The 70656-nt window shown below is 50.2% G+C and overlaps 1 protein-coding gene across 3 annotated transcripts; it reads right to left on the reverse strand.

The window, feature by feature from the left end:
- Positions 1 to 26373: 26373 nt before the first annotated feature.
- CXCL12 (C-X-C motif chemokine ligand 12) lies at positions 26374 to 54266 on the reverse strand. 3 transcript variants are annotated; one of them, XM_052639534.1, is made up of 4 exons: positions 54038 to 54191; positions 49917 to 50034; positions 47730 to 47816; positions 26374 to 26680 (listed from the first exon to the last, which is right to left on the reverse strand). In XM_052639534.1, the coding sequence occupies exons 1-4, from the start codon at positions 54096 to 54098 to the stop codon at positions 26596 to 26598; spliced, it is 351 nt and encodes a 116-aa protein (XP_052495494.1). In that variant the 5' UTR covers positions 54099 to 54191; the 3' UTR covers positions 26374 to 26595. The 3 variants fall into 3 exon arrangements, with proteins under 3 accessions (XP_052495494.1, XP_052495496.1, XP_052495493.1); XM_052639536.1 differs by lacking the exon at positions 26374 to 26680 and adding an exon at positions 39411 to 42644 and having other exon boundaries at positions 54038 to 54196; XM_052639533.1 differs by lacking the exon at positions 26374 to 26680 and adding an exon at positions 43008 to 45128 and having other exon boundaries at positions 54038 to 54266.
- Positions 54267 to 70656: the final 16390 nt, after the last annotated feature.

The raw sequence follows: 70656 nt of genomic DNA on the forward strand, positions 1-70656 counted from the left end.
ACTGGAGTGGGCTGCCACTTCCTTCTCCAGAGGATCTTCCCGACCCAGGGATCAAAGCCAGGTCTCACGTTGCAGGCAGATTCTTTACCGACTGAGCTATAGCCAGAAAGTGGAGCCAACCCAAGGGCCCGTCAGCTGATGAATGGATAAACAAAATACTGTGTATCACAAACGGAGGTAAAAAATGAAGCACTGAGACATGGTACACATAACGAGCTTTGAAAACACGCTAAATGAGAGGCCAGACACAGAAGAGCACGTGTGTATGAGCCCTTTCAGATGGAATGTCCAGAACAGGCAAGTCCACGCTGCTGCTGCTGCTGCTAAGTCACTTCAGTCGTGTCCGACTCTGGGCGACCCCATAGACAGCAGCCCACCAGGCTCCCCTGTCCCTGGGATTCTCCAGGCAAGAACACTGGAGTGGGTTGCCATTTATGAAATGTCCAGAACAGGCAAATCCATAGGGCCAGAAAATAGATCATCCTTGCCGAGGGTGGTAGTGGCTGGGAATGGGGGTGAGAAGTGACTACCAATAGTTATGGGCTTTCTTTTGAGGGCGATAGAATGTTCTGGAATTAGATAGTGGTGATGTTTGCAGAACCTTGTGAATACGCTAAAAATCATTCAATTGCATACTTTAAAGGGGTGAATCTTAATTTTCCTTTTAATCATTTGTTGCTCCTTTTGGGTCTAATTCTAATTTCTCCTTAAATTTGGGGAAAAATGAAGTAAAAGAGTGAATGTCAATTGTGGATTGATTCAAAGTCAGGTGCATCTTGATGGGGTCATCATTCTTCTCAAAGCAGCCGCCCCTTTAAGGATGGCAGTCTGGGGATATCTGGCTGGCTGTGTGTGGTGACTTTGCGTGGCTGTGGGCACAATTTCAGGTGTGCATCCAGAACAGTTAGCCATCACCATCCTAGCTCCTGGCTGCTCCTGGGATTTCTACAAAATTCCTGGCATTTACATCAGCCCAAGTACATAAGCTCCACATACTGCCCTGGCCTCCTCCTTCTAAACAGTTGATGAAGATTTCCCCTCCGTAGTAACCTGGAAGGTAACATCACAGGAACCTCTGAGGCTGGACGTGGATAGAGGGTAGGAGGGTGGAACGATAGGAATGAGAGAGAGACTAGGTTTCTGGGTCCAGCCTGAGCTTTCCCATCAGTGTGCTATGATGCTGGGTAAGCCAATGAGTTCATCTGCCTGTAAATTTGGGCTATTATTACTATTAACAATACCTACCTTGGAAGAATGATGTGAGCTTTAAAAAAAAAATGCAGAAAGGGCCCTGAACTGTTCCCAGAACAAAATCCTCATTAATCTTAATGAGATAAGATTTTAAAAATGCTTTCTTCTCCAGATGCTCAAAATTCTTGTGAAAAGAGTATCCATGGAAGGATTCTGAACAGCTGTTTGCTTTGAGGAAATGTATTGAGGGAAAAATAAGACATCAGTCCCATTTTTATGAACAACTTTTGTAAATAACATGGGCAATCCCATCAAACCAATCCCTTTCACATCCTCTGAAACTACCTAGATTTTATTATTAAATATTTACAGTCTTTACTAAAATGCTCATTTTGCAGATCAAATACGTGAGATCTAATTATGTGTTTATAAAGCAATTCCCACATAATTTTAAAAGAATTTGAGATAGTTTACAATATAAGCCCCTTTTACAATTCCAATTAATGGTACAACAAGGCTGGATTTTAACATGGCATTAATGTTTTTAAAAGCGCATGCAGTCCTCTTATACAATTAGCACATATACAAAGCGCTCATAATTAACATTTTAGTGAGCTGCTGTAAAACAGGATTTTCCTGCAAGACAGGAAACTAGACCTAGTTTTCTCTGTGCTTTTAAGTAACTGTGTGATTTCAGGCAAGCCTTAAAGTTCTGGTCTTAACCATCATTGTAAATCTAGGTATATGAAAGAGTTCTGTGATGCCAATTAGGCTCCAAAGTACTATGAAAATAAAAATCACCAGTACACATTATTTCAAGGATTTCAAGTTGCTGTATTCACTGTTTTCTTGACTGGACACTTGTTATCTTTCACCTCTATGACATATACATACACATAAGTGTGCATGTATAATTTTATGAAATAATTTGATCAGGAGTACAAGCCCAGGGTATCCCGGTGCACATACCTCTGGATTTCCTTTATCAAAAATTCTTATTCTCCATTACGGGTTACATGACATTAAGCAAACGATCTGGCCTTCCAGAGTCCATAGTGCAGTGATCCGTCTCCACCCTTCTGCATATCCCTGCTCCATTCCTGACTTTCTGCTTCTCCAAGACCAGGGAACCAAAGATTGTTCATTTTGATCTTTTCCATAGCTGAACAAGGCCAGCGCACGCTGCACTCATTTTTCGGTGAAGCAGCACTTCCCTTTCCTTTGGTGGGGGGGGGGCAGTATTTTTCCCGCCGATTGGTGCGCTCCTGCGGCTTTTCTTACTCATCCCACTGACAGGGCAGATCACACTGATGACATTTACTGTTAAGCCAGCCTTGCATATCTGGAATAGATCCCACTTAGCGGTGGTTTGTAGCTTATTTTATGCATTGCTGGGTTTGCTTTGCAGATGTTTTGTTGAGGGTTCTGCATCAAAATTCATGAGAGATGTGAATTTGTAGTTTCCTAATTGCTTTGTACTCTCCTCGGTTTTGCTTTGAGGTAAGAAAATGAGTTCTATTTTCTGGAAGATGTTGTGTAAAACTGATGTTAGTTACTCTTTAAATGTTTCATAGGATTCTCCAGGGAATCTTTCTGAGTCTGGAGATTTCATTTTGGGGAGCTTTTATGAATTCAGTTTCTTCCACAAGTTATAGGACTGTCTGGGTTGTATATTTTTTCCTCATTAAGTTTTGCTAGCTTGTGGTTTTTGAGAACTGGACCCATTTCTTCTAAGTTATTGAATTTATGATAGTAAAATTGTTCAAAGTATTTCTCTCTTACCCTTTTAATGGTTTCAAAGTCTGTAGTGACATCCTCTGTTTCATAACTGATATTGATGATTTGTGTCTTTTTTCTCTGTTAGCCTTGCGAGAGGTTTAGCAATTTTTAATTTTTTTTGAAGAACCAGTTGTTTGTTTCATTGATTTTCTTTAATATATTTTCTTATTTTAAACTCTGTAAATTTCTGTTCTTCTTTATGTTCCTTTTTTCTGTTTGAGGTTTATTTTTGCTTTTTTCCGCCCAATTACTTGAGGTAGGAGTTTAAATTATTGATTTGAGAACTTTTCTATTTTACAAGCAAAAATGTAGGGCTATAAGCTTCTCCCTAAGCACTGCAATAACTCCACCTCACATAGTTAAATGTGCTCATTTTTGTTTTGATGAGCTCTATGGAGAAGGCCATGGCACCCCACTCCAGCACTCTTGCCTGGAAAATCCCATGGATGGAGGAGCCTGGTGGGCTGCTGTCCATCGGGTCGCTGAGGGTCGGACATGACTGAGCAACTTCACTTTCACTTTTCACTTTCACGCATTGGAGAAGGAAATGGCAACCCACTCCAGTGTTCTTGCCTGGAGAATTCCAGGGACGGGGGAGCCTGGTGGGCTGATGTCTATGGGGTCGCAGAGAGTCAGACACAACTGAAGCGACTTAGCAGCAGCAGCATGTACTTTTTATATCTTTTGATATATTTCTTTGCCCCATGAGTTATTTACAACTGTGCTAATTTCTAATCTGGAGATTGTCTGTTGTCTTTTTTTTTTTTTTCCAGTTGGATTTCCATGATAGTCAGAAAACATACTTTGTATGATTCCAATTCTTTTACATTTATTGAAATTTGTTCATGACTCAGGATTCGGGCTTGTCTTACTGGATGTTCCATAGGTGCTTGAAAAGAATGTGTATTCTGCTGCTATTGAGTAGAACACTTGTCAGTCAAGTCTTGCTCGCTGATGGCTGTTTTTCAGTAGTTCTAAGTCTTTGCTGATTTTCTGTCTTATAGTTCTACCAGTTGCTGAGAATGGGGTGTTAAGGCCTCCAGCTGGAACTGCGGGCTCGCCTAGTCACCTTTCAGCTCCATCAGTGTTTGTGTCACGTATCTGATGCTCTGTAACGTCCTTACTGTCTTAGTGGCATATTATTTTTATCAGACACGACTGAGCGACTGAACTGAACTGAACTGAATGTCCCTTTTGGTTTATATTTTTTCCTCTGCAGTTTGCTTTATCTGATATTAATAGCAGCCACTCCGGATTTCTTTTTTAAATTACTGTTTTCGTGGTATGTCTTTAGCCATCTTTTTGCTTCAGCCTGCCTAGGTCATCGTGTTTGATGTTTGTATCTCGTTGTATTTGCGTGTGTCTTGTAGACAGTGTATCTTTGATTATATTGTTGAATCCACTCTGTCCATTTCTGACTTCCGACTGGCCTTTAGCTCACTTTCCCTTAAGGCAATCAATGTTCTCATGGGCCTTCAGGCTGCCGCTTCGTGGTTTCCTAGTGTTTTCATCTATTTCTCATCCCTTAGTTTCCCTCTTCTTGTCTTCCTTCAAGTTACTTGAACACTATTTTAGGACCCCATCTTTATTTACTTGTAGTGACTCTTTCTGACTTGCGAGTAGCTGCCATCTAGCCGTCATGAGCTTTCTCTGTGGGCAAAGCTTATTTCGGGCGCTGCATGTGGCTAAGGCAGAAGCCGCAGCACCCATGGCCCCGGTCTCTTTGGGATGGGGCACCCGTAACTGAGTGCAGGGCTTTTCTTCCCCTTCAGCGTGAGGAATCCTTGACAGAACCTGGTATCTGCAGTTACGGAGCCTCTGGATGACAAGAATCACCAAGGCTGATCTTCCAGAGCTGAAATGGATTTCTCAGATTTATGATGGGAGGGAGATGCCAGAGCAGGGAGAGAGACTTTCCCACAGCTTGCAGGATGGGCGCTCCAGATTTAATCCTATAAAGCTGTATTGGCCTCGGTTTGTACCCTGAGCCAATGAAAACTATTCCAGAAAGGCCAAGGCTATCTCTTCCTTCTCCAGAAATAGCATCTAACTGCAACCTTCATGTAGTAACATTTGAAATCCAGATTGTCTGCCTCAGATGGTAGAGAAGAGAGGAAACCACCTCTGCCTCCCTACACACCCCGCAGGAGGTGAGAGTGCGTGGCCCCCGCCCGGTGGCAAGCATTTTCCCTCAAGATGCTCAGAGCACTCATATAACCCCCTTAGTCCTCGAGCTAAAGATCAAAGTCTCTGTCTTTTCTGTATTAGTGAGAAGATTAAAGAAGAACTGATACTTGCTTGAAGTCACATGCTAAGCCAGGAGTCAACTAAGAGTTAAAGGCCCTCGTTGGATATATGAGATAATTGGCTACACCAGCTGATGTCTCCAATGCCAATTATTTCTGATGCTTAATTTATAAACCACACTGAGGACTCTGCCTTCTCAGAGAGCAGCGGGCAGCCGGATCCGGGGGAGCTGGCTGGGCCACGGTTCATTTAGCCGCACACTAATGTGTAGGGTGGACGACGATTAGCGCTCACCTCATCCCAAAGGTTTGGAGACTTTCGCTTAGAGTGTCCTTGGATTTATACATTCATTATGCCCTTCATTCATTAAACAATCCCTGTCAAATGCCACTAGAGCCTCAGAATACTCTTGAGTAAAGAAGCTATAAAGGTGAAAGGTGAGGCAGGCAGCCAGGTAGCAAACAATTAGAGACTCAAGGACATAAGCTATCAAAAAGGGAGCTATAAAAAGCTGAGAGATAGACAGGGAGATGAAGAAAACTTTGCAGATGTGGCTTCCCTTTATTCAGAAATGTGGCAGGCAGCCAAGAGGGCTGAAGCTGTTCTAAGCAGAGTGTGTTCCAGATCGAAGGGACAGCAAGTGCAAAGACGTCGACTTGAGACGTGCATCCCTGAAAGGTGAGGAATTCAGCGTGACCGGAGACCAGGAAGGCGAGCGTAGATTTATAGAAGACCAGACCAAGGGGAGAAGCTGAGCCCAGGTGGTGGGCGGCCTTAAGTCTCTGCTGCTTCCCAGGCAGTGCGCGGGTGGAAAGGTCACAGGCAGGGGAGTCACAGCTAGTTTAATACCAATGTTGCCTTGTTTATGGGATTCCTTGCTTCCCCTCCTCCCAGCCACCCAAGAGTTGTCCAAGGTCTAAGGCATTAGATAAAGAACGGATTTACAAAGTCATAAAAATACCAATGCAATGTCATCTAATAGTTTGTGTGTGTGTGTGTCTGGATTTAAAATCAGCCAAGTGGGGCTTGAAGCCACTTTGCTCTGGTTATAGGATCTGGTGAAGCTTAAGAGATTGGCTGGGGACCAGGTCGTGCAGAGTAATTGTTTGCCAGCATCTGCTTCAAAGGTACCTGGAGGCCCTGTCTTCAGTGATCAGATTTCCCCGCTCCCTCACCTCCCTCTTATCCTGGGGGTGTGTTCCCCGCTGCACAGCGCCGTGTGGGCAGTGCTGACACTCAGATCCAGGACAGGCTAATTCTGCCCAGTGATGGCACTTGCATTCTCACACTCTTCCTAAACTCTTCCCTGGGAGACAAGCTCTGGGGATCATCATCAGTCAAGACTGATGCCTTTTCTCTTTTCTTTCTTCTGTTTTATTCCTTTGTAATTCCTCCAGAGAAGATGATTTATTGAGTACAGTAGCCAAAAGTGGAAAACATCTACTACTGTGTCTATTAAAGCAAAACCGATGGACTTACCATTCCGTTTAGAAAGCTGTCTACACCTACGCTGCGTAACAGCTGTGTTGACAGTCCTGGGATAAATGAGGAAAACGTTAACAGAGATTTGAAACGTGTGACTAAGTGACTCAGTTCTTCGATGCTCCACTCTCAGAGGAGGGCTTCTTGGAAAACTTGGAATTTTCCTAGAGCTGAATTCAGCAACAGTTCGGGTGGTCACAGTTTTCCAGGTTTATTTAAGGATAGCCATTCAATGGACACACACTACTTTGTACACATCTCACACCTAAGAGTACATACATACAACACACAGACACCATATAATGTGTACATGCATCTTCCAAATTCAAAGGGCCAGTGCAAGTATTACCAGTAGGCACCTCCCACTTGAGAGGAGCAGGTGGGTCAACACTATAGCCGTTGTGACCACATATATGAGAGGCTTCAGCGTGCATGCTCAGACATGTCCGTCAGGTTCCTCCGTCCATGGAGTTTTCCAGGCAAGAGTTCTGGAGCTGTTGCCATTTCTTACTCCAGGGCATCTTTCCAGCCCAGGGATCAAACCCATGTCCCTTTCGTCTCTGACATCGGCAGGTGGATTCTTTACCGCCAGTGCCACCAGGGAAGCCCTGTGATGGGCCAGGCGCTCATCTGACTAATCCTCTCAGCAGCATTAGTCTGAGAGGCAGACGGATTGTCATCTGTAGGCAGGCACTGTCATCTTTACTCACAGAAAAGGGAAGAAAGGCTCAGTGAGGCTGTTATTGGCTCAAAGTCACACAGAAAGTGACTCTAAGTTTGATTTCGAGCCCATTCTCTACCACTTCAGCAAACCAGACCATCCTCTACAGATGACTGAATCAAAGAAAAATATGAAGCTTGACTTCCACAAAAAGTGGGATGATCTCTTCTACCTCCCATAGCCATCAGTCATCAATTAATCCATCCATTCACAAATATTAATGCGCAGAGTCTGCTGCAGGCCAGACACTTGAGAACCCTACACCAGCCAGAACCAAACGTGCTGAGAAGCAACTTCAGACCTAGGATTTGCTTCATTTGCATTTCACATGCCAAGAAGCAGAGATAATTTCTCACATCTGGTCATCAAACGAGTAAGAAATTAGAGGTCTCTGGAAATGTCACCGCAGCTGTTTCAACAGGGATGTCCCTTCTCACTCCTGAGTAGGTGTATTAGTGTCCTGGGGCTATCAGCACAAATCACCGCAAATCAGGCAGCTTAACACACCAGAAATTTCTTTTCTCACAGTTCAGAAAGACATAGTCAGAGATCAAGGTGTCAGCAGAGCCACACTCCCTCCAAAGGGAAGAGCCTTTCTTGTCCGTCAGCTTCTGTTGGTTGCAGTTGACCCTTGTGTCCCTCAGCTCGTGGCAGGATTGTGTCTGCCTCTGGCTTCACGTGGCCTTCTTATCTGGATGTATTTCTGCATGCCTACACCTATTCTTACAAGGACACCAGTCATACATAGGGCTCACCCTAATCCAGGATGACATCATCTTAACTATTACATCTGCAAATATCTCATCTCTAAATAAGGTCATAGTCTGAGGTTCGGGGTGGACATGAATTTGGGACCGGGAGGAACACTGATAACCCCACTGCAGTAGGAAAAAAGGCAGGGAAACCTAGCTTGGTTTCTTTTCTACTCTCTTGCTACCAACATGGCCATCAATTGCTTCCCCAAATTTGCATCTTGATGCCCCTTTTCTTACCCTGTACCTCTTGACCTAAGAAAAATCTTTGTTAGGGAGTCCTTGGAATCAGCTTGTTGCCGCATGAATCTAAGCCCTCTGGCAAGTAATCTTTCTTCAGACCTGGACACCCAGGAAAGGGGACCCAGTGCTCCAAGACACTAACTTAGCTGGGGAGAGTATAAACCAGCAGACAAGGTGAGATCCGGACTAGACTGGCGTCAACTGTCAACTCTATCACCAACTGATGAGGTTTTAGGGAAGTCATTTGGGTTCCATAAATCTCAGTGTCCTCATCTGTGAAAGGGGAAATGTATAACCCCCAGGGTTACTGCAAGGAATAAATTAGGTAATGGCACGTCACTGCTGCTGCTGCTGCTAAGTCGCTTCAGTCGTGTCCGACTGTGCGACCCCATAGACAGCAGCCCACCAGGCTATCCCATCCTTGGGATTCTCCAGGCAAGAACGCTGGAGTGGGCTGCCATTTCCTTCTCCAGTGCATCAATAGTAGCCTTTAGTAGCAGCAGTAAGAGAAAGAAGCACAAGGCCCATGGGAAGGCTACAGAGAGCCTGCTACTTCTTTCACTGGGAGGGGTTCATCTGGCATGAAAGGAAATCAGAGCTCCCTCCACGTTCAGATGTCTCCAGAAGTAGCAGGGCCTTCTACCTCCTGAACCAGAGAGACTTCTTTAACCTGAAGCAAGAGCTTGATTGGGAGAGAAGCGGAACTGGGGAGAGAGATCTGAAGAGCTCGAAACGTTCACCTCTATACTCAGGGCTTCTCTGGCGGCTCAGCGGTAAAGAATCCCCCTGCAATGCAGGAGCTGCAGGACACCTGGGTTCAAAGGGCCCCTGGAGGAGGAAACGGCAGCCCTTTCAGTGTCCTTGCCTGGAGAGTCTCGTGGGTGGCGAAGAGTAGGGCACACCTGAAGTCCCTGAGCGCATGCACGCTTGGCAGAGGACCGTGCTTACTGCTTTCCCGGCACCTCATGGGGACTTTGCTTCCAACTCCAGGCCCACTCTTGTGGCTGCAGATGGTCTATGTGTGTATATATATAATGAACACAGGGTACATTATCATGTTACACTATGTACTTATAAATTACGAGTTTATGAATGTGGCGTTTATAAACCTGTGTATATGCCTAGGGGTAGGATTGCTGTGATCTGTCAATTCTTGACACATCAGGGGCCTCAAGTGAGACTCTTAAAACCAGATTCTTGAATAAGTCCCAGGTTTTGAGAAATCAGCATTTCTATAAGAGGTGAAAGGACCCACGTGGGGAAAAGCCTTTCTAGGGGCAGAGATCTGTCACAGCGATTCAGGCAGGAGAGATTTGATGGGGTGGTGGGTGGCGTGGTTGGATCACAGAGAGATTTCTCTCTTAGTTGGAGTCTGAAATTTGGGCAAGTGGATAAGTAGAAGACAAGATCTGAAAGATAAGCCAGGGTCCTTTTTTGGAGGTCTGGGAAACTGGCACGTCCACCTGTTGAGAACACAGACCGTAGTCCTTTTCCTAGCCAAGCAGAAGAATCACTGGGACTTGCTTTACTGACAATGATAACTGAGCTTCCCAGGCTACAAGGAAAGAGGCACCGTCCTACTAGCTCACAGAGTCCCGTGAGCATAGCACAGTGGCCGCACGCCTCGTGGGAGGATCTGCTTGTCCACACCTTGGGAAGACCTAGGTGCCGACGAGGAGTTCCCGGTCCTTGAGCCAGACTTCTGGTGTGTGCACTTCGCCTCTCTCCTCTCTCATATCCCATATCTGTACTTCACCTTCCTTTATTTATTTGTATTTGTAATGACTCACAGACACAGACTGGCAAGTACCCAGGGAGCCTGACATTCCTGGCGTGTGTTCAAGCTCCAGAGAAGTGAGCAGGTCACAGAGACCCACCCACACCGTCCTCAGGGCAGCCTGGAGCGCGTGTGCGCAGGGCCCTAAAGCCACTCACTGCCTTCCTAGGAACGGCGCTAAAGAAACCCCCTGAGCACGCACAACGGTTTGTGCGAGGTGTTGGTCACAGAAACAGTATTTACAGAAGAGATGGGTTCGATAAATTACGGCCCGTCTTATGATGAAATGATGAGCATGCTCTAAGACGCCCTTTTTTTATTTTTAAGGAACTTGAATGATTTAGGGGGAAAAGGGACTTCCCTGGTTGTTCATGGCTAGGATTCCACGCTTCCAGTACAGGAGCCATGGGCTGCGTCCCTGGTTGGGGAACTAGGATCTCACATGCTGTGGTGTGGAAAAAAAAAAAATACAAAAACTGTGGGAAATTTGTTTCTGTTGAAATAATAAGTGAAAATCAAATATATATATGCATATATATATAACTATATAGAAATAATATGGGAAATAAAATATTATATTTATTTAAATATATAAAACTTTATGTAAATGATGACCCCCAGATTTGTTAACTATGTATGTAAATTTGTGCATCTATAAAAGACCAGAAGAAGATATATTTAGATGCTAACATGTACTTATCCAAGTTGTAGAAATTTAGAGTTTTTATTTTCCCCTCTACACTTATCTATACTTTCAAGGGCTCCTACAGTTAAACTCGTATTAATTCCATAACCAGTCACAAAAGGTGTTATTTAAAAAGAAGACTGAAGTACTCTACTTAACAGCTGTTTCTTGAATACTTATTCCATGCCTGGCTTGGTCTCTTCTCAGTGAAGAAATAGAGAAAGAGAAAGGGGGAGAAAAGGAAAACAAACAAAGCCTGATGTTCTTCAGAAATGGGAAAAAAGACATTCTCTCATGCCCTCCACCGTGCAGGAGGGTCACAGAATGGGCCGGAGAGAAAGACATGCTTCCTGTGGCAGAAGCTGAGCTCAGATGCTCGAAGCCGGGAAGCATTTCAAAGTGAGGGGCCCTTCTGGTCTGCAGGGTCCCGGCGGCACTGACCAGCTGGGAGGCTGGCCTCTGGTCCCAGGCTCAGCCCTGCTCCTGCGTCTGGGTGTCAGGGAGCCTTTTCCTAACCCTCCAAGACCCCTGTCTCCCTTCTAGTCCCCACTAAAGGAGACACCGAGAGGCTCCCTCGCTGTGTCCAGCCGTGAGGTTCTCCTGGATGACAGAGGCTTGCCTCCCTCCTTGACACAGGCAAGCCTTTCTCCCTGATCCAGCTGTCAAGTCCAGATGCCCCCACAGCCCGGTTTACAGTCCAGGTCCGGACGTCTTGGAAGCAAGGAGGCCAAAGTTCAGGAAAGGTGGATTTGCTTTCTTCTTCTTGCTCAGCTATAAACGATGCTGTTCCGAATAACAAACCAGGGATAATTACTTTCAAACTCCCTTAGATCCCCAGCATCACCACCTGCTTGATTTCCCAGGGGTGTAAGCTGATCCCCCAGCAGCTCCAATCACTTCGACGTGCCCGCTGAGCAAGGCCGCCTCCTTTCTGCACTTTCTTCCTTTTTTTCTTCTTCCTCTCAGTCTCTGCATGGATTCTTTTGCATAGACCACGTTCTGCGCCTTGTGCAATGACGCATATTGGGAGCCAAGTGTCTGTCCCATCTGTGTGGTCTCTAAAAGTGCGCAGTCAGCCGCAATCTCAGATTCCACAGGCTCCACCCACCCTGAAGCAGGCGTCAGGTTTCAAGCACAGGGCAAAGAAGCCACCCCCTCTGTCCCTTCCCTGGGCCCCTGGATGACCTAGAAGAGGAGAGTCAGCACTGCCACCTGCTTTCCTGATGAAGCCTCGAGAAGGACCCCCTGGACTTGCCCCGGGGCGAAAGAGCTCTGAGACTTGTCAGGCCTTGTGCGGGGGGAGCCAAAGTTATTATTAGCCGGCAAATGATTGTGACTCACAGGACACAAATAAGGACTGACTGCCCACAAAATCCACGGCCTTGACCGCTGCTGTGGTTAAAAAATAAAAGACAACAGGCTACGTGAGGCCACTGTGACCTCGGAGTAGAGGGACAATGCGGGGAGGAGAGGAGGGTGGCCGGGGGGCAAAGGCCAAGGGGAAGGGTGAGGGTGGCCCGTGCCTGTGCAGCAGCTCCCAGCGGCACACGCAGCGCCTGCCGATGCTGCACGGGCCAAGGCGCTCCGTCCTGTAGGGGTGTGTGTGTGTGTAAACTCCCAGTTTGAATGTTTCTGTTTAAATTTCAGCTGGACCACAAACTTTAAGAGTGAGACTGTGGTTGTGAGAGGGCTGGAGAGTGTGAATTTCAGTGGGTCATGCCTGCTCTGTGACCTCGAGGAGGTCACCTGCCTCCTAGTACCTTGGTGTGCTCATCTGCAGTAGACCAGCATCAGTGGGTTCCAGTTCAGAAACTGTCCTCAAGAACAAGGGGGCGCTGGAAGGCAAGGTGGGGCCTGAGACATCCGGTCAGTTTGGCGTTTTCTCTGCCAGGTAGAAGGGGAGGTGAGCAGGCTCAGAGCCCCAGCAGAGAGACCCAGTGCAGCTGACGGAGCTGCTCAGAATCCTGCTGTTCAGTTTCACCTTCATCTCTTACTGACACGTGTCTTCACCGTGTTCCTCCTGGCCTACAGCCCTCAGTTTCCCCAAAAGTAAGCAATAGTGGAAACCACAGGGTGTCGCCCCCACCGCCCACTACCCTGGTAGGATCGTCCCATGGGGCTCACTGTACAGGATTTGAAGACAGGACCTCAGGGGTCATTCTTTCTATCAGACACTTGTTCTCCTCCGCCTCCCCCTCCTAAAGAGATGCTGGGGAGGTGAGGGGTTCCAGGCCCATCTCCACTCTGGGAGCCCCCCCTTATTCCATGAGAGACGCCACAGCCAGCACACACACACACACACACACTGGGTGGAGCCGCAGCTGATGGATCACGTAGTCAGACACAGGCCCCTGGCAGGGCAGACACAGTCACAGATGCAGACAGACAGGGAGGTGGAGGTCAGCTCTCCAGCCGCTCTGGGCCCTGCCTGGAAGCTGAGTGTACTCAGAGGACACTTGCTAATGGAGAAAGTTCTCTGACCTTCATTCTTGACTTGAAATAGAAATCTTGTTGAAACAGGTGGGGAAAATGATAGCTTTAGGAAGGTTCAGACAGAGGAAGAGCAGAGAGGCTACCTAAGATATTTCCAGGCCAGACTTTTCCAGGTGGTGCCAACTCCCACCCTGGTGTGGGGCCAGGGGCCAGTTCCCCTGCCTCTGCTTCTGCGGCCTCTGCTGAGACACCGGTCAGTGCTCAGGGCTGTGGGCTCAAGTCAGAGCCCGGTGACTGTCGGAGAGAAGGCTGATCACAGTGTGCTGAAGACCAGGCTCGGCTCCATGTGCTCATGAGTGGCTGAATGTCCACTCGGCAGGATCTTTCTGGGCCTCAACAAGTCCTCTAACACCAGTCGACCACTCACCGATCGGTGACTGGACCATTCAGCCCAGGGCTAATTCAGGGTATTAAACTTAAAACATTTAATGTTTCAAATCTGGAAACTTGGAAGATTTACCAAAATATTTATTAATGTCTCCAATAACATATTTGATGCATTGTCAGGCCTAAGAGAGCTGTAAGAGGACTTGGGGCTCCGGGGCCTCCATAGTCCATATTCTCCGAGTACCCCCATCTCCTTTCTCTCTGAGTCAGGCAGTTGAGGCAGGGGTGGGGGGTGGCAGTCTGTGTGCTGACCACCTTTGCCCGTCCTCCATCAAGGAATTCCTCTTGGTGCTGGTGCCCTCCAGGACTCTGACAGCAGCACAAACGAAGTGTTCCTTAAAACATTAATAAGCTGATAAAATCATCACACCCAGTAAGAGTGCCAAATTCTCAATAAAGAGTCAAAAGGAGCAAGTTGTTGGCAAATCTATTTGATATAGTTACGGAATCAGTCACTTGACCAAATAATTTGTGACTTAATTGACTTTCACTGAATGGGAAGGGTGGCTGGGGGCAGCTCAGAGAAAGAGACATGAAGTCCGTACCACCCCAGTGGGGAACATAGGAGCGAGGGAGGCGCCGAGCACGCAGGCTGTCAGGGAGTGGAGGGGCGGTGGGGCTGCGGAAGGAAGGAGTGAGAAGCATGGATTCTGCAGCACCTCTGAGGGTCCATGGCCTTGACCACGATCAAACAGTAAAGAGCCATCTTCCCAACTTTCTCCTCATGTTCTCCTCACACAGACTTGTGAGACAAGACAAGTCTTTTAATTTCATTTGCGGATGAATAAAGAGGCCTAAGCTGTGGTCTTCCAAGGTTAAAGTTAAGACTTCATAAAACTTACCACCCAAATCCAATTCTTTAGCATTTAAGATCCACACTCTTGTCCCTCCTACCAATGAGCTCTCAGCGAAGGAGAGACAGACCCAGAGAATGGGCCACTACATTCTCGGTGCTTTGCGCACTATGGCTGCACAGCAAGTACCTCTTTGATAAATGAATAATGACGATGACAACAAGGAAAGTGATCATTGAAACATCTAATATACATTGAGTTTGCTGGAGTTACTTAATTTTCAACCGTGTGTGGCAGGTCGTATTGTTAAGCCCATTCTGCAACGGCTTGGTGGAGCCAACAGACACTATAATGAAGCGTGAAGAAGAAAACGCTGGACCAGGCAATGCTTTCCCCCAGGCAACCTGCAGAGAGTAGCTTGACTGTGTCACAGGAATCTGCGTCTGTAACCCAACCCCTGGGTCCTCAGTTTATATCCAAATTCCTGGGCCATGTGATTCAAATTTGTAGAGAAACTCTTAATAGCCCAGCAAGGCTATCTGTCCTTAGAGGGGATGCTGTGAAGAAGGAAGGGCTCAGAGTCCCACCGATTTCCAATAGTCTTGCCTGCCACAGGGCCTCCGCCGTCACCCCTGCCCCACCCTCCCCTGCTCCTGCGCGTGTCCAATTGCATATGATATCTTTCACAGACACGCGTGTCTCACGGAGACAAGCGTCTGCTCTCTCGCTTCAGTCTGCCCAACACACCACGACCAGCGTCCTCTGCTTCAAGACGGTCTCAGCTCACAGCACTCTCTGAGGGATCCCCAACACCTGGGAGCAGAGGGTCTCCAGTCAGAACCTGCTTTTGAGGCTGTTGGTCCCCCTTCCCAGGGTTCCTCATTTATTATGTCTGGGGTGGGGCTGAGAACTTGCATTTCTGGTTCCCAGCTGATGCTGGTGCCGCCCATGCTTCTGATTCAGGGATCACGCTTTGAGAAGCTTTCAACCCAGTGTGTAAGCTGTTTTCATCATCAGGTGGCATTTCTCATGTCCTGCATCTTCTTCCATGAAATGCCTTATGCGCAAACAGCTGTTAATAGTTAGGGCAGCCATATGTGTTCCTGCCCGTGCATATCTGCTCAGACTGTGTCTCAGCCAGGAAAGCAGGTGCCCCTCCACCTCCCCCACTCTCCCCCAGCTTCTCTGCACATTGGTATCTTACACAGATCCTTCCCCTCTGCTCCAAGCCACCTGCTTCAGGAAGCCTTTCCTTACCTCTCTGAGCAGACTACCTCACGCCTTCTTTGTTCTCAGGATAATTCATCAGTTCCTTTCCTCCCGTGCGTGTCAGCTCCTGGTCCTGTGCATCTGTTTCGGTGCCCTGCTGGAACATGGGCCGCACAGAGGTCGGGCACGGCACAGGCTTTGGCGTCTGGCTGAGCTGGCTTTAGGTCTCCTCTCTGCTACTTACCAGCGGTGTGAACCTCCTAGCTCAGCTTAGCCTCTTCGTCCTCATCTGTAAGAGACGGGGAAGAAGGCTGCCTGCGATGGTTTGGGCCATGTCTGAATGTGCTCTGATACTCCTCATCTTGAACATGCTCCGACCTCAGTAATGCTCAGATAGAGTGCAGTAGACGTGTGCTACATGAGTCCATGGTCTTGTCAAGTTAACACCTGAAAGTAGCCATCACAGGCCCTGCCACCTGGAATCTGGCAGCCAAGAAAGGCAGCACGGAAAGGCAAGGGCTTTGTGCTGTGGTCAGCAGTCACAGTGGAGACCAGCAGGCCATCCAGCCCGGCTGCCTGATATTCAGAGAAGGTACCTCCAGATGACCCCAGTTCAGCCCTCAGCCAGAAGCATCACTCCTGGCCATTCAGTTGTTTTTCTAGCTGAGGCCCCCAAGTGCATGAAGCAGAGATAAATCACCCCTTTCTTTCCTGTTCAAGCTCATGATCCAGAGACTCTGTGGGCACAGTCAAATGGCAGTGAAGTGGCTTTATGTCACTGTGTTTGGCTTGGTTTGATAGACAGTGATATTAGGTTGGCCAAAACATTCGTTCATGTTTTTCCATAACATTTTACAGAAAAACCCAATCTACCTTTTTTGCCAACTGAATGCGTAACTGAACTACTGACATCTTGAGGAGAAGTATTCCTGCATAGCCCTCTCATGTTGCTGAGGGGGATTTTTGCTGGTTTGGCTGAAAACCTAGAACTCCCCAAACAGTGCTCATTGTACAAAATCCTAAGATTTCTCACCTCTTCCTGTCTCATCTTTCTTTATTTTCCTTCCCCAGAAGTACAGCCTTCTCTGAACCAACCCAAGAAGTCTCAATTTTAAAGCGTTAACTCCCCAGTCTCCCTCATTTCATCTTCTCATGTTCCACTGAACCCTCAACAAACCAGGTCTTATAGGATGGATCTATTTAAAGCTTAAAAAGGAATCCAATTATGTACAGGCTCTGGAATTTATATTTGATAAATTACTTAGCTGAGGATACATTGGAGGGTTAATCTATTAATAAAAAGAAAAAACATAATTACTAGAGTTAGTGAGTGATTCTTTCCATCTACAAGGGCTCTCTTGTGAATTTCACAGTTTGCCTTGAGCTGGCTGCCAGCCACCTGTAATGAAGGACACTGGGAACATACACAAATTATAAGATTGCTTTGGAGGGAAATGCATTTTTTAGGAAGGGAAGAGAAAGGAACAAGCTATTTGTTTCCTGGTCTCCACTGCCCAGACTGGTGTGAAGAGCCATGACCACTTTTGTGGAGGGGAGGGAGCAAGGGGACGGGAAACCTGACTCTCCACATCTTGACTTCAGCAGGACTCTAGGCCCATCCCTTCTCTTTAAATCTTTTCCGAGAAAGAATGTTTGGAAAAGTGTCATTATAACCTTTTGTCATTGTTTAGTAGCTCAGTCATGTCTGACTCTTTGCAACCCATGAACTGCAGCACACCAGGCTTCCCTATCCTTCAAATCTCCCTAAATTTGCTTAAACTCATGTCCATTGAATTGATGATGCCATCCAGCCATCTCATCCTCTGTTCTCCTCTTCTCCTCTTGCCCTCAGTCTTTCCCAGCATCAGGGTCTTTTCCAATGTGTTGGCTCTTTGCACTAGATGGCCAAAGTATTGGAGCTTCAGCTTCAGCAGTCCTTCCAATGAATATTCAGGACTGATTCCTTTAGGATTCACTGGTTGAATCTCCTTGCAGTCCAAGGGACTCTCAAGAGGCTTCTCCAACACCACAGTTCAAAAGCATCAATTCTTTGACACTCAGCCTTCATGATGGTCCAACTCTCACATCCGTACATGCCCACTGGAAAAGCCATAGCTTTGACTAGATGGACCTTTGTCGGCAAAGTGACATCTCTGCTTTTTAACAAGCTGTCTAGATTTGGCATAGCTTTTCTTCCAAGGAGCAAGCTTCTTTTAATTTCATGGCTGCAGTCACTGTCTTCAGTGAGTTTGGAGCCCAAGAAAATAAAGTCTGTCACTTGGTGTATCTCTAACATATGAAAACGGGGTTGCAGTGGGCAACATGGGGCATCCTTTCCACAATGAGTGTAAATGAGCCAGAAGCCAGCTGAAAGAGCCAAGGATGACTGTCAAATGGATGAGAAAGGAGATCCTCTGATTGTACCTTTTCCCCTGGGAGAGGGAAGCATCATAGTCCTGCTTTCCAGTCCAAACTCAATTCTGGTGCTATTTTTTAAAGGCACCTAAAAACGTGTACAGCATGGAGGAAATCCATGGTAATAGAGAAAGAATTAAAAGACATGTCCTAAAGTCAGTGATGCCCTCCAACCATGACATGCTATTCATGACTCAAAGACATGAGTTTGATTTGGACACAACTTAGTGGCTGAACCGCAGGAATAAAAGAAAAGAAAGGTTCAAAATGCAGTTAGTCCTCAACAAGACCTGCTTCCCAGCTCTCTCTCATCACCTGCAGACTAGGGGAAGAAGGGCAAGCTGCCAGAAGGGCATTTAAGATGTTGGTCCACTGTAGAAACTCTGATCAAGACTTCGTATATAGCTTGGAGGAATTTCAGATGCCTTGGATGAGAGAACCAAGATCCAAAGTTAACTTACCAACCCAGAGATATGTATACAACCCAGCAGAATGAAAGTTCAAAAGGAGAATCTTTGGTTTTGAGCATGCCTCCCAACCCTGCTGCAGAGAAGAAGACCGGTGAGAACTTGAAAGCTGAGAACATCCAGCAGCCATGCCTCTTAGGGCTGCCTTGAAGGTTACTGAGACCTTGGAGCGTGTAGTTCAGCTGCAGCCCTCAGAATGCATGCATGCTTCTCCTCTACACGGTTCAGGGACCAGCCCTTTCACCCCATATTTTGCTGAAAGGGTAGAGATCCAGGAGCAGAGAACAGGGCAGCTCTGGGTGCATGGGCAGTTCAGAGTGTCTCCATGTAGGGTGCCAACCACACGTGCAGCTGGGAGTTGAAGCCTCCCAGATCTAGCTTCCCAACCCAATCTCCCACCTCATGTTTCTTAAACTAGCGTAGCTTCAGGTCCTAAATTTTCTTGCATTTAACTTTCTGTACTTTCCTCCAAGGTGGGGCTTAGGAGCATCAGACTAACACAGATTCCTCTGAATTTCCTGCACATTATTAAGTTGTCCCTAGGGCTCTTTTTCCTGAGTGGGTGGGGGTACTCTCAAAGGTTAAAAATGTACACGTCCAGTACTTTTAAGTTTTTATCAATTTGTTCTTATAGATTCATACCAACCACTTATCTCATCTAAAAAGTTTTTTTAACATTGTCACCTGAAACTTGACTCAATGTAGGATGTATGTTTGAATTTCAATAACCTAGCAAAAGAGAGAACTTGGATTTTTCGAATTAAAGGAAATGATAGGAATCAGCTGGTAAACTCTTAATTAGCATGTTGCATGTTGAAACTCACAGTTATTTTTCATGGCCTGGAGTAATGAATCCAAAGTTTAAAAATCCACAAATTACTTAACTGGCAATAAAGTAAGAGTGGGTATTTGAAGAGCAACTATGTCTTTCTGCTCTTGAATTTATGAAGGCTTTGGACATACTGACCTCCCTGGATGCAGGCTGGTGAGATAAGGTTCCCCAGAGACAATATCTCTTTAAGGAATGCTCATAGTGAGCTCTGAGGAGTAACTTCCCTCTTAATCTGGATGCTGGGGAGAAGACAGCAGGGATGGTTGGGAGATAGCCTGCATTTTGACCACTAGAGGGTGGGCATTCCTGGGAGAGGCACCGCGGTCTGCCAGGACAACCTCTTCGGTAGGTTGGGGTGGTGAAAGAGGGCTAGATACCGGGTACACAGGAAAATCACATGGAAATACCTGCAGAAGGAGATGTCTTGTATTTATATGATCTTAGCCCTCAACAAGGGATAGGGTTTGAATATGTTGAGAAATGACCCTTCAGGTTAGGGAAAGAGCAGAGGTAAGCATTGGGGGAGGGGCTCACAGGAGCCAAACTGGACGGTCTCCAGGGGCTGGCAGCCCGGGAAGGGGCAAGGCACAGGCTGGAACCTCCCGGGGACGCCGAGGGAAGGACTGGCTGCTACGTTCTCCGGTTCTGAGGAGCAGTGTTTAAGTGAGAGCCCAGGAGAGCAGCGCAGCGGTCAGCGGTGGCGCCTCCGCACGCTTCCTGCCTCGCCCCGGTGAGCTGTGCCGCCTCTGAGCTTGATTTTCCTCTGCCTTCAGTTCAGTTCAGCTCAGTTCAGTCGCTCGGTCGTGTCCGACTCTTGGCGACTCCATGAATCGCAGCACGCCAGGCCTCCCTGTCCATCACCAACTCCCGGAGTTCACCCAAACTCACACCCATCGAGTCGGTGATGCCATCCAGCCATCTCATCCTCGGTCGTCCCCTTCTCCTCCTGCCCCCAATCCCTCCCAGCATCAGAGTCTTTTCCAATGAGCCAGCTCTTCGCATGAGGTGGCCAAAGTACTGGAGTTTCAGCTTTAGCATCATTCCCTCCAAAGAAATCCCAGGGCTGATCTCCTTCAGAATGGACTGGTTGGACCTCCTTGCAGTCCAAGGGACTCTCAAGAATCCTCTCCAACACCACAGTTCAAAAGCATCAATTCTTCAGCGCTCAGCTTTCTTCACAGTCCAACTCTCACATCCATACATGACCACTGGAAAAACCATAGCCTTGACTAGACAGACCTTAGTCGGCAAAGTAATGTCTCTGCTTTTGAATATGCTGTCTAGGTTGGTCATAACTTTTCTTCCAAGGACTAAGCGTCTTTTAATTTCATGGCTGCAGTCACCATCTGCAGTGATTTTGGAGCCCCCCAAAAAATAAAGTCTGACACTGTTTCCACTGTTTCCCCATCTATTTCCGATGAAGTGATGGGACCGGATGCCATGATCTTCGTTTTCTGAATGTTGAGCTTTAAGCCAACTTTTTCACTCTCCTCTTTCACTTTCATCAAGAGGCTTCTTAGTTCCTCTTCACTTTTTGCCATGAGGGTGGTGTCATCTGCATATCTGAGGTTATTGATATTTCTCCCGGCAATCTGGACTCCAGCTTGTGTTTCTTCCAGCCCAGCGTTTCTCATTATGTACTCTGCATAGAAGTTAAATAAGCAGGGTGACAATATACAGCCTTGATGTACTCCTTTTCCTTTTTGGAACCAGTCTGTTGTTCCATGTCCAGTTCTAACTGTTGCTTCCGGACCTGCACACAGGTTTCTCAAGAGGCAGGTCAAGTGGTCTGGTAGTCCCATCTCTCTCAGAATTTTCCACAGTTTATTGTGATCCACATAGTCAAAGGCTTTGGCATAGTCAATAAAACAGAAATAGATGTTTTTCTTACTTGCTATTAAATTTTTTAAATTGAGATAAAGTAGATATACAACATTTTATTAGTTTCAGATGTACTATGCAATAATTTGACATTTGCATGCATTATGAAATGATCCCCAACATAAGTTTAGTTACCATCTGTCCCCTTAAGAAGTTACAATATCATTGACCTTATTTCTTATGCTGTGTATTACATCCCAGTGATGTGTTATGCAATTGAAGGTTTGCGCCTCTTAATCCCCTTCACCTATTTTATCACTGCCCTCTCCGCCCCCGACAACCATGCCTTGGCCCTCTGTATCTATGAACCTGTTCTTGTTTTTTCCCATTAGTTAGTTTTGTTTTCCAGATTCCACATATAAGTGAAATCCTGCGGATTTCTTTGTCTTTCTCTGCTTGATATATCTCACTTAGCTTAATATCGCCTAGGTCCATCCCTGTTGCCACAAATGGCAATATTTCATTTCTCGTGAATGAATAATAATCTGAGGTGTGTACGTATACACTACATGTTCTCTCTCCATTTGTCTACTGATGGACAGTTAGGTTGCTTCCATATCTTGGCTCTGTGGATACCTCAGACTCACCAAAATCTGGCCTCTGAGCATCAAGTAATGTACAGAGACAGAATACATCCAAAATAAGAAATAAGAGAATTGCTTGGAGGAGCAATTTTGTAATTCTGAAGTATTGTAAGTAATGCTACAAAGAACCCTGGAGTTCATGTATCTTTTCAAATTGCACAGAGGGTCCCCTTGCCTGGTCCCTATATCTTCCCACACTGTCCAGCTTCACCCTCAACTTAAAGAAATTCCTCCATCTCTGGGCCTCTTCTGATCCCCCTCTCCTCCTCAGTGGTGCCTCTGCATCCCAGAGTCTTTGTTTCCTTTGGGTGAATACATAGAAGCAAAGTTGTTGGATCATATGGCAGTTCTATTTTTAGCATTTTGAGGAATCTCTGTGCTGTTTTCCACAGCTGTACCAAGGACAATCCCACTGATATTGCACGAGGGTTTCAGTTTTCCTCTTGTCCGTAGGGATGGGGGAGAGAGAGCGGCGCCGGCCTAACAGGCTGACTTTGATGAGAATGTTCGCCACGCATGTGAGATGTTTAGCACAGAGCCAGGCACACATATGCGTACATGTCAAATAGGAAAGCTTCGCTTGAGAAAGATTAGCCAGCAAAATGTATTGGAGTGGAGAAGCTGAAGAGGGGGACAAATGAAGATGCTACGTGGCACAGTTCAAAGCAGAACACTTGAATGAGGGTAGGAGAGGAGGAACAGGGAGGATGGCGGGGTGGGGCTCGCTGGGCTTCACCATGGAGTGACTTCCGTTTGGGTGAGTTGTGATGTCTATTTATCAGTTCATTCACTCAGTGAACAGCCATTGATCGACTGCACTGAAGAACCTAGCAACGTGTAGGGAGGTGGAGGAATACTTCAGAATTACAAAATTGCTCCTCCAAGCAATTCTCTTATTTCTTATTTTGGATGTATTCTGTCTCTGTACATTACTTGATGCTCAGAGGCCAGATTTTGGTGAGTCTGAGGTATCCACAGAGCACCAGGCTGGAGATGACGATAGATAATGTGAGACAGACTTTTGGAAGTGAAATGAAGACAGAATGGAGATTTGGGAGCGATTTACCTGGAACAGTCGGGCCAGACGAGCTCTGTGATGGAGACAGCGTAGGAAGCAGGAAGAGGGCTGGAGAGACCCATCAAGGATGGTGCTAAACTGCTTGACCTCTTCCCCACAGAGGGCACACACTAAAAGCCGAATTTCTGAAGAGAACTATTTCTCGCAGAAGAGTGCTTCTGACTCGGTGTCTGCAAGCAAGGCACCCACAGAAGTGCTAACCTATGAAGCTTCACACACTGATCCCCTCAAAACACCTCTAGCTTTTGCAAGGGTCCACTTTGTTGAGCTGGCTTCACTTTAGAGAAATCACGTGAGCACTCGGCTCCTCCTCGGCTCCTTCCTCCGTGTCTCACCCTCCCCTTCACTTTCCTCCTCTATTTTCTTCCGCCTTCCACCCTCTTCTCATGCACTCCTGTCCCTCCCGCCCCTCTCCTCTTCCAGGCGTCCTCTCTCCGAGCCCCCTCCCGTAGTGCTGAGTCTGGAAGGAGGAAAGAACCTACACTTTCCAGTCTGTTTTCCTGCACCGGGGCTGTGGTGTCAAACCGACAGAGAGACTGTTTGGGAGAAAGAGACCTCCGAGGACTTGAGGACTCACACTTATCAAAGCACATCAGCATCTGGGCAGCGGCAGCGGCTTCCTGTTTATACAGCTCTCCTCCTCCAGGGAGGCTCAGCTGAGCCTGGCCAGCTGTGGCCTGGGCAAGCCGCCTAGCGCAGAAGCCCAGCGTCCCAGCAGCCTGTGCTGGGCCCAGGAGCCCTGGGAAGCCACGATGTCCTCGCCTGCGGCCTAGTGCTCCGCACACCTGAACAGGCTCGGTCTCTCAACACCCCGTCTCCTCCCGTCTCCTCAGCCTCTCTCCATCAGGTGCACGCCCTTCGCGAACCAGGCTGGGGCATCTCCTGCCCCCATTTCCCTGCTGGCAAGCCTGCCTGGGCTCCTCCTGGGCCCCTGGCCTGGAGCCAGGACCAGGCTCTAAGCTGCAAGGCACCTGGGAAATCATTACCTGTCTTCACATATTTATTGAGTCCCTACTATGTTTTCTGAAATGTTCTAGGGCCCCGGTGATGGATGGAAATAGACAAGGCTCTCAGCTTTTATGGGGCTTCCCAGGTCGCTCAGTGGTACAGAATCCCCCTGCTAATGCAGGGGACGTGGGTCTGATCCCTGGGTCAGGAAGATCCCCTGGAAGAGGAAATGGCAACCTGCTTCTGTATTCTTGCCTGGGAGGCCCCGTGGACAGAGGAGCCTGGCAGGCTATAGTCCATGGAGTCAGAAGAGTCAGACATGACGCAGTGACTGAGCACAAGCCCAAGCTCTGCCTTTACTCACTTAATTCACAGAAAGACGGTGAGGGAGGAAACGTCAAATGATAAATGGGGTGGTGCAGAGGCACGGCTCAGGAGGAGAGGGTGGTCTGCTTGGGGGATCAGAAGAGGCCCAGAGATGGAGGAATTTCTTTAAGTTGAGGGTGAAGCTGGACAGTGTGGGAAGATATAGGGACCGGGCAAGGGGACCCTCTGTGCAGACATCCTGGTCCTGAAAATGGAGCAAAGAGGGCTTGGTCAAGGGACAGGAAGCAGTGGGGAGGATGGATGACAGGAACAGGCGACAGGGTGTTTTTCCATGAGCACTGGAAGGTAACCAGAGGCTGAGCTTCTTGGGCCTGTGGGTTCTAGAGAGATGCTTGAATTTTATTATAACAGCACAGAAGAAAAAAATTGAAGTGTTTTACTCTTGGAGAAGGATGTGAATAATTTACATTTTAAAGATCAGTCTGGCAGCTGGGAGCCTTTGAGTACCCCGTGGAGGGTCTGGTGCCCCAGAAAACCCACTGGCAGACACACGTCCTATGACTGGAGCTGGTAACTGCACACTGGACGCCACGCGGATGCTACACCTGCGATCTCCACGATGCTCTGGCAGACCCGGGCTGTAGATGGGCTGAGGGAGAGCGGCCAGGGAGGGACTGAGGCAAGAGTGCGGCACAGTCCATGGGAACCAACGGTCCTCCCCACGCCGCCCTGCAAGCCTCCGTTGCCACCCTTTGCTCCCAGTCCATGAAGCTGGACAAGGAACTGGCTTTGCTCTTTCACACCTGGAGACGTATAGCTTCAGAGTGACTCTCCCACCTTCACATAAGATGGCCCCCTGATGAACAGCATCAAACACTTTGCGCTTTTTATGCAAAGCTGTGGGTGGGCCCTCTGACTGTGGCAGAGTGGTTGGATGGGCAGGAAGGACATGGTGCCCTTATAGGGGGATTGTCCCGTGTCCTCTTGCAGGCACTGAGTGTGAATCCCATTTAGGAAAAGATTCTTCCTGAAAAGCTAACATTTAAGATGGCGGCCCCAACACTGCAGTGAGTCCATTGCAAAGCCCTCAGTGACTGACAGCAAGATGCTTGTCCCAACCGACCACGCAGGCCGGCGGCCGGAGTCCTAGGAAACTGGTTGGAGGGGGGTTTCTTCCTCAGACACCAGGTGGTAACGCATCTGTGCATGAAGTGGCCTTCTGATGATTGCAGACCTTCTTCCAGCTAGGAGGAGGGCTTGCTACCCCAGAGCAGAGCCAGCTGGGCCTCAGTAATTTGGGACCCACAACTTACAAAGGACAGACTAGCAGTTGAAGACCTTGAGGGAGCTCAGGCCAGACTGGGACCAAAATTACCTTGTTTCCATACACATCTTACAGAAAACTAGAGGCGAGTAGATCACTGCCCACCTGACATTCATCATTGCTAAGTTACAAAATACATTTATAATAATTATATGAGAATTAGATCTGCGTTTTGAGGACTTGCTGGGTGCTTATTGTGCTAAATGTTGAAAATATATTACCTCAGTCATCCCCACAGAGAACTGAAAAGGTTCTGCCAATGACAAGTTTGTTTCCAGAGAGGTTAAGTGACTTCTCTGAGATCACACAGAGCTGGACTGGAGCCAGGTCTGCCTAACCCCAAAGAGATCTGCAGCCTCTGAACTTGATGCAGACCGCAAAGTTATAACATTCTGTTTCCAGAGTGGGAATTGAGTTGTTACTGGCAAATCCTTTTGTACCATCATAATTTGCTGAATTAAAATCTTCCACTGGGTCTCTTGTGCACAGATGCAGGGACCTGGGTCAGCTCTGTGTCCCCCTGGGGATGGAACCTGGGCCCAGGGTGAGCCAGGTCGGGGAGCAGTTCCCTGCCCCTGCCGCAGGCTGAACGCTGCCTTTCCTGATTCTTCTCTTTGCTGCTCACTTTTACTGTAGAAGTAACATGGGCTTGTTATAAGAAATGCAAACCTCATGGGAAAATATAATCTGAAAATATGAAAGTGAGTGTAGCAGCTAGGGTCCCAGCAGAGAAGAGACGCACACTCCAGTTAGCGTCAGCTCAGAAGAGTTTATTAAAGGAGCTAGTTACAAAAGTCCAGGCAGGACACGGAGAAGGGGGAGGGAGAGGGCAGTCAGTCACCAGAGACAAAGGCAGGGAGGAACCCTGGACAGAGGGTCAGAGTTCCAAACTTCATCAGCAGAGCAGGAGCTGGGCAGGGGCAGGGGGGCTGTGGAATGACTTGGCTCAAGGCTCCAGGGAATAAACCTCCCGCCGTCCTCAGCTCCCGCTGGTGACGCCGACGGTAGTCCTGGCCGGGTCGGTTCCCAGGGCAGAGGTCAGGCCCGAGAGAGTGGGACTGGGTCTGCAAGGCGACAGAAGATATTCCAAACAGCCCCCAGCATCCCATCCTATAAAGTAACCTCTGTTGGCAGCGGAGTCTCTGAAGGCCATTTTAGAAACTGGGTCCTCAAGACACGCACTAAACCTGGATTGCTCCTCCCGCATCTCGCTTAGCCCTTAAGCTCTGCAGGGCACTGGGTGCGTGAGGAGCGGTCTGCCGCATATGCCGAGAATCCCACTAACAGTGAGAGACACAGAAATTACTGAGGAGAAGCAGCCACACGGAGGCTGGGTCCATGGCGACAGGCTGCCGTGTGGAGGAGGAGGATGTCCAGGGCTTAAGGCAGCACATGGGCAGGGCACCTGCTTCAGTGAGGCTTCTGGACTGGCCCTGCCTCGGCCTCCTGACACCCCTCCCAACTCCACGTGCAGTGAAGGCTTCCTGTGCAGCCTCGGAGCAGGTGTAATGAGCCTGGGGATCCCAGGGGCTGCGGGAAGCTGTTAGAGAATCTGATTCAGCTTCCAAACAGTCCCTGCAGCTTTGTCATTTCTCCAAGGCTAAGCATCCCAAGTGCAGAGTCCAGGTCCACCATGGGCCTGTTCCTGGGCCTGCAGCATCACAGCTTCTGGAAACCATTAGGGATGCACCTGTTTAGGTGTCACCCGGGCCTGCTGAGTCAGAAGCTCTGCGCTGCAGCCACGAAACGTGTCCTAAGAAGCCCTCTGCTCACCTCTCAAACTTGAGCACCTCTGGTCTAGAGCAGCGATCTCCCCACTGTGAGGGTCCCCACAGAGCAAAACGTACTGCCACAGGGGCCCCAGCCCGCCTCTGACTTCGCTGGTCAGTCTGGGAACCCGGACTGGGCCGCTCGCCGGGGCCTTCCCCTGCGAGGCCTCTGTTCTCTCTGGACTTCCTAGCTCTTTGCGTTTCTATATTACTTTTACCAACCCTTCCTCTTGGATTTGCCTTCTCTATGTCTCTCTTTTTTTCTTTTTTTTGGTCATCTAATCACTGAAAATGAGTTAGGGTGATAATCTTCTTTCCCAATGTTTACTGAGACAAAAAAAAATAAGTGCCTCAACAAGATAGATTATTGTGAGCAAAGCCTCTGTCTGGGGATTTTGCACAAGTATGTTAAAAATGGTGTGTTCCATTTCTCCTAATGCTTCAGCCTATAGCCTTGGGGACTTACTGTGTTCCATATGAAACCTGCCAAATGATTTTTTTTTAATAAAATGAATACTATGGCTTATGTTAATATAGTAACATGCATTGCAAATGTAACCACATGAAAGTGTTTAGAGAAATATTAACTTGCCGCATTATTCAAATTATGTCAAATTGACCAAAGCAAAGCCCTCAGGGCACGTGAGCAACAGCAAAAACAGTACGGCTTTGTAAATAGTTAGCAGGTGACAGGCTTCCTGTTTGCTGCCTTCCTTCTCGGGATAGTAGATCAGAGTAGATAAACAAACTTGGACTTGGCTTCATGATGGGAGGAAACTTCCAGAGAGACAAGAATGAAGCATAGCAGCTGCCCTCAGAGGGCGTCCCAGCAGGGGCAGCTGGGGGTGGTGCGGAGGAGTCTGGTGGAGCTGGCAAGCAGAGGGAGGACAGAACCCAGACAGAGACACAGATCGGTGAGCCTGGGGTGAAGATGGTGCGGGGATCTGTGGGTTGTGCGGGAAACTGGTGGAGCAGAAACGGCGCTCAGGGAGGGCTCTTGGTGGAGCGGTCAGTGCAGTTCAGTTCCGACGCTCAGTTGTGCCCGACTATTTTTGACCCATGAACCGCAGTATGCCAGACCTCCCTATACATCACCCACTCCCAGAGCTTGCTCAAACTCACGTCGAACGAATTGAAGATGCCATCCAACCATCTCATCCTCTGTTGTCCCCTTCTCCTCCTGCCCTCTGTCTTTCCAAGCATCGGGGCTTTTCCAATGAGTCACTTCTTTGCATCAGGTGGCTGAGTATTGGAGCTTCAGCTTCGGCATCAGTCCTTCCAATGACTATTCAGGACTGATTTCCTTTAGGATGGACTGGTTGGATCTCCTTGCAGTCCAAGGGACTCTCAAGAGTCTTCTCCAGCACCACAGTTCAAAAGCATCAATTCTTCGGCGCTCAGCCTTCTTCACAGTCCAACTCTCACACCCATACAAGGACTTCCCTGGGGGCTCAGAGGGTAAAGCGTCTGTCTATAGTGCGGGAGACCCAGGTTCAATCCCTGGGTCGGGAAGATCCCCTGGAGAAGGAAATGGCAATCCACTCCAGTACTATTGCCTGGAAAATCCCATAGATAGAGGAGCCTGGTAGGCTACAGTCCATGGGGTCGCAAAGAGTGGGACACGACTGAGCGACTTCACTTTCCTTTCCTTTTCACATCCATACATACCACTGGGAAAACCATAGCTTTGGCTAGACGGACCTTTGTTGGCAAAGCACTGTCTCTGCTTTTTAACATGCCGTCTGGGTTGGTCACAGCTTTGCTTCCAAGGAGCAAGCGCCTTTTAGTGTCATGCCTGCAGTCACCATCTGCAGTGATTTTGGAGCCAAGAAAATAAAGTCTCTCACTGTTTCCAGTGCTTCCCCATCTATTTGCCATGAAGTGATGGGACCAGACGCCATGATCTTAGCGTGGAGTTGGTTTTTCTTTAATGAACTAATTTATTTTGATTGGGGGCCGATCACTTTACAATACTGTGTGGGTATTTGCCACCCACTGACATGAATCAGCCACTGGTGTACATGTGCCTCCCTCCTCCCTCCCCATCTCGTCCCTCTAGGTTGTCCCAGTGTACCGGCTTTGCGTGCCCTGTTTCATGGTTTGAATTTGAACTGGTCATCTATTTCACGTATGGTAATATACAAGCTTCAGCGCTATTCTCTCAAATCATCCCACCCTCACCTTCTCCCACAGACTCCAAAAGTCTGGTTTTTACATCTGTGTCTGTTTTGTTGTCTTGCATATAGGGCCGTCGTTACCATCTGTCTAAATTCCATATATATGCATTGCTGCTGCTGCTGCTGCAAAGTCACTTCAGTCGTGTGACCCCATAGACGGCAGCCCACCAGGCTCCCCCATCCCTGGGATTCTCCAGGCAAGAACACTGGAGTGGGGTGCCATCGTTAGTATACTGTATTGGTGTTTTTCTTTCCGGCTTACTTCACTCTGTATAATAGACTCCAGTTTCATCCACCTCATTAGAACTGATTCAAATGCATTCTTTTTAATGGCTGAGTAATACTCGATTGTGTATATGTATCACAGCTTTCTTATCTTATTTGTCTGCTGATGGACATCTAGGTTGCTTCCATGTCCTGGCTATTATAAACAGTGCTGCAATGAACAATGGGGTACACGTGTCTCTTTCAATTCTGGTTTCCTCGGTGTGTGTGCCCAGCAGTGGGATTGTTGGGTCGTATAGCAGTTCTATTTCCAGTTTTTTAAGGAATCTCCACACTCTTCTCCATAGTGGCTGAACTAGTTTGCATTCCCACCTACAGTGTAAGAGGGTTCCCTTTTCTCCACACCCTCTCCAGCATTTATTGCTTGTAGACTTTTGGATCGCAGCCATTCTGACTGGCATGAAATGGTACCTCATTGTGGTTTTGATTTGCATTTCTCTGATAATGAGTGATGTTGAGCATCTTTTCATGTGTTTGTGACCCATCTGTGTGTTTCTTTGGAGAAATGTCCGTTTAGTTCTTTGGCCCATTTTTTGATTGGGTCCTTTATGTTTCTGGGATTGAGCTGCATGAGCTGCTTGTATATTTTGATGATCAACTCTTTGTCAGCTGTTTTGTTTGCTATTATTTTCTCCCATTCTGAAGGGTGTCTTTTCACCTTGCTTATAGTTTCCTTTGCTTTGCAAAAGCTTTTAAGTTTAATCAGGTCTCATTTGTTTATTTTTGCTTTTTTCCCCATTACTCTGGGAGGTGGGCCATTAGAGGATCCTGCTGTGATTTATGTCAGAGAGTGTTCTGCCTATGTTCTCCTCTAGGAGTTTTATAGTTTATGGTCTTACATTTAGATCTTTAATCCATTTTGAGTTTATTTTTGTGTACGGTGTTAGAAAGTGTTCTAGTTTCATTCTTTTACAGGTAGTTGACCAGTTTTCCCAGCATGAATGTGGAGTTTTAAGTCAGCTTTTTCTCTCACTTTTATCAAGAGGCTGTTTAGATCCCCCTTCACCTTCTGCCGTAAGGGTGGTGTCATCTGCATATCTGAGGTTATTGATATTTCCCCTGGCAATCTTGATTCCAGCTTGTGCTTCATCCGGCCTTGCATTTGCATGATGTACTCTGCATATAAGTTAACAAAGCAGGGTGACAATACACAGCCTTGACGTACTCCTTTTCCTATTTGGAACCAGTCTGTTGTTCCATGTCCAGTTCTAACTGTTGCTTCCTGACCTGCATACAGATTTCTCAGGAGGCAAGTCAGGTGGTCTGGTATTCCCATCTCTTTCAGAATTTTCCACAGTTTATTGTGATCCACACAGTCAAAGGCTTTAGTGTAGTCAAGGAAGCAAAAGTAGATGTTTTTCTAGAATTCTCTTGCTTTTTTTATGATCCAACGGAGGTTGGCAATTTTACTGAGCACATAGGGAACCCCAAAGGAAGGTGAAGCTGATCTTCCTGCTCCAGCATGTGACACGTTCCTACCTTTGAGCTACTTCTCATTCTTCTGTGAGGGAAGACAGTTGAATCCAAAACCCAAAAATGTTCAAGACCATTGCAAAGGTTATCCTCACATTGTTTAAAACTAAATGTTTAATAATGTTACTTTATAAATCATGTTTTTCTTCCATCCATTTCAATTCTGTTTGCTTTCTCTCTTCAGGCTCATCTTAAATCGCTGCATATCTTTCCTTACTGTGGATGACCTCCTTGACCCACGTCCAGGGAATCAGCGAGGCTCTTTGTTTCTCTTTCTGGATGGGAAACACAAAGTTCTGAGAACCTGCCTTCCCTTGCCCTAAGCATTAAAGACATACCCAAAGAGTCACAGATAGGGCCAGAGCTGCTCCTAAAGTCTGGTCCTGACTCATCTAGGTTGGGTTTGACTGGGTCCCTGAGATGCGATTTCTCATAAATACCTTTAGTTCCTGCCACAACTCCAAGCCCAAACCTGCCAAAGATGCCTTTTTCTGTCTTGTTTTGTTTCAGTTTGATGCTGAATTGTGTGAGCATGTGAGAAACAGCAATGGGATGGGCGCACGTCACTGCTGGAAACTTTAGACTGCTCCACTTTGATCCGATTCTTATAGAATCGCAGTGTGTATGTGGAGAGGAGGAGATTCAAGTCATTTTCAAGCTGCCTTGGACTTCCTGCTAAGCAACCCCTGAGTGGGGACCAGGTTGAGCGGCAGGGGGTTTAGGTTGAGGGAACCGGACAGAGGGCTCTATCTGTCTTATTTCACTTGGGAAACTTATTTTAAAATTTTCAAAAAATCTTTTGCTCAGGAGGCCATCTGTCTGCGCTGAAAGGGATCTATCTGTCTTTATTAACACTGGCATGAGGCGGTGAAAATTGGAAGGATGAAAATTGGAAATTTGAACCCCCAAGAACATGTATTTCAAGCTGTGGAAATCTGTGGTTTGTGATCTCTCAGCAAAATTAAGAAATGGTGAAATCCAGATGAAGAAATTTTCAGTTCACAGATAAAGGAGCAAAAATGATTTTCAAACCACACCCTCATCAGCAGCCTTGTAATCAGATGTGCCCCATGTGTGCTGAGATGTCACAGGGAGCTTTTAGGTCCAGCCCAGACCACAATTGTCCCAACCCTTCCGGAGGTACAAGTCAGGGAGCTGAAGCCAGTGGCAATTACATAAGCTCAGGTGTTTTTGTTTAAATATTCTGTTCAACAAATAGTTAAAATTTCGCACAATGAGTGAGTGGTGGCCCCAAGATGGACATTGAGGAGTTGGAAATTTCCATGAAACTGGCAGTTGCTGGTGACTCTTGGTGATGAACCCAGGGGAACAGGGGCCAAAGCCCCTCTACATAGGAAATCTTGGAGGGGAACTGAGCTAGGAGCTGGGGTCCCTGAGTATGGGTCGGAGATTGCAGGCAGGGAGCAGCATGGAGATGAGGAAGGGAGAAAGGAAGCGAAGGGCTGAGCCCAGGGCGGGTGGACTGTGGGGCTGTGTACCCTAAGGCCAAGGACGGAGCCTGAACACATGAAGCTGGAACAATTCCTGAACCAGGGCTGCATGAGAGCATCCTGCCCTGGGTACTTCAAACAGCCCAGCAGGAGCACACTGGAGACAGGCCTGAGGGAAAACCTGAAGTAGGGGGGCTTCAACCCTTTATCCCAGCCTGGTCTTCTGCAAAGGAACAACCTCAACACAGACAGCTGAGGGACAAATATCACCAAGAGCGCCTGGTACTTCACTAAAACACAGGTTTGATTACAAATGGAGGGCATAGGAGACATCTCTGGAAAACGAAAGGGCCTCATGATGGCGGTTTTGAGGGGCAAAGCTAGGCAAGTGAACCCCTACTCAGCACTGCACTCTCTGAAGCCCGACATATCGAGCCGCAAAACCCCAACACGAGCCTGCACACCCCACCATGCAGAGATGGGACGGATCTGGTCCTGCTCTGCTACTGATCCTGAGTGTCCCTTCCTCCTGGGTATGTCAGGGCAAATGAGGTCCCTGACCTGGGGCAGCCAGCCCTGAGCCTGGCACCTAATCAGCACATGGACAACATTAGCTAGCATCCATTCTGTCCTCATTATTGATATTCCTGTTATTTTTTTATCAGCGTCTGTCCTGGCTCTTGGAGGAGGAAATGGCAACGCACTCCAGTATTCTTGCCTGGAGAATCACATGGACGGGGAGCCTGGCGGGTTATAGTCCACGAGGTCACCAAGAGCCTGACGCAGCTGAGCGACTAAGCAATAGCTAGCCCTGGCTCCCTCCACACCGACTGCTCAGGGCAAGGTCTAAGTCTTCATTTTTCCAACACAAGAGTGCAGGCTCACGTGCAGGAGACACTTGTGCAGGCCCCGTGAGAGTCGCAGCACCGAGCCCAGTGGGTGGCGAAGGAGTGTCCAGTGCCTTTTAGGCTCAAAGTGGCTCCCTCCTGTCACCACAGCCCCTGCCCATCCCAACACCTCGCTTCCGTCCCTCCATGGCTGATGGTTGCTTCTGAGACACACAGGGCGAAGGACCACCTGGTGACGCGGATGTGGAGACTCAGGCTCTGCTACTGTCACACACACGCTCAGGAAAGCGCTGAACTTGACTTTTCTCATATGCAAAAGAGGAACACCATCTCCCTTCCAGGGGTGGTCTGTTAGCATGTACTGTGTGTTGGGCACGAGGAAGGATGCAGTGAATGGTAGGTCTGTACCTTTCCTCTCACGAAGGCGCCAGCCCTGCCCACCTCCGGGGCAGTCCCTTTACCCTACTCTGTGAGCTGCAGATGAGGAGCCACAGACAAGGAGATCAGGGCTCGGCGAGGTACACAGGCTTCCCTGGGTCCCCAGTGTAGTCTGTGGCAGGCGGGCATTCGCTACGGGTCCAGTGATTCTTCAAAATTCTGTGGACTCTCATCTCTTCTCTTCCTAGGCCAGCTGCCCTGGCTTGAACCTGGCCTCTGGGGAGAAAGAGGAGCCCAGCGCTGGGCCAGGGAGTCACCTGCCCCGGAAAGCAGCTCTGCTTTGGGTGAACAGATGAAGGCCAGGGGACGGCATGGGACAGGCACCTGAGTCATGTTCGGCTTTTCTGAAGGGCGAGGAGGAGGCAGAGGAGAAGGGGGCTGGGAGAAGCAGGGGAGAGCTTAGCAGAGCTCACGGACTCATTCATTCTCTGATAATGTGTCATTCAAGCTGGGACATTTTGAGAGAGAAAGGACACTGTTGGTGATTTTGTTGGGACAACAGGCAGACACCGGCACTGTTTGGGCGTATCCAGGTGGACTGTGACTCCATTTTTAAGAGCTCTCAAAGGGCATCTTCATAGCATCACTGATGTCCTTGATGGCCCAGAGGATATCCTCTTTGATTTCCCTCTTTGGGAATCTTTGGATTCAGACCCTCTCCTTTCTGGGACCCAGACTCCAGGTTCTTGCTCCATGTGTCTTCCCGAGTGCAGACCAGGCTTTCAGAGGTCAGCTGGGGCCTCCATGAGCCTCACTCTTTTGGAACTGGACTCCCCAGAAAGGTTTAATGACAGGATCTAGCTCCTGTCCTCCCGCCACTTGAGACATGGGCCAGGAAAGTACCTTGCGGATTAGGACTGATTTGGTTATAAAAGCTCTTTAAGGAAGGGAAACGAGAGTAGCCATTTGATGTATCCTGTTATTGTCAGTGTACCCTGGTTTTAGAAACATAAGTGTTTTGTTTTTTTTTTTTTTTAACTCTTATTAAATCAAGGAACTCTTCTGCTATCCTCTAACTTCTTTCCTTGTACTCAGGGAGGGTAAGACCCACTAACCACTGGGTTTTATGTACACAGGACCTGTAAGTATACTTGTGATCACCATCTACAAGAAAAATTGCATTTGACATTGTGAAACACTCACGAACACACATACGTGCAAACTGTTCTTCCCTTTAGTGAGTGTGATGTATGCCTGCCTGCGTTTTCCAATTTATCTTTTTTTTTTTTTCTATTTGATGCTATTTCATTTTTAAAGATTGCTATTTCTGACAGGCTGTACTGACATCACAGCCAGAGTTTGCCCAGCATTTCTTCCAAATTGTTTCTCATTTGAGATCTGAAAACACCCCGGAATCATACAGGGCGGAACTCGATCTGAAGCCCAGGAGCCTCTGCCCACCGCCTCTTGCCTGGGGCTCCTCTCTGTAGATGGCAAGGACGACTTGTCTGAAGCCAAACAGCCCAGAATCAGATCAGGCCTCCCCGAGTCCCAGCTCTGAGACACAAAGGCCCGTGCTGGACCCTGGTGCCTTGTCCCTCAAGCATGAGAGGGCTGGTCTCCCACAGGACTGTTGAGAGGATAAGAAGATTGTGTCTAGAAAGTACTGTCAGGGCCCTTGTAGGCGCAGGCTGCCCTGGAAATATCAGCGGGATGGACAGCGCCTGAACAAGGCGCTTGTTTGTTCCCACTGGGAACTCTGTCCTGCCCACATGAGCACATATGCCGTGAATGCATTAACCTCCAGTCCCCCTCGGCCTCCTGAGCAAGCGATCTATCCGCGGGAGAACTGGAAACAGCTGGTCTCTCGCAGGCCTGGTTCCCAGGTGCCAAGGCCCCGGCATGGCTCTGGGGGTTCCCACAGCAGCCGGAAGGACGGTCACCTCCCCCAAAGCTCAGGAATGCCCAGAATGGTTGTTTCCTCACGGCCCTACAAGCCCCCATGACCCAGGCTGATGTTCCCACGTTCAGGAAAATGCCTAAGAAGAGGCCAGGACAAGGTGAGAACCCCATGGCTGCATCTGGGGCCTTCTAGACTGACCAAGACCGGTCCCTCCTTCCGGGGACTTCCACAGCTGCAGTGCAGGGCTTGGCTGGGCTCAGGGGAGCTGAACACTGGGTGCCACCCTTCCCAAGCCTTCGGCCACTGGCCTCACCTCCTCCACAGAGGGTCAGCCATCCTGCCTAGTTCTGGCTGCTGGCATCTACCTTGAGGCCAAGCCAGCAGCATCCAGCTGCTGCCAGCAGAGGCAATGGGGCCCCTGTAGGTGAGTCAGGGAATCCCAGGGGTCATGGAGCTCAGACCTCCTCCAAGCTGTTACTCACTTGTGTCCATCTGTGGAAGGACACAGCCTCATTTCCCTGGAGCTGATCCCTGATGATGGTCCTTTTCTGCTCGGTATTTCTGGAATCACTCTTCTAAGGGCCTGGCTGTGTCCTAAGGTGTGGCCAGCCAGCCACTGCCTGTGCTGAAGCACCAGCAGCAGAGATCTCAGCCCCGGGGACCCCGCTGACTGTGACTCAGGGAGTGCGGGCAGGTCCCTGCAGTGGGGAGGAGGGGGCGCCTCTGAGGAGAGGGGTGACTCCTTAGTCTGGACTCACAGGGAGTGAACCACTCTAGCTGGTCATGTGGTGGAGATTCCGGGGGAAGGAGGACTCTAGAGAAGAGACAGTGTGTGTGAGCACTCATCTGCAGACATTAGCGTGAGATACATTTGGGTCCAAATCGTGACTTAGCAGCGTGGCCTCAGGTGCACAGATGAACACAGTCTTGTGAGCATTGCTGTCTTTATTTTAGAGATGAACAAAGAGAGGGTCCCAGCGTCTTGTTGATTTATCAGGTAGTCATTCTAAAAGTTTTTCTTGAGTACCTTCTATGGACCAGCCACAGAGAATAAGCAGTGAGTGAAAGAGGCCAGGCCCCTCTCTTCCTGTGTATTAAGCCTCTCCTTCAGAGGTGCGGTCAGCAGGCAAGTGGACAGGGAAGGTGGCGCAGGGGATGGGAAAGGCAGGGTAAGGTGCCGGGGCACACGCAGGGGAGGGGCTGCCATGCAGGGTCAGGGGTCCACAAAGCCGTGTCTGACAAGGTGATGGCAACCAGAGATGGAAGAAAGGAGGGGCAAACCGTGTGAATTCTAGGCAGAGACCACCGAGAGCTAAGTCCTCTAGAGGGGCAGCCCTGGCCTGTTCAAAGTCAAAAAGGCCAGTGTGGCAGGAGTACAGACGGGCAAGTTCTGAGAGGGGCAGGGGCTGCAGGTACAAGCGTCTGCTGGCCACTGAGGATCTGGGTAGGGTGACATGGCAGGGCCTGATGGCCAGCCACTTGCTGCCGTGAGAGGAAGCAGCGGGACATGACGGTGAGCCAGCTAGCGGCCTGGTGTAGGGGGTTCAGATAGGAGATGGCTGTGGCTTGGACCAAAACAGGAGCATGAGGGGTGTCTGGGCTTTGGATGTATTTCGAAGGTAACTAACTGGGTTTGTTAATGGTTTAGCTGAGGGCTGTGAAGTAATAGGATAAATCAAAGATAACTAAAAGGTTTCGGCCTGAGCCATGGGAAGACAAGGAGTTGTTGTTTGCATAAACGAGGAAGGCAGGTGGGGGGAGTGGGAACTGGGAATTTTGTCTTGCATATGCTGCATTTCAGAGGAGGAGGTGGGAGTCTGGGAGAGAGATCCCTGGATTCCTTAGCTCTGGGCACAATAAGCTCCCATTTCTAACTCACAGCAGGACACCGCATGGGCTCACAACGGCAGTCCTCAGGGGTCAGTAGATCGCCCCTCCCTGAGGGCGGTAGAGAAATAATCTACTTCTCTCAAGGCTGACTTCACCAGCACTGCTTTTAGGGAACCCTTGGTGGTGCTCTAAGTTTCCCTGATCCCTGGATCAGTCCTGACCTACACTCACCATGCTTTATGAAAATGCTCATATCACTGCAATCATTCCCCCCACCCCTGACTGTAGGTTCCGTGAAGTCAGGGGACAAGCCGGCTTGCTCCCCACAGTATTCATACCGCCTAGTGATGAGCTTGACGTGGCAGTTGTTGGCTGGCTAAATGAGGGCCACCAGTTGTGTACACATGTCGGCCATGGACTTTTTTTTTTTTTTTTTTTTTTAAATGCAGCATCATTCTGAAGAGTCAATATCATTCTGCAGAATGAACCCAGGGGCTAGGCTGTGGGCCCCTCCCTGGTGGTGGAGCATTCTGGACCGGCACTGCACAGGCCCCAAGGCACCAACAACACTGGCCCAAAAGGATCCCCATCAGTTGGCGAAGAAGGAGAAACTCAACTTTTAAAATCGCTTTCAGCTCCAGCTGGTATCCAAACTTTGCTCAGAGTCTAAGCAGAGGCAGGCAGGATCGAATCCCAACTCTGTAGACCCCAGGGAGCATCAGAGCGAGAGAGGGAGCAGGATGGCTTCCATGCACACCAGCCGTCAGATCCATGCAAGTGTGGGTGATGCTAAGCTCCAGAGTTATGTGGGGAGGCTGAGACTCAGGCAAGGGTCTCAAATCACAGAGTGAGCAGAGAGAAGACCAGGATTCAAGAACTGGCCTGTCCCAGGACCCCACAGTGCCGCATGACATGGCCTCAAATCCCTCCTTCTTCCTCCAGCCCATCTGCAACTAGGTAACCATATCGCAGTCACTCTATAAATGACCGGGATGTACCGAGCACAGGGTGACAGTCACACGTGGGCCTACGGGCAGGAGAGTCTGGAGCACAGAACACTCTGGACTCAGGATTTCGGGGCCCTTTGTGCTGACCTCTCCCTTCCAGCATGGTTGAGAGAAGGTGGTGGAAAGTGCGGAAGGCTGACCGACCTCTGTGTGGACAGAACCCAGTATCTGTCGGGCTCTCTCCCTGTTCTCAGTGTCCAGGCCAGTGCTGGCTGAATCAGCATCTGGCATCCATCAGGGGCCCTGGAGCAGGACAGAAGAAAGTGCTGGGTGTTTGGCCCTGCCATCTGGGACAGAGGCTCTGCTGCCTTCTAGTAAGCCTGAGAAGCAGAGTAGAGGTTTCCCTCCCCATCGCTGATGCACACTCAAGCCCTTACACAAAACTATCCCTTTGGAAGTAGAGGGCTGACTGGCCTTAAAGAAGGGCTTCTAGCAAAACCAAGTGCATTCAGGGAAGAGGGAGTGCCTTCCCCCCGCTAAGGATGCAGACTAAAGGATGAAGGTCTGCCCCCAGTTCTTGCCTACAATGAGCGTTATCACTACGGCTTGTTCTCCACCAACTGTTGCAGAGAGGATAATATAACCCCTCTATGTGTTGGGTTTGAGGAAGGAAAACCAAGTCGGGAGAGTTCCACATGGTTACACTAATTTCAAACCGTTGGCTGCTACATTTGAGTACATGTCTTTATTAGGAAAATTATAAGTGCACATACATCTTTTCATTGATATGATTTCAAAGTAGAAATTGTTGTTTCTCAAAAGGAGTTGTTACTTGTTTTTTTTGTTGTTGTTGTTGTTGTTTTTTTTTTTTTTTTTTAAAAAAAAAGCACACTGCATACAGGAAGCTGCCTTCTCCGGGACCATTTTCACATTTTGTGGGAGATGCCATTTAAACAATACAAAATACAGTATTTATCACATTTAACACTGAACCCATCACTGCTCAGAGACTGAGAGTCCAGCGAGGTTGCAGGATTACAACAATCTATGGGATTTTTCAACTTGGCAATGCCGGTGGTCTCCTTAGGGGACATGAAGGTTTTTCTAAGGGATATTTCCAAGGGATGGGAAATTTCCCAGCGAAGATGCATAGAGGGATCAGGACCCCACCATTCTCATTCAGCTACAAAAGGGTGTCCCACCTGGGCAAGGTGATAAGCGCCCAGTGAGAGATCGCACGGTGATTACACCAGGCAGCACTCAGAAAAGGCAGGTCAGACTGGATCCTGTGACAAGGCGTAAGGTCTCTGGACTTCACGCGGGGGAACTACAGCCTTCTGTTACGCAGGCCCTCTCCTCAAAGCTGGCCCTCCTTTTTCTGGAGGGCCCCTCCTGAGCCTCGCTGGGGTCTTAGCACCTGGCCAGAGTGGGGCAAAGAACAGTGCAAACAACACAAGGCACAGATTCAGATTCCAACACGCAGCACATCTGTGAGCTCTGTCCCCCCAGTCTTCCCTGCCCGGGTCCTGATGCAAAGGCTGGTGGCGGAGGACCACCCTGGGGTTACACAGAGCACAAGGGAAGGTCAGAGGGGGCAGCACTGGGCCAGGAGGAACAGCTGGGTACTCCCTAATCAAAGTGATGCACAAGATTTGTATTTTGAAAGCAAAAGGGGATCAAGAGAGTCTTTTCCTGTGCAAATGGACTATTTAAATGCATATTTGCTTTAGCTGGGCAGTCTCCACTTAGGAGCGACTGCGAGGAGAGGAATTGTCATACAAATAATTTTCCAGGCAGTTTCTCCTCTTATCTATTTCCCTCTCAATAGGGGAGAAACAAAAATTATTCTTTATTTAACTGCAGTCAAGATTTATTTAGGGCCATGTTAATTTTCTAAGAGAAAGAAATTTAACGGTTCTGGTTCATGGATTCCAGCGGAAGATGCTTCTAAATTTTCCATGAGATTTTCAAATATCTTGAATTACTTAGAAAACGACTCTCCCACTAACAATTCGATCATTTCATGTATAATTCAGGAGCCCTGGAGTGACAGGTTAATTTCAGAAGAGGGTTTTGAAACCAGTTCTGTATCCCTTATAGCTAATAAAGGCCCCTCCAGACTCTATTAAATCAGTATAACAAAGCTGGTTTGACGATGTGAATTTTTGTTTGGTTGATGGATTTGCCATATACTGTGAAGATCTAATTTATAGGAATATTTATGGAAATGCCTAACACATGTTACTGATAACTCAGAGATTATTAAATCTGAGAACACCTACAATTCAAGATTATTTTACAACTATATACTTTCTGCATGTTATTTACAGTTCCTGTCAATTGATACATTTCCTGGTTTTGCCCTTTTTTTTTTTTTTTCCTACTTTCTTAACTTAAAAAACCTTACTGGAAACTTTAACCAGAGAGGAAAAGTATTAGTGAGACTAAATGAAAAGCAAAACAAGCAAAAACCTTTCAAGTGCCTAAACCTTTCCAGAAAGTGAGATTTTTAACTGTTTAATGCAATCCTACAAACTGCTCTCAGTAAAGGGAAACACGCTAAATGTCAGAATTTGTAAGCTACTTTCCTAACCAGCCCATCATTTTCTAAGAGGAATGCCCTGCTGGACATCCTGTAAGCACAAAACGTCAGTGGCAGCAGAGAAGGTCCAGGGCCACTGTGCAAGGTAAAAGATGATGGAATCATCAAATGGGGGGAAAGGTGAGGTTAGACTTTAATTGGGAAGGAATCCTCATGTTCAGCTTTGATTATTTTACGGGTCGGGCTTTCAAAACCAAAAAAATGTTGAAAAAAAATTTTTGTTATTCCCCAAACAATGCTGACACCACCGTAAGAAAACCCTCTGTAGTTCTGAGATATCAACAACTATAGATGCCTTGAGGGTCTACATCCTCGGAGGTCCATACGGCTGCAAACTGAGTTCCCTTGGGCTCTGTTGATACAACCAGGGGTTTGTGACCACGGGGAAATCAAGGTCCAAACGGATCACAGCCCTAATCAGAAACCTGGTCAAAGGCCCCAAGGAGCACCTCCTCACTCGCAGCCTTTGCATTCAAGGAAGTGACAGCGCATGCACCAAGGACGTTGGCTTTGAACAAAAACACAGGATTGGACGCGGGACAGTATTCCAAACAAGACACAGACGTGCACAGGGATCTCAGGACCAGGCGACATGAGACATTTTGGGTTGCTTCTTGGCGCCCAGTTTAAAGTAAAGCTTTGGTCTTGAGAGAGTCCTTTTCCGGGGTCACGGAGACAGCCTTGGATACACATGACGATGGATGAGAGAGAGAATGATGAGAAGGACGTGATGGGATGTAGAGGAGAGCTCGGGATGGAGGGTGCATCTCACCCTACCCTGGCCTCACACTCCTGCCTGCTCAGCTCAGGGAAGCCCTGCGGTGCTCACCAAAAAGGCCCACCCCTGCTCTCACCCCCGAGAAGGGTGAGCCTCCTGCCTGGCCCCCTAGAACCTATCTCCTCCACCACTCGCCAAGGGGAGCCTTCACTAGAATCTGCCCAGGCTGGTTGGTGCGCACCCCTCCCGGTGGCTCTCCACATGCTGATGTGGGCCAGCCTCCCTCCCTCTGGGGTTCTGGGGTTCCGGCCTGCACAGCTCAGGAACCTCTGGCCAGATAAGGGGTTCCGTGGGAAAGATACAGCAAAGCAGGTAATAGAATGGCCTTAATCTAAGTTCCTATCTGTTGCCAGTGACATTGGATAATCAAACTAAATGAGACATAAACACCATATATTCTGCTACATAATCAAATGGTGAAGTAAGGCAAACTGTGCGCGACAAGGCCCTTGGAAATGCACTCAGCCCTGCCTGGGTGCAGGGGGGTGGCTACAAGCCCTTCCTAACACTGGTTTCAGACCTGGGCTCCTACTGGGAGGCTTCCTCAGGCGTCTGACCCAACCTGCGCCTCTCACATCTTGAACCTCCTGTTGACAAGAACAGAGGGAGACACGTTAAGGCGGGTTCCCGCAGCGGCGGGGCGGCACGCTTGAGACGCCGAGACCCGCTCCAGCCGGGGACCCCGCTCCTGATTTCCCAACCGCTGCGGGGCTTCTCCCTTCCGAGACCCTGAGCGAGGAGGCGGGAGTGAGAGAGACAGACGGCAGAGGCGAGGCACGGCCGGAAGGCGGGAAGCGGGGACGGCACGTGCGCACGGCGAGCACACGGCGGAAGGGCGCACGAGGGCGCGGCGGCCGCGCGCCCAGCCCCGGGGCCCCCCGCGCCGCGCGGCCGGGACTGCGCGTGCGCTCGCGCGGCGGCCGGGCGGGCGCCTAGCGGAGGGTCCACGGGGAAGGGAGGCCCGGCTCCTCGGCTCTTCCTCGGCGGCCCCGCTTCAGGGCGCTGGGGCTGCGCCGGCCGCTCAGACGCAGGGCGGCCCCAGGGCCAGTGGGGCAGTCTAAGCGCAGACGGAGGCTTGCCTGTGCTTCTTCATGGGGCGGGGGGCAGCTCCCTCAGCTTGGGCTGCCCCGGGGTGGGTGGCAGGTGCCGTCTTCCGAGCACCGCAGAAAGCAGTTTGCAGCCTCAGGGAAGCGACAGCTTGGCCCACAGTCGCTAAGGGCAGACAGCTCTCCCAGAACAGACCTGTCAGCCTCTTTGGCACAAAGATATCCTGTTCCTGAGGTGGGAAGAAGGGAGCATGGAGACACGTGTCTGGCCCACTTTTCCAGACACTTGTAACAGCAGTGCTACCCTGGCCGAGGTCTCGCGGACCACTGCTGCTGGACTCCACAGAAAGGCCTGCACCCCTAGGCAGTCCAGCCACCATCCAGAGGCCTTCAGAGGCGCCGAGGGCAGGACGAGGGAGAGGGGCAACCCACACACCCGGGAGCAGGCCCGCTGTCTCCCCCGCGCCGCGAGAGGCCCAGGCCGGGGGATTCGCCAGATACAGGGGCTGCGGGGGAAGTAAGAGGCCCGCGGCCGCAGCGCCCTAAGGGGTGCAGTCCTCCAGTGGGGAAGAGTAATGGCTAATTCTTAATTATGCCGTCAAGCAAGAGGAGCTCACAGTGCTCTGTGACCCAGGCGACAGGCAGGGGCCCTGAGCTGCTTCGCCTGACACCCATGTGCTCCGCCCTTCACCCGCGCCGTCTTTCTGCTTCTGTGTCCTGAAATCATGGTCAGGGGTCTGGGAGGCAGGGTGCATGTGCGTCCATGTGTGATGGGGGGTAGGGAAAGTAGTATATATCTTCAAGGGTTCCCTTTGCAAAGTATCACTGAAATCAGTCTTTCTCTCCCCGGGATCCCTCCTCCTCCCAGTCCAAATTAGCGACTTGGGAAGAAATCTCAGCTATAAATCTGTGTGTGTATATGTGTCGGATTGGGGGCTGGTGAATGAGGACTGAGACAGCTGTGTCCCGGAACCTAATCACTCAAGGTCGGCAGCAGCGGGGGAGGGGACACACTAGGAGTCCCCGGAGCTACAGGCCCTTCACACAACTCCTCTGCTTCGGGGCCTCGGGGACCGTGGACAGAATCTACAAAGCGGATTAATTGCCCTGCAAAGAGGCTCCCTGAGAAGCATTTCCACAGCTGCTCTCTGGAAATTCAGAGCTGCCAGCCAGTTTCCCCACGTAGTCTGAGGAAACCCACCTGAGCTTGGAGGTAAGGCCACTCTCACAGTCCCAGGCCTGGGGGGAAAGGCCCGCCTCACATGGCAGAGTGGTGGAGGACCAGGCAAGGCACTTGTGGCAAGGTTTCAGTTATCACCTGCAAATGTCATGCCCACAGCCAGCTCTCCTCCACAAAGGCAGGGACGCCCCAGGCAGGGGGCAAGCAAGAGGGTATAACGCATATGCCTCTCGCTGGCTGTCTTGAGATGCCCCTGCTGGGCTATCAGACCGCTCTGTGCAGAGTTCAGGTGGCCACATGCTGCCCTCAGACAGGAATGCAGATTATAAGAGTGTGGAGCTGTGTCAGCTCTGAGGGATCCTGACCATGGGCCTTCCGAGAGAGGGAGTGGAGGGCTAGGTGGGAGGCTCATCAGCCCAGGGAGATGCTGGCGAGAGACGCCGAGTCACTCTAGATGGAGCCCTGAGCCACTCTAGAGTCCAGGCTGTTCTAGAGAGAGTCCTGAGCCCACAGGCCCCAACCCCCGTCTCTGCACAGCTACTTTCTTCTTAACGCAGCAAACCAGGAAGGGCCCTGAAAAGCACATAAACACAGGAGCCAGTGTGGCCACAGAGGCGGCAAAGCGCGGCCCCCCATGGGCGTCTGAAAGCCTGCCCGGGAGGCAGGGGGGTCTGCCCTGGAGGAGGCCGAGAGCAAATTTACAAAGCGCCGGAGCAGAGTGCACTGCGGTCCATCTCGAGGTGGCAGATAACTAGTGTTTCCTTTTCTGAGCAGCCTTTCTCTTCTTCTGTCGCTTCTTTTTTCCTATCTTTTCTTTTTTCCCCACTTTTTCTTCTCTGCTCCCCCTTAGATAGAATTAGTAGAACCATTAATAATGTTGAAATAAACAAGAGTACATGTCAGTCTGTGCAATATTTAAAACTGGCCCGTGTATTTGTTTAACCCTGTCTTTAGTCTCAGGCCTGGAGGCCCCTGGGCAAAGTACTGTCTGTCAGTATTTCATTAAAATAAATCAGACATTTTCCCCCATTCCAAAAAATATTACACGGGCTTCCAGAACACTGATACTTGTGAACTGGTTGTCGCCATGGTCCACTGGCCGGCTTGACCCTGGTTCCCGCTATTGCCTGAGGCTTTAACAGGGACCAGGGCTTGATATCTGTAAGGGTGCGAAGGCAGGCCCAGGGCCAGACTTCGTCACCCCAGCCTGCTCTCCCAGGGCCTCTTTACATCTCAATGCAGAGCTGAACTCCCTGCTTTATCTTAAACATCTCTGCATTTCAAATCGAATAAAGGAGGCTGGAGGACCAAGGTTTAAATGACCGTCCAGGAGAAAAAAGAAGGCAGCCCGATCCCACCTTCTTTCTGGATGCCCGTGGACACCCCTGGAAATGACTGGGATTGTTCTGGAGAGCAAGGGAGAGAGCTGGTTAGCAGGATTTTATTAGAGCAACTTTATTAGAGCAATTGGCTCTTGACTGTCACATTAACATGATTCAAGTTAATGAATGGTATTTAATGATTTATGGGGTAAGGCCACCTGTTCCTGAGAAAGCTTGATATTAACCATGGGCTGGAATTATGGGATTTTTACATGGGAAAATGTGAAAGCTGGGTATTATGAGGGTTGCGTCTCTGGAGATTACATGGGGATGTTAGGAGAACCAGGTTGGAGGAGGAAGGGGAAAAGGAATTAGTGAGTCAAATATTATTCTTCAGAAAACTAGTGCCACTGATTCCACTGTTTAAAAAAAAAAAAAAAACACAAACGCTCGCGTTGCAGATCTAACCTGCTCCTGAGCAAGGCCCACGTTACTGTCACTTGCGATGTGAACTCAGCAGAAGGGAGGCAAGGCACCTGACCAGCAGGCCAGCTTATGTTTAAAAATACCAGAAATGTGTGTGAGCCCCATGTCTGACAATCAGTGGATTTTAGCTCAGGTAAATAAATTCCCACGTACAGTAGGAGGTTTATACCATGAAACAATGACATTTTATTGCTACTACATATAATGTCACATTTGATACAATTTTAGTACAAGTGAAAAAATACACTGTGGGTAACATTAAAAGGCTGCGATCACACTTATATATCATATATATTTCTTTACAAATTGCCAGTAGTTTACGATAATAGAGAAATGTAACCTACTGACATTCATATGGCTCCACTTCAAATATAGGTATTGTTAGACTATAAATATATTTTGAAATACATTTGTCTACTAAAGAAACGTTTAAAAAAATTGTGCACGAAAATATATATAAAAAATGCCTTGCAAAAAGTTACAAACACCACCAGGCCCATCTGTGGGTCCCATTTATGCGTGGGGATTTCATCTTGCCAACATTTCTGACTGGAACCTGAAACTGTGCTGTGGCTTCAGGAGGAGGGGTTAGTGGGCAGAGGCTCGTTTATTCATCTATTTTTTCACTTCTGATTTCAGAAACCTCAGAATTTGTAGAGCCTCCATGGCCTAAATAGGCTTCAGAGGCAATCACAGAAACCAAATTCCTCAAAGGAAACCCTCAGATTGAAAATTGCATTTGATTCTGCAAAGACTGTCTTCCATGGGAAGGCGGAGACATGATCTCATACCCCCAGCAGAGGGCCAGCCCCATTCTGGAGAAGGCCAGAGAAGGATCTCACAGAGGGCCTGCGGACGAGGGGTGGGCAAAGGGAGGAGGGGGGCCGCAGAGCTGGAGCCCATGCCGCCACCCTCCTCCAGCTGGTTGCGTACAGAAATGAGAAGCAGGAGCAAGATGAAAGCATGCTCTGGGAAGCAGGGAGAGGCTGGGAATGACCCAGAGAGGGTCTCTGAGCACAGTCCCCAGTGATGGCAGTTCTTCATGGAGCTCTGCTCCGATCACTGAGCCTGAACGGGGAGGTGTAAGGCAGTGGCCGCTGCCGAGCGGCAGCCAGCATCTGGGCCGTCAGCCTAGCGGTGGTCCCCCCTGCCCGAGCTGCCCCAGTCTGCCTCCCAGCCTCAGCATCTGGAGGAAGAATGCTTTTCTCAGCTCCCTGCTTGGCCATCACCTGACTGTGCTCAGACTCCCCAGGGGAGAAAAGGAGAATCTCCAAAACAAACCAAATACAGAGCCTGAAGTAATTATCAATTTAAAAAAGGATAATGAGTGATGATGACTGTGATGATCATGAGGTAACTGACTGGTGGGAAATGCTGATGGGATGATATAACTTCTTAGAAAAACCCCAGTTATAAAACAGCCAATGTGAAGAGCATGGGTGAGTACACGCTGCAGTATTGTACCATGTGCTATAAACGCAGTTGTCTGCGTGCTGGGCAAAGCTCACGTCCATCCCAGGTCAATGCACTGCCCCCAGGCATACCTTCCTCCCCCGTACCTTTGCCCTTTCATCTCATTCAGGTCTAGCTTTCCTCGGCTGGGTCTAGTGGAAAGTCCGTTTTGGTTGTTGTGCTTACTTGTTTAAAGCTTTGTCCAGGTACTCCTGAATCCACTTCAATTTCGGGTCAATGCACACTTGCCTATTGTTGTTCTTCAGCCTTGCCCTGTCAAGACAGAAGAAGCGACAGTGTACAGCTGGACAGACAGGGGCACGGCTGTGACCTGGGCCACTGCTCACCCGATACCCGGGTGTGGACCTGACTGGAGCCTCCCAGCCGGCTCAGGCTCGGAAGCCCTAGATGTGCTCGGGAGACAATGCTGGCCACGCTGCAGGTCTCACCCCAGAGATACTGGGAAGAGAAGGGAGTCTTTAAGGAGTCCAGAGAGAGTTCACACATGGAACATTTGCGCTGGCTGTCGAAGGATAAGTAGGAGTGGGCAAGTAAAGCGGGAAAGAGAAGCAGGAGCAAACACCCCGGGGGGTGGCACTGCAGAGAGGGTGTGGAGGGAGTGGAGAGACAGGACCCTGAGCAAGCCTGTGGCCAGGTATATGCAGCAAAGAAGTGGGGCTTTATCCGCACGTTTGTTTGTGATGGGAACTCGTGGGGACTTCGAACTGGAGGGTGGCAGAAGCAGATTTTTATTTTGATGGATCATCTTCACAGTACATGGAAGACAGACTTAAGAGTAAGCCTGGGGGCCTGGAGATCTACAGAGAAGTCAGAGCAACAGTCTGGGGGATGGGAGAGGTGAGAGTGCAGTACAGGGAGGGACAGTGTGCGGGGTGGGAGGGGTGGGGACGGGGCTGAGGGAGAGGATGTGTTGACGGTTTGCCAGAAAATGGTTTCCAGAGAGATTTTACAAGTTCACGGAGTGTGCATGGTCTCATTTGTTCTCTGCAAGTTTGGTCTGCACCCTGTCACCTCCATTCATAGCCTCCCTTCCTGAAGGCTCTCGGAGGAGAGCCTGGACTTATCTCTGGATCCCTCTACATAAAACCCTGGTACCAGGTAATGCCAAGCAGCCTGAGGACACTACCAGCCCCAGCCACTCAGCATTCATGAGGACCCCTGGTGCCAGCACAGTGGCTTGGCAACACTAACAGGAGTCTTCACACAGCCTGCCTGTTGAGCCAACGCGCTGCGCAGGGGCCTGTCTCAGAGCAAGGCGGACTGTGGTCCAGTTCTGGGGTCTGCTGTTTTTTAATGTTGTGTTTGTGCAAACAGATCTGAGGACTCTATTTGGCTTCTTCCAACTCGAGATGCAGTCCCAGGCAGGAAAACCTGCAGAGTCTCCACTGCAAAGTGGCCCATCCCCACTCAATTCAGTATCTGATTAAATACTTCTCAAATGACAGAGTGTTTTATTACAAGCAAAGAAAAAAATTCATCTTCTAGTGCCCTAAAACATAGTGTAAATGACAAACACATTCAAGGCAGCAAAGGCTAGGAAAAAAAGACAAAGAAAAATCAAACCTAAAACCAGTTGCTGTCGGGTGGAAAATCATCAGGTAGCTTTTGTTCCACCTTTTGCGTCCCCCACCAAGCTCACTGCAAGTGAGCACGCGGACACGTGGGCACTGGAGGTCTGAGCTATGGACAACCACGTGTGGCTTTCTTTCTGCACCCGGCCCAGCCTCCCGCACTCCAGGAGAGATCTTTGTCATCTGCATATGTGATTTTGGTGCGTCTCATTCCCGACCAACATGAATGAAATCAAATGTTAGCAGCTGCCATCAACACCAGCAAAGCAAAAACCTTGTGTGTTGGGTTTTAGAAAATGCAGTTAAGTGAGCTGGTGATTTTGAGTTTCACCAAACTATTTAATGATGGCTTCAGCTGCATTTGGGTCTTGTGATTTTGCACTGTGTGATAATGGACTAATTGAGGGCACCAAAACCCTGAAACTGGTAAAACTATTACTAGCAAGGGGCTGGTTAATTTACTGTACTTCAGCAGAAAGAAACTTTGGTGAAGTTCATGTTCCTCCGATCTAAGGGGCGCATCGGAATGTGCTCCCATCTCTTACACTGAAGGGAGGAAGCTTGGAAAGAGGAGGCAAAGGCCTGTGGGAGCACGGCACCCAGGCTTAGGGCACCAGGGTTAAGAGCAGCTTCTGAAACCCCTTCCCGGAGGTAATATCAGCTGCCACTAATCACGCCAGGTTCGAGGCGGGGCACTCGCCGTGCGTCATTTCTTAGCTCTAACACGTCTGCGGGTTAGGTGTCACTGTGCCCGTTTCTGGAGGATGACGTTGAGACTTACACGATCTGGAGGGCACAGTTTGGAGTGTTGAGGATCTTGAGGTGCTTGACGTTGGCTTTGGCGACATGGCTCTCAAAGAATCGGCAAGGGCATCTGTAGCTCAGGCTGACCGGTTTGGCTGGAAAGGGCAATGAGAACAAGGCAGCTTGTTATTTCCCTGCTGGGCCTTGGGGATACGAGGGTGACTGAGTCTGCAGCTGAGGGATCAGGTGGTGGTTTGCTGGGGAGTGATAGGAGGAGTCACGGGTGCCCGTGGCAGAGACCTTCACCTTGGGCCACACAGGGAGCTCTGAGTGGGCTTGGGTTCAGCTTCGACAAGGCAAGAAGCCAGAAGGACCTGAGGAAGCCAGACCCTAGGAGGGTAGGGAAGCTAACATGAGAAGCCTCCTGCTCCTGCGTCTCAAGATAAAGGGCATGCATTACAGGAGAGGACTGCTTCAGTCCAAGGCACTGAGGTTCCCAGTGACTCTTTGCAAAATCAACTCCTCCAGGGCCTACTGAGAAAGACTTCCCCATTCAAGGAAAAGCAAGAGGGAAGAAGGAGCTCTAGGCTTGCTCTCTCCTCCTCCTCGCCAAGAAGGCACTGCAGCATCCCTGGGAATGCTGCCCTCCCCCACCTGCAGTCCTCTCTCCTCAACATTTACCTTAAGCTCAGGCAAACCACAAAAGAGTTCCCAACTGGCTTCCTCCCTGGGAACCCCCAGAGGGCAGGCAAGGGCCCACCTTCTCCCCCGCACTCCCAGGGCTTCAGCACAAGGATGCTCCAGCCTCCTGGGTTGGATTCCATCTTTGTTTGCCAATCCGCCAATTTGCAAAATGCCATAATTGACACTCATTAGTGTAAATTAGCAAAGGGCTCCTGCAGAACCCACAGCTCACCCTGTAACTCTAGAATTGCCAGCCCGGGGGCAGGGGTGGGGGGTGGCGTGGGTGCGGGTGGCGGGTAGGGCTGGGGGGAGTGGATCCTCGGATTTGTGTGTGTGTGTCTGCGTGCACATTTTCTGCAGATTTTACCCAAGCCCTACGTAATACCCCAGATTATGTGAACTTGTGGGTCCTTTCATCAGGGATTAAATGTATGTCTGAGAATATTTAGTCCAGAGATTTTTTTTTTTAAAGTTTGCCTGTTTACAGAGCTCCCAGAAGCCTTCTGGTGGTTCTGAAGTTCCATGCTTTGGGGCAAGAGAGCTGGGGAAGCTTATGAGCAAAGGACTTTTTGTTTTTTTTTCTTCTAAAGGCTGAATTTAGTTGAGAGAGGCCATGGCCACCAAGTCAAGGGGTAAGCAGACCACCTGGCCCCTCCCAAGATCAAACTCGACTCCCTGAAAACCAGGAAGAAGAAAGCCTGGTTTCCAGGCGCTCAGTGACTGTGGCCCTTGGGAGCCCGGAGCAGCCTTCAGGTTTACACCTGGGCTGACTCCAGAAAGGCACTGCTGAGGCCAGGCTTTTAGCAACTGCACCAGGTCCCTGCACAAGTCTTCTGTAACCAGAGCACCTGGGAAAGTGGCCCGGGGCTGGGGGCTGGGCTGCCTGAATAAAGGATGAGTCAAAGTCCCCCCACTGAGTGTCCTGTGACCGGGTCCCAGCTGAGCAGAACCAGGCCGTGGGTCCCAGTGGTGAGGCAGGACTGGTCCCAGTCCCAGAGCATCAAGCTGGAAGCTGCACCGCGTGACGGCTGCCGGGGCGATGCTGTGGCCGGTGCGGCTGCTCCTCGCCCCTGTCCCCCAGACGCGGCTTGGACTCCATTAACCAAGCAGTGAGATCAGGCCAGAAATCAGAGCCCATTCTGAGCTCAAAACACAAGCTTTCTCTTTTCTCCTCTCCCCTCTCCACCCCCCTGGGATTATCCATTTCCTTCAAAGGCAATTTTTCATTCTTGCTCCCAGGACCCAGTTGCCTGCCTATCAAGTGGAGACTTTCAACGGGTGTTTTAAAGTGACAGAGCCCCAAGTCTTCTCACCAAGAGAGCTAGGTGCTGTGTCCACCTGGCAACCTTCCTGCCAGCTTCTTACCAACATTACTAACTTTTCCAACTGTTTTGCATATGTACAGGCAAGAGGCCTGACTGCCTCAGATGTTACCCAGGCAGGAGTGGGGTGAACTTGGCTTCTGGTGAAGCTGGCATCTGGTGAACTGGGTTCTGCTCCACAGCAATCCTTCCGCACTAATGCAGAGACAGGAGCCCCCGAGTCAGCCCCTCCAACCAGGCCTAGGAATGGGGCCCAGCCTGGCTTTAACCCCTAGAAGCCCAGGGCATCCAGGGACCCAGCTTTGTGGTTGAGGTCAGCCAATGGAACGAGGGTAGAAGAAGCCAGAGGCAGAGCCTAAACATGGGGACTCAGCGTGAGCACCCGGCCTCTCGGTGGTCACCAAGTGCCTCCCGATCTAGGCATGCAAGGAGGGCATGACCATCCTGACCTGGCCACTCAGCTGCCAAGAGGGCAACTCAGATGGACAAGCAACCAACACTTCCCAGAGTTAGAAGGAGCCTGTGAACGAGGCCTCCACTCCTTCCGTGTTCCCCAGGGTCAGCTGAGCCCAGAACTCCAAGACCTGGGTCCCTGCATTCCAGTCATTTCTGCAGTTCCCTAGGGGAGGTGGCAGCCAGAGGAAGCACCATTTCCTCCTCCAACAGCTGGATGGCAACACCTCCACTTTCGCCAAACCACTCAATTGTTAACACCCTCAAACCAGAGCGTTCCCCACGACCTGGGGCCAGGACTGTGTAAAGAAAAGGCTAGGTTACTTTTTCACCTTACAGGAAAAAAAAAAAAAATCAATCTAACTTCCCTTTGGGAGCAGTCCCACTGTAGCTTTAACCAGCAACTTGCTACACTTTTAAGGAACACTTCCCAGGTGGTCAGTCACCAGCAATGGAGAAGGCAGCCTGTGGTCTTCTGTGGGAACCCAACTGACTGCTCCAGGGTCTGAGCCCCCAGACTGACCTCAGCTGCAGGGAGATCTCAGTGTTCTTCAACCCTCTCTGCAGGACTGGTTAGAAACTTCACAGCCAAGAACTCCCAGCAGGCCCTGACCAGGCTGACTCGGTTTTGTTTTGTGTGTTCAGAGGCAATGGTTTATTTTGGTTTGCAGCAGTGGTGTCCTGTAACAGGACAGTGAGTTTTCTCTTAAGCCTCAAAAGGGAAAAAAGGCTCTCTCCCTCTCACAGTGAAATGGGACACCACCTTTCCCCGTGGCCTAAGGCGTTGGCGATTGAATTTTGCAGCAGCGCTCAGCTCTCTTCGAGGTAGAGAGCTCAGCCGGCTGGTGACAAAGCCGCCTGTCTGCAGGTGTGGGTAGGAGCATGCATGACCCGAATGGCGCCTCGGTCTCTCTTGGGTGACCCCAGAAAGAGGCAGGGAAGGCACTGGCTGGGTGCGCGTCCAGCTTCGCCGCGTGTCTGCGGACCGCACTACGGGTATGGAAGCGCAGCCAGGCGTTTGGCTCAAACTCGACAGCTGCTCGGAAAGAGACGCCCGCGGAGCCCCACTTAGGTGGGTGCAGAAAGAGGGTAGGCCTCGCGTGAATGGGACACCTCGCAGCTTACAGGATCGCATCGCCACCACAAACAAGTCGCGGTGCCAGACTGGCTTGGCAAAGCGCTCTCTCCAACGCGACCCGCAGATCGCATGTCCAGTGCGATGCGATGCGGGGCCTCGGAGCCCATTCGCCTCCGGAAACTCAGCTGCGCTCGGGAAGGCGCTAATCTGGGAGGTGGGTGGTCAAGGGCCAGGGACCCGCGGCTCCCGGTTCAGCTCCAAACCTCTGCGCCCTTGCTCGCCGACTCCGAAAGCGCCCAGGGCGCGCTCGCACCCAACTATCCTGCGCGAACTCGCTCTGCAGCCCGCCCGAGGTCGGGCGGCTGCTCCCGGGTCCCGGAACCCAGCCCTGTCGCGGAGAGCGAAGCCTCGGAGCGGGGGGCGCTTGGGGAACCGGGGGACTTCGAACGCCGTACGCCGAGGGAGTGCGCCCTGCGAGGGGGGCTGCCTCAACCTCCGGGGTGCAAAGCGGCGCGGGCTGGGCTCGCTCGGGACAGCTCGGGCTGGGGCGTCAGAGCCGGGGCCCCTCCCCGAGCCCGGAGCCCGGCGCCTGCCCACGCCTCGGTCGCGGGGCGCACTCACCGTCGCTGAGGCACAGCGCAGTCAGCACGAGGGCCAGCACGACGCAGACCTTGGCATCCATGGCACTGGCCGGCGGCGGGCGGACGGAGGCCGGACGCGGCGGGGAGGCGGCGGCGGAGAGCGAAAGTGCGGCAGCGGGAGGCGCGCGCCCGGCGCTTTAGAGGCGAGAGCGGGGCGGGGCGGGCGCGCGGCGAGGGGCGGGCCTGGAGCTGAGTCCCGGCGGCGGCAGGGGGCTCGGACCGGAGTCCCCTCCCAGCCGGCCGCTCCCCCTGCCCCCTCCCTTCCCACCCCTGCCCCCTCCCTTCCCACCCCTGCCCCCTCCCTTCCCACCCCTGCCCCCTCCCTTCCCACCCCTGCCCCAGCGCTGGATGCTCCCGGGACTGCGGAGAGCTCCAGTTTTTGACCTCTCGGTTGCGCTGGGTCCTGCTTTGGAAATCTGACCTGCACGGAGGAAGCCAGTGCCCAGGGAGGGTTGGAGACAGGGCTGGTAACTGTTCCCCGTATGCAGATGGAGAGATTGAGTCCCAGAGGCTAGAACTGAATGAGAACAGAGGCTAAACAGGTCGGTCCTAGAGGTAAGGGCCAGCCAGGCCAGTGGCGGCCTGAGTAGGCTAAGAGCGTCCTATTTGGGGAGTGTAGGACCTGGAAGTGACCACCGGCCTCGGCTTGCTGCACTGCGGCCGGGTAAACTGGAACCAAGGGAACAAAACTGGTCTTTGCATCAGAGCTTCCCTTATTCCAAGCCAAAGCTATCGCTTATGTCTTAGCCGAGTCTCAGTTTCCTAAAGTATGAAGCTGAAGCTTTAAAATAGAATACTGTGCCGTCAAAAGGAAGCAATGCCAGTTCGCCCCAGAGGCTTTTAGTAACCATGCATTTATTCAGCCCTTTGCACCTGCTCTTCAACTGAGAAATGGGTTAGTTTCCACCCTGCGACGGGGAACTGTGGGAATTGACTTGAGACCACCGCGAAGTGCTCAGCATTCAGTCTGACACATAGTCAGTACGCAAGAAATGTAATCTAGAAATAACTGTTTATACTTCAGTATTTTCTCCCTCTTCCCATCGGATGTTCTTACCACCTGAAACGAGAGAACTCTCCTCTCCTCCCCACATCCAGGACGGTGCTCCTGGGGTTGGTCTTTCTGGTTTACAGACTATACCAATAGGGTCGTCCCTCGGCGGTGTCCAGCCCCCGCAGCAGGCTGCTGCGCCCCAACGTGGACACATGAGAAGGTCCCGAAGTGGACAGGGGTCCAAGCAGGAGGTCTGCAAGGCGCGGGGGTGAGAAAAGCGCCCGTTTGATCCTCTAGTGATCACACGCCTCCCCCGCCAGCTCCGTCTGCTCTTTCCCTTGTAACCTGACAGCGGAGTGGACTCTGTCCCGGCGTCCATCCAAGGGGCGCTTGCTCGGTGGGGACAAGTCTCTGGAGCCCCGAATCTCTGGCCTTGGGGGAGCGGGCGGGGCCTGCCGGCCCTGGGCTCAATTGCTCAAACTGGGGGCCAAGGGAAGGAGAAATCAGCAAGGAACAGCGAGAGCTCCAGGAGTCCCTTCGTGGGGATGGGTGTCTTTTGTTTTGTTTTTTCCGAACTACTGTCGCGCCCAATTTGATGCCCTGTGAATCCGTGTTCATTCATTCATTTACTCACTCCCGGACGAGCTCACTTCTGGGTACTGGGCGTTGAGCCAGGACTCTCACTGATTTTGGTCTCTGCCCTTAAAGAATGACCAGTCCAATGGATAATACAGTCCTCGGGCAACCCCCGGCCGGCCATCGCCTCCTCTCGGGAAAGCTGGAGCGGATAATCTCCAAGTTCCCGAGCCCAGCCGACTGCGGACCAGCCAGAGCGCAGCGGCCGAGCTCGGGCGCCCTCTGGTGACGATGACTCTCGTTTCCCCTCTACCCCTGCCCCATGCCCCTGGTGCCCGAGTGGACCCGGCCCCAGATCCCTGAGCAGACTGCTGAAGCTACCAGGCTCAGTCTTAATCGGGCGGTGGGGGCCTAGGGGCACATCATGGAACCTAGAGCCCGGCGAGAGATGTGCGGGTAGAGTTTTACCTGCAACACCGGCCAAAGCCAATGTAGAAACTTCTTGCTTGTTTCCTTTTTGTCACAAAATCGATAGCTGCTCCCAGAGTTTTAGGGAGTCACTGGGAGGGATCCGCGTGGACTGGTGGAAAACTAGGGCCTTCTGCTTGGCCGCTTCCCGCTATCCCAGAACAGGCATCAGTGTGGACAGACATCACTGACCCTTCACTTCCTCTATTAATTCATTACAGTTCTTCCCGAGCGCCTGTTATGTTCCAGACACGAAAAGTGTTTGAGATATGTTAGTAAAGGAAGTACAAACAAACGAAACGCCCCAAACCCCTGCGCTCCTGGAGTTTACGTCCTGGGAGATGGGGGGAAGAAAATGGGCGCTTCAGGTAAATACGCGCATCATCTACAGAAAATCATCAAGGGAAAGAGTGAACCAGAAGGAAGGGGAGTGAGTTAGACTTCTAAGTAGGGAAGCCAAGGGTCTGTAAAACGTCCAGTTTATAAGTTGGCAAGCTATTTAAATTTAAACCTCTGTGCAAGTCAACACTCTGGGGACCAGGGACATCAGACTGTCTGCCCTTTTAACCTGGGCTCTGTGCTCTGTCCCAGGGAAGCCTCCCAAAGTCAAGGCAGCAGGGCACACCACCCTTTCTCTGTCCTTTGCTTATGACACTATCTCTGCATAAAAGGCTCCACCTTCTTTCTCTGCCGGGAAACTCGGTTTCCTATCAAGGCCCAAAGCAATGCCGCCTTCCCTGTGAGACCTCACGCACACTCAGCACTCAGAGCTCAGCTCCTCAAGGACACCCCAGTCAAGAGGAGTTCAAGGTTAGAAGGAGCCAGGGGTCTGGCTGCTGAGTTAACAGACAGATATATCTCCAAGGCTATGGGCTCTGGACCCCTGATGGGTCTAGAGCCTCCCTGTGGCTCTCTGCCCAGCCTGGGCTGTTCATACCTTCAGAATTCAGTGGCAGGGTTTTGGGGGGACGACCTTAGCACAGGGTTGAAGGTTGGCACCCAGTCATTGTTTCCCAGTGTGAAACCATCAAGGTGACTTTAGGTAGTACTCTGAAACATTATTTTAAAAACCATGGATTTATATATTTATTTTTCAAGTGATAAGAAGAAAGTATAACTAGCACCTTAAAGCAGGCATTTCAGATATTGCTCAAGACATTTCATTTTAAAATATATGATTTAAGTTAAAAAAATAGATTTAAACTAGCAAAGCAGTCAGTGGTATAGGTGATTAGGGAAAGAGCAAAACATCAGTGATACAAAAAGATCTGAAGTTTGAAAATAAATAAAGAACATTTTAAAATTACTTGCCATCCAGATGAGGCCAGAAGGTGCCCACCCAGGAGTGCTCACTCAGGTTGGCAATCTATGAGATTCCAAACTCTGGCCCTGGAGACTCATAGCCCTCCCGCTTCAGCCATGAGTCTCCCTCCACACATCTCTGAGTGAGCGTGGGCCTGAGGGGCTCAACCAGGGGACGTCTGCATGTGCTGCATAACCCCCCTTCCGTCATTGACATCTAGGGGTTCACCAGGATGTTTCCCACTCTGGGAACCAGCAGGCCAAGGAAGAAAGACAAAGCTTCAGAGCCTGCTATCATCTGTGGAATGGGTATATGAGCCCTCCCGTTGGCTTTGGGATTTGCTAGGTGTGAAAGAGAGCACTCGGCACAGAGAAGGCCTCGGGAGGTATTTACACAGGACTTCAGTTTGCTTTCTCTGAATCTGTTACATTTGGTTCTTACAAAGACGACGCCTGCAGAAGAAACCCTAATACCTCGGTTCTGTAGACAGGAGGCTGAAGTTCAGAGCAGTTCAAGGCCTTGGCCAACCTGGCAGAGCTGGACAAAGACAAAGGCATGACTCTCTGGACCCATAATCTCTGGGTTCTGAAACATCAGCGTGTGTGGGGATGGAGGTCACTGTCATGACAGGTGTCTAGGGAAGCCTCTTGTAGCCCTATACCCAAAGCTCACACTCAGAACCTGTCAGGCTGACTCTGTCTTCCTTGATTGGACCCTAAATCGGCCTCAGGAGCCAGTTGCAGGAGCCCCAGTCCATCCCAGAGGGAAGGAGCCAGGGAGGCTGAGGCAGGGCGCCTGCATGGGGTCTCGCTCAGGGCTGGGTCCTGGCAGGCTTTGGGATTCACATGCAAGGGGGCTCACCCTAGGTGAAGGTGCACCTCCTGCAAATCAGATCTCCTGTGGGAGGCCCTGGACCCGAAGACTCTCCCTCGATGAACATTTCTAAGGCAGGGGTGGTATTTTCTGGGACATCTTCATGCCCCCAGCCCACACACACCAACACAACTCTGCCTGCACCCATTGCCCAGATCAGTGGGGTCAAGCCCAGATTTGCTCTGCTGATCCTAATGTTTCCGCTCTTCTTCCTGTGTCCAGAGGTAGCCTCTGGGCAGACAGGGCTCAGCATCCGGAGCTCCATGAAGTTTCTGGGACTGGAGTATCCCCCAACCTCTACCATAAACCCCTGGATGGTAGGAAGTGTGCGTCCTGGGGGATAAACAATGCTTACACAGGAGTTCCTCAACCTCACATCTCCCTATAAGGCAGGTTCAATGTTAACCTCTATTCCCAAGATTTGGGAACTAAGATCACATAGCTACTCTTTGGCAAAGCCAGGATTCAAATCAACTCTGCCTGGCTCTAGAGGGGCTGTTCTTGGTGAAGGATTGAAGGGTGGGTTTGTCACATAAAATATAGGACACCCCATTAAATTTGCATTTCAGATAAATGTCTCTTTTTTTTAATATAAATATGTTCCAAATATTGCATGGGACATGCTTCCACTAAAAAGAGTTATTCCTTGTTCATCTGAAATTCAACTTTAACTAGGTGTGCAAGAGTTTTATTTGTTGAGTCTGGTAACCTGGCTCCAGAGTCTACACTCTTCTCAGCACCGTGAAGCCCCTCTTGGTGGGCTCCCTGCCTGGGAATTGAGGACATGTGGGCAGAGGGTGGGACGAGTATTGGGAAGGTAAATTCTGAAATCATCCACTTTCTCAGTGAAGGGATTTCTTGAATTTTATTACAACAGAGTTTTATTATGCTGGAAAGTGGTGCATTAAAGCAATATGGGAATGATCTTTTCTGTTTTCCTTTCGGCTGTGAATAGTTTAATGACATGCTAACCCCAACCCTGACCTTCCAGAAGTTGTCCTGGTCGTGCCTCAGGCCTCTTCTCTCCAGCGTCCCCAGTCCTCCTCTTCCTCTGGTCTGGGAAGAAGTACACAAAGCACAGTTACTGACACCCTTTCTGTGTCTCAGATGCCCTGAGCTGTGTATGGGGGAGGAGGAGGAGCCATCATCCCAGGAATGAGCCTCACACGGGCGGTATCCTAGCTAGAGGGATTGGCAGATGAAGAAAGAGGTCAAGAGCTGCTGCGGTTCATGGAGGAGGAGCTGGGCCTACTGCCCACACAGCTGGGCCCCTAGTCAGAGAAGCCAGGATCCCAGACCCACCGGCCCTCCCTGTTCAGATGAGGGGCTTGAACATCTTTCTCCACCTTACATCCCCGTGGCCAGAGTCTGAAGTCCTTCTTCACAGATGTGCTGGACAAGACCGCACATGGAGGCTGCCCAGAGAGCCTTTCAAGGCTGAGTGCGAAGGCAGGCTGCACTGCAAGCCAGGGCCGGGGGATACAAGTGGGAGATGGGCTTGGGTGGGGAGACTTGCCAGTACCTCCAAGGTATGCAACACCCACCCCACTGCTCAGAAACAGACTGAGATTAAACAAATGGATCATTAAGAGATTTTTGCTGTTGTTTGGGAATAATTTATCAATTAAACTTTGTAAATTAGGGATGGCGGTGTTGTCTTTAGACAAGCCAGACCCAAGATCTTGACTGGGAATTGGGTCTCATCCGTGACACTCACTGGCTTCCAGCTTCCAGCAGCCTTTCTCTCCTTAGGTTCCAGGGATGAAGTTCCTACATTTGCAGCCAAGTTGACTGATCCCTGGTGCGCCCTTTGTCTCTGTGTAGTACCCAAGTTTTGCCTCATAGCCCTAGGCTTGCCACCAAGAGGTGCCAGTCTTCCTTCATAAATCTGCAATCCAGCCTTCTATCCATCGATCCATCCATCCATCCCTCCATACACCCTCTCATCCACTCATCTGTTCAACATCAACCCGCCAACGCATCCACCCATTTTGCCCCTCATCCATCGATCCATCCATCCATTCATCTGCTCAAGCAGCCATCCACCCATCAACCCATCCTTCTGGCTCTTCCCTTCAACCACTCCCCACCAGTTCTCTCCAGGTACTACTCTAGCCCTGAGATGCCTATTGCACCAAGAAAAGAAAGATGCACCTCCTGCTTTTTGGGCCATGCGGGAAGAAGAATCAAGCATCGAAGGCCGGAAACCCAGAGGTCACCCAGTAAGCCCTCACCTCGACACAGATCAAAACCTTTGCTCTCTCCTCATCAAAAGGGTAACCTCTGAAAGGCAGGGAGCGCTTCCTGGCTTCCCACCCAGGCAGGAGCTAAGGAGGGACAACATCTGAGTATTCTTCACCCTTACTGCCCATCTCATGATTTTCTTCCATAAATCACGAAAAAAAACAAAAAGCAAAGAAACAAACCTTTATTTCTCTGTTTACTCCTTTGCATTTAATGAGCAGTTGTTAACATGACTGAAACCATCTGACGATTTTTGCCAAATGGAAAAATCTCCCTTCAGGGGCAATAAAACAAATATTCAGGATAGAGAGAGGCAGTCATAAAAGGCATTACCCGGTTGTAAACAGAGGCGGGTGGTGGTGATGTATTACCCCTGCTTCGGCAGCTTTCAACAAAGTTCTGAGATTCCAGGAGGGGCTCTGACCCGAGGCAATATTTACTTCTGCAGCTTCTTCCGCAGGTCAGTGTGGGTATAATTCTGTCTACCAGTTGACTGCAGTTGAGGTTTTGAGCAGGAAGCTCCAACCCTGAGCATTCATAACTCAGTAGGATTCAGTCACACCCTCGCAGAACACGCCAAGAAAAGCCCATTGTACTGTCCTGGCCAGGTGGGGTGGGGGTCTCTGCACACCCTGGATGGAAGTGCAGAGCCGGATGGCTTTAGTGTGTGCCTGGCCCCATAGCACCACTTGTCTGTCACACCAAAAGCTGGGCTTTGTCCCAGCGTGCTCAGAAGGCCCGTGCTTTTCTGATGTTCCATCATGCAGAGATGGCAGTCTTCGCTGTATAACAACTTCATGGTTTGGTATAAAGAGCCTACTAGACTTCGCACAGATCTTAAAGTCTGAAGTCAAAGCAAAACTTAAACTTACGAGAACAGGAGTCCGGCTGTAGGGTCCAAGCACCAAGCTGCCTTGTGAGGCTGCACCTAGCCTGCAGGTCTTGTGGCGGCAGCTGGAGTGTAACTGAGAGTCAGACAGATACTGACAACTCCAGGGATGGTTTCCCAATTCCACTGCCATCTGACAGCGTCATGGCAGGGTAAGCACGCGTGCCCCCGACCTCAGGTGCAACCACTAACGCCCAGAGAGCAAAGCGACTTCCTGGCAACTGCCGAGCTCGCAGTGCAGACCAGACTCTGCCCAGAGCTCCTGTGATGGCCCCCGTGTTCCCATCACGCTCTAGCCTGGGTGTGGAGGTGCTCGACCTTTGGTCGCTTTGGACTTAAAAGATCTGCTTCACCCTGACCTAAAGCCCCTTTCAGGGAGCACTGACTCGTGTGCAGTAGGGTCTGAAGCCTCACAGTTAGGCTCTGCCCTACAGCCAAAAGGATGTAGCTTAATAAATCTAACAATAGCTGACCTCGAAGACCGGAATGAAGTCTTTGGTCTGTGTCTGACACCTGCCGTGGGGTCTCCAGAGCTTCAGAGGCCCAGGCTGTCTGGGAGCCCCACTGTGGGCCGTGGGCTCCCCTGTTTCATACCCCGCTGACTCCTTCCCGGGGGACTCAAGGGGTCCTGAAGAGGTGCCCCCTCAGCCCTGCCCTAGCAATCTGAAATCCTCATGGCTAAGGTCATGCCCAGGAACCGGCTTCCTAGGACAGGGCAGTCGGTACTGGGGCTGGAAGAGGGGGTGGGATCTGCTCTGCCCTTCTGGTGGGGCTGGGAGCTGGGGGAGTGGTGCTCCTCCATTCTGTGTGTGCAGGGAGCTCCAGCACGCAATTTTATCTGCATCTTCCCAGTTTCCATCTCTTGTTTTATGAGGCAGTTCTCACATGCATTTATCTCTCCCATCAAACTAGGGGTTCTCGTCCCCCCTTTGCTAACAAAGAATGAATCCCGGATGTAAAGACTTGAGGGAGGCTGTGCAGGTGATGGGTGGAGACGCAGGGTCCCGGCGGGCGCCCTGCCCTCAGCTACAGCACCTTTAAGGATGATTGGGAAGTGCTGTCAGACAGAAGCAACTCATGCAGGGGTGAAGGCGCTCCTGCTTCAGCAGATCTGACCTCAGCAAGATGCCGGGAAAACAATTCACTGTCCATAGTCACTACCGGCCCCGCAGTTCTACCAGGAGGCTTCTGGGCAGGTATCTGCACAGGACTGCCCCCTGGGTCAGACCTGATAGCAAGAAAAACAGGTTTTAAGCTCCCACCCCTCATCCCTGCCCCCTCGCTGCTTTCATCCTGGTCCCTAAACATGCCCTTAAGTGGGAGCTTATTTTCTGCCAGCTCCAGCCCCTGGAATTTGGGCAATCATGGTTTCTGGGAGAACCAGCCAGCTGCAGCCTAGGAACTGATAGGAGATGGGAGTGAAGATAAATTGATCTCTTTACCCAGGGCCAGCTCCCCATCAGCACTGGGGAAGGGGAGGGGGAGGTGGAAGGAGACAGAAGGAAGGTGGTCCCGGGAGAGAGGGCACTTCCCAGGAGTGCATCTTAGTGGGAGGAAGAGGGTGCCCATGTGGGCCTGTCAGTCATCCTCTCTGGAGCAAGCCTCCAGTTCCAGGAGCCCAGGAAGTGCGGTGAGCGCAGGGCCAGGCTGGGATGGGCTGCCACCCACCTGTCCACCCTCCACCCTGAACAAGAGCAGCCATTTTCCACCCAGGCCACAGAGTTAAGACCCGCGTTTTCCCTCCTCTCATTCAGGTGTGTCCAGCCCAGATGTGTCTTTACCCCAGAGTACTTCTGGGGCCAGGAGGTGGTCCTGGCCGAGAACAGCTGGATCGATTCTGAAAATGAGCCTGGATTATGGAGGGGGGACCTTTTTCATTTAGGCAGAAATGCTTTGTGTGTGCAAAATTTGACCTCCATCTCACCTCCCCAGGCTGCCAGATGGTAGATGTGTTTAGTTTGCAGATAAGATAAAGGCAGAAATTGGGCTGGATGGAGAATTACCTGTCAGGCTTCTCTGTGGCCCGTTGCCCACTTCAGGCTCCCCTTCGTCTGTGGCCAGTGAGGAGGGGCACCAGTAGGTGGCATGACCCAGGGCGTCCCAGGAAAGATCCTTAACCTCCCTAACCTGGCCCCGTCCGCCTTCCCAGCCCCACCTGCAATGTTCACTGTAGGACCCAGTGAACCGCTCAGCCAAGGCTAAGGTTCAACTCAGATCACAGTGGAGGAGGGGAGAGAGGCACTCAGTGCTGCAGGCAGCCACAGTCTCCACCCAACACCCAGGCACCTTGGACAGAACCCATTTGGCTCAGGTAGCTGCAGATTGGGATGCTTTGCAGCTTAGCATGGGTGTGAGCCCCACACTTTCCGCCTCTGGCAGGTCGGCTCAGGGAGGGTGAGTTAATGGTGAGAATGCTAGCCAGCAGCCACGAAGGCTCTGTGTTCCTGCCCAATAAGCCCCCTGCCTCCTGGGATCCATTTGGGGAAAGAATCTGGAAAGGCACCTCTCTCTACTCCTGTCCCTGGGCACTCAACAGCCTCCTGGCCCATCTCCCCACTCTCTGCATGACCCTGAGTTGCTTTCCCCAAGTGACCAACAGACCAAGTAGTCTCAGCAATGCCGCACCTCCGAGCCCCAGTCACAGCTGGGGCGAGACTCACCTCCTGGGCACCAGCACTGCCCGTGGATACTCCTGGCTTCCAGCCTGCCTTGCAGTGGTGAGGGCGACCCCTCCCCTGGTGTCCCCTGAACTCTCCTTCCTCCCTCCCCTCCGTAGGGGGAGACTGGACGGCCTGGTGGAGGCTGATTCCCAAGGGTGTGGCTTTCAGGCAGAAGCTGAGTGAGCAACCCAAACCAGCCGTAAGCCCTCTGCTGCCTGGAGGAGGAGTCCTTGGGGCTCACCAGGCACCTACAGGTCGTTGCTCTTCCCTCACTGCAGATGAGGAAACTGAGGCTCAGGGAGTTGGTCTCAAGTAAATGGGAAGGAAGGGATCTGAACTCACACTCAACCACAGTCCTCAGATTCTCCCTTCCTGTTTGCTGCACACACCCTCTCAGGGTAGGAGGAAGTGGGTAGCTCATCAGGATGGGCCTGGGGTCTTGAGCTACAACAAAGAGGGGAGAGAGCAGAGGAGAAGCACATTGCGGGGAAAGTTGAAAAGGTGGATGAAGGAGGGGGTTTTGAGCTAAGTGCTGAAGACTGAAAAGATCTGAAAACTAAAGAGGCAGGTGGAAGGAGAGGGTTAGGGAAGCAAAAAAGAGGATGAGGATGCTGGGGGGCATGCAGAGGGCACCGGAGGGGGGGGGAGATGAGGGGGGAGCAGTATCAGGTGTGTGAAAGGACATCACAGGCTAAACAGGGAGGGCAGGTTGTGACCAGGTCACAAAGACCTCGAGTGCCTAAAGTTTTCCCACCTTTTCCAGCCCGTGGGCACAAATGGGTTTCATCTGCAGGAAAAGTCACTCTCCCCTTTCACTGGAGCCCCTGCCCTCACGGAGCCCCTGCTCCCAGAGCATGTGACTGCAGCCAGTCATCCCGTGTCCAGCCCACACAGCTATTTGAGAGCGCGCTGACATTGGCCTTACTGCTGGGACTGACCCGCAGCCACGGGGGGCCCCCTGGGTGAGCCTGAGTGAGCCCGCCAGCTCAGCTGCCGAGGCGAAGGCAGTGCTCCTTCTGTGCCAGCTGCAGCAGCCCCTGCCTGCCCCCTGCCCCACACTCCACCCCACAGAGCTCCCCGCTGCCCACAGCCCCTCCCCAACCGTCTCAGACCTCCTCGGGGGGCTTGACCAGCAGCCAGAATGCGCTCCTGTCCGGCCACCTACAGTTTCACACTGCTGTTTTTCTCTCCAGACACCTTCTCAGGCGTCTGAGTCCAGCCCATCCATCCCTGGCATGACCTGAACCTCATGAGTGGCCTCATCGAACCATGGCCAGGATTACTGCAGAGCTCTGGAGGATAAAGGGAGTCCCCAAAAACATTTAAGCCAAGAACTACTGGGATCAGAGTCAATGTCTTTATCTGTGTACTATGTTAATACACAGTGAATTTATTCTGGAGTGCCCCCAGAGGTGATACCTGTGGAGAGGGAGGGAAGGGAGCAGGACTGGGCAGAGGAGGACACGAAGCTGTGGTGTAGCTTTAAAAGGACTCCCGGGTGGCTTGATGGTAAAGAATCCACCTGCCAGTGCAGAAGATGCAGGAGACATGGGTTCAGTCCCTGGGTCAGGAAGATCCCCTGGAGGGGGAAATGACCGCCCACTCCAGTATTCTTGCCTGGAGAATCCCATGGACAGAGGAGCCTGGGGGGCTACAGTCTGCGGTGTCACAAAGAGTCAGACACATCTGAGCATGCATCCAACAACATGGCCTTAAACAGGTTCCAGTAAAGAGCCCTGACTCTGAAAAAAAGTGTCCATTGCACTCCCACTCTGGAAGGTATGCCTGTGGGTGAAGCTACTCCCCTCAGTAGAGGACAGTTTCTGATGGGGTGGCTGCAGGGTGGCCTTCAGCCAATGGCACTCCCAGCATTTGAAGAAACAAGTGCTTCCGGTCAGAAAGCGGATGTGGTGGTCCATCACACATCACAGCATCTACTACAGTCCACCCCTTGCCTTGCCAAGCCCTGTCTTTCAGGGAGAATTTTCTGTTAGAAGGGGACGGGGCCAGTTAAGGTGCTGGACGTAGACAATGATAAGAACCCACACATGCAGGCTCTTGGGTGTGGGTGGTCTGTTTGGACAAGCCAGGTGGACAAGTCCTCTGAAATCTCAGGGTGCCTGATTGGAGTTTCATGGGTCACCTTTCAGAGCGGTTTGGCTTGGTTTCAGATGAAGTGTAATTTTAAGAAACTTTTATAATGGAAACAGCAGGAACATAAAAATTCCACCAGCTTGTAAGAACAGAATGTCTACAAACCTTCTGCAAGGGTTCTTGTATCAGCCAATTTTTACAGTCACAAGTGACTAAAACCCAACTGAGTAAATTCTGTCTGGGGAGGGGAAATTTACTATTTCTCATAAATAGGCAGAGGAAAGGAAGGGTGGACCTGCCTCTGGGAAGGTTAGATCTCAGGTTCTCTCCCGCTTTGCACATTTAAAGTGGAGAATGAGCATTTGCTCCAGAGAAGTGGGTGCAGGCCCTCTCCAGTCTTTCACGCCTGGGCTTGGTCCTGAGGCTTGTGGCGGGGGTGGGGATGGGGGGCGCTGCGGGCCCCTGAGCACGGAGAGGCAGGAGCAGGGCGGAGGAGGCCTGGGAGTGCTCCCCAGAGAGCCCGGGCAGCCCAGCCCCAGCGGTTCAGCCAGGGGTGCCGTGGATCTGGGGCTCGTGTGGCTGCTGTCCGATCCTGGTGGAGGGTCTTTGCATCTTAACTCCCCTCCACTCGCTTTCCTCCCCAGCTGCTGGGGTACAGACGAGGCCAGGCCCAGAATGGGGAACTAGTGGGAGCTAGAAGCAGGGCGTCGGCAGGGCTCGGAATTCCACTAGACTCCTACAGCTGGCTTTTTCCTTCCATATTTCTTACTGCTGGATTTTTTTTTTTTTTCCAAAGTCTATTAGGATACTCAGGACATGCGGTCTGAGGCAATAATAACCCTTCCTCTGAGTCCTATGGCCTGGCAAGACCCCGAGTGGGTGAGGAGTGACATTGCAGGGGCTCACAGGGGCGCTTTGAGGGGTTTGGTCCGCACAGGACCCTTAATCCTGAGCTCACAGTAGATAGCGCCAGACAGGGAGAGTGCGAAGGACACCAGTCACCAGGTGGCCCGGGAGCTGGGCCTGGGCATCACCAGCCTTCAAACAGATGCGCCAGCGAGCGCACGGATTGATCGCTCTCTTCTGGTTGCTATTAATATCCGTGCAGTACCTCCAGTTCAGGAAGCCCGGTGGTGAGAGAAGCGAGGAGGTGAACTGAGGTCTAGTGAGCATCTACCAAATGCTGCCCTGCTCCTGGGAGATAGACCTACGTCGGATTTTCAGTTGACACAGGAACTCTACAAACAGGCCATCTCATTGCCATTTGTCAGCCTACGAAAAATACAGGCATAGCAGACATAAATAACTTGCCCAACCCGAGAACTGGAGAGGGGCCAGGACTACACTCTGGGCTGTCTGACTGGAGCCTGGGAGGGCCACACTGCCTGTCTGTCTCAGGCAGCACTCTCCTGCGCCCTCGGGAAAGTCCCCTTCACACTGCCGAGCACTTTCAGCAGGCTCACAGTGCTGAGTCCCTACGCTAGCGCCCACGCCTGCAAATAGGGCTGACCAAAGCCTTCAGCTGCCAAGAGTAAGTTTAAGTGAAAGTGCTTTGTCAATTGCGACGTGGTGTGCACGTTGCACCTCAAGACGTCTCAGTTCTTACCCTCTCATCTCGTCACAACACCACTCCCTCGAGTGTACAAGGGCATGTCTGTTTATTTGCTTTCTGTTGATTCACAAAAGCCTCAGAGGGTAACAGGAACATCAACTCCTCATTCCATTAACGCATCCTTGGCCTGTTGTTTTCTGCAGTCAGGGGCTGAATGTGAAGCTCAGAAGGTGCACTGGACCTCAGAATCACTGGGATCCTCAGTCTCTGCTTTCCCAGTCTTGGGACCCTGATACTCAGTGGATGCAAAGCACCGAGGACCCTTCTGTGAGGCTGTTCCAGGAAGCGCTTGGTAAATGAACTGAGAGATTGGTGAGAATAGAGATTAGGTGACCTGTCCTAAATCAGTAAGCCTGGGGATCTGACCCCAAGTCTCCTGATGGCCTGTGTGGGCAGATTTGACCAGGAGAGCTGTCAAAATAGAGGGAACTGAGCCCCAAAACAATTATCTTTTTTTTTTTTTAAATTAATCCTGGTGGGCCCAGCAATGGAAGGACCTGAGTTCCCTGTTACGAAGATCTCAGCAAGCCCGCTCCTTCTTCCCACTGATTTGCAAACACCAAGAGCTCAGAGACGTCATAGGTGCCTGAAGTTCCTTCTCCTCAGTGCGGCCTGGGCAGCTCTTCTCCTTCAAGGAAGGCAGAGCCCAGGCGTGCTTCAAGGTAGATATTTCTATTTGTTTCTTCCCCCAAGAAAAGCACAATGAAAGGCGCCAATGCATTCCACACCCTCTTTTCAAGGCCTATTAATAAGGAGCCTGGGGCCAGATCATAAACATGGCAAACTCCGTAACCACCAAGGCCAGGAGAGCGAGGGCTGCATTAAAGGGGGAATTTCAGCGAAATGCCGCACAGGCCCTAAATTTGTACCAGATGAGTTCCAGAAGATTAAAGTTATTATAATAAGGCCCCAGGGAATCAATCATGCTCTGCCGGGTAACCTTCTCACTTTTCCTCATCATTCACACACAGCACTTTCTCCAGGGCTTCGAGGAGGATCCGGAATTCGTGGAGTTAAATGTGGCAAAGGGCAGAGGGACAAGCTTCACGGGTTCAGAAGACCCCGGGGCGTTCCAAGCTGGGCTGGACTTCAGACTGGAAAGCCCCAACAGTGGGGAGGGCTTGGCCTGGATGGGTGACTGGGGCTGACTTGTGGCTTATTTTGTGACTTATAGTTGGGGGGAGGGCAGAGTAGGGGAGAGATATTCTTCCTAAATTCTCAGCCTGCCTGGGAATGATCATTGCCCAAACCTTGATAAGCAACAGGCTAACACCTGCAAAGAGGCTTGGTACATTACGAAGCATGGCTCAGTTCCCTTTGTCTTTTGATGCTACTTTGATGTTTTCACTTTTTATAGTTTTATTTTTCTCCAAGTTCCTCCCTGCCGTCTGAGATTAGGAACTGAGTCGCCTGGCTCTGGGCTCCAGGTTCCTCTCTTGCAGAAGACCTTGTTTCCACTTGGAGGAGAGTTCTGTCTCCCAGAATCCACTGTGGGCATGCCACACTCCTGGACCTCTGGAGTGGAAGCCCGGCACTCATTCCCCACCGAACCTCTGAGACCAGGTGTCAGTACTCACCGCTACTGTCCAGCAGAGTCCTGGAACAATTCACAGAGAAGCTGCAACCTCTCAGACTCAGACCCACCTAGAGTCTCCGCCTGGCACTTGCATCTTGCTCCAGCCTGGTCCTCTACAAACATCCCTAGCTTGGCCACACACCAAAGGACCTGGTCCAAACGCTCTGTCCCGTGTTAATCCCTGCTTCATGCCTCTGAGTAGGACCTTCCATTCCCTTTAGATAAGATGCAGCTTTCAGCCCCAGAAACATATTTGGATCCCAGTGACCAAGCAAAGTACCCCCAGATTGACTGTCCTTGACACGTTGCCCCACTCCTCATTTATGCCTCCTTACTTATGCTAATATTTAACAGGATTTGTGCATCAGTAGCTGGGAGAGTTTTCTGTACTTTTCTTTTTTTTTCTGTGCTATCTTTTTTAGTTTATGTGTCAGAACTGTGTTAGCTTTCCAAAGAATAATTGAGAGACTTCCCCGTCTGCCATTTCTGAACTCTGGATCAGCTTAAATTCAGTGTTTGAAAACTGCTCATCTAGAAAAAAGTTTGGATCAGATGTTTGACAGGGTGTAGTTCTTTGAAAACTGTGTTTTCTCTTTAGGCTTTCCTATCTCTTGAGTCTATTTTGATCATTTGTATTTTCCTAGAAAAAAGGACATTTTCGTCAGGCTTTCAGAGTCATTAGTATGTTTGCATAATTCTCTTTCTTCTTTTCAATACTCGTTTGAATATTTGTACTTTCTCTTACTCTATTTTTTCCCCATTTTCCTTTCTTCTTTTTTTTTCTCTTTTATTAGTTTATTTTTGTTTTTCTTGACTAGACTAATAAATACTCTATTCTAGTCTGTTCTATTCTCCTTCCTCCATCAAAGAAACACATTTTATATTGTGATTAACTAACTGTATGCTGCTTTCTGTGTTAGCTTCTTAATTTGCTTATACTTTAATATCTTTTTTAGCCAATTTAATTTTTTTAAATTTATTGAATAGAATGCCCAATTCACTTGTTTTTGTTTTGCCATATTTATTACTAAAATATTAATGGCTGTCCATTTTCTCAAGATTATAGTTATAAACAAAATTCCAAAAATTTTATAAGGAGTTTTGTTTTGAGAAAGTTCTATGAGCTATCTTAAGTTTTCTTGACCAAAGTATTGTTTGGGAAAGGGTTTATGAAACTGAAGAATTGTCCCTTGTTATTATTGGCAATGACTAACCTTTGTTATGTATTTCTACTTTGATGTTATACAGAATAATTTCTGCTATTTTTTCATTTTATTTTTTAAACTGAGATCTTCATGAAATAATATTAA

Source organism: Budorcas taxicolor, chromosome 5, assembly GCF_023091745.1.
Source record: "Budorcas taxicolor isolate Tak-1 chromosome 5, Takin1.1, whole genome shotgun sequence".
NCBI classification, from domain to species: Eukaryota; Metazoa; Chordata; class Mammalia; order Artiodactyla; family Bovidae; genus Budorcas; species Budorcas taxicolor.

Coding starts and splice junctions, on each gene's coding strand:
- CXCL12 (XM_052639533.1), bottom strand. CDS start 54,098: ATGGATGCCAAGGTCTGCGTCGTGCTGGCCCTCGTGCTGACTGCGCTG. Junction 50,035..54,037: donor TGCGCTGTGCCTCAGCGACG/GTGAGTGCGCCC, acceptor TGCCCTTTCCAG/CCAAACCGGTCAGCCTGAGC. Junction 45,129..47,729: donor CTGGACAAAGCTTTAAACAA/GTAAGCACAACA, acceptor ATTCTATCTAAG/GGGGAGCAGAGAAGAAAAAG.